The 72,089-nt window shown below is 28.5% G+C and overlaps 1 protein-coding gene, 1 long non-coding RNA gene and 9 pseudogenes across 3 annotated transcripts; 6 read left to right on the top strand and 5 right to left on the bottom strand.

The window, feature by feature from the left end:
• Nucleotides 1-6,357: 6,357 nt before the first annotated feature.
• Nucleotides 6,358-10,594, top strand: LOC130976818 (uncharacterized). 2 transcript variants are annotated; one of them, XR_009084775.1, is made up of 4 exons: nt 6,358-6,494; nt 6,846-9,245; nt 9,515-9,573; nt 10,412-10,594. It is a non-coding gene; the product is annotated as an uncharacterized LOC130976818 (long non-coding RNA). The 2 variants fall into 2 exon arrangements; XR_009084774.1 differs by having other exon boundaries at nt 6,374-9,245.
• Nucleotides 10,595-12,225: 1,631 nt separating this feature from the next.
• Nucleotides 12,226-14,147, top strand: LOC130974457 (rust resistance kinase Lr10-like; annotated as a pseudogene).
• A 230-nt stretch (nt 14,148-14,377) lies between these two features.
• Nucleotides 14,378-15,532, bottom strand: LOC130974456 (rust resistance kinase Lr10-like; annotated as a pseudogene).
• A 1,479-nt stretch (nt 15,533-17,011) lies between these two features.
• On the top strand, nt 17,012-18,017 carry LOC130974455 (rust resistance kinase Lr10-like; annotated as a pseudogene).
• Nucleotides 18,018-18,213: 196 nt separating this feature from the next.
• On the bottom strand, nt 18,214-19,374 carry LOC130974454 (rust resistance kinase Lr10-like; annotated as a pseudogene).
• A 485-nt stretch (nt 19,375-19,859) lies between these two features.
• LOC130974453 (rust resistance kinase Lr10-like) lies at nt 19,860-21,721 on the top strand (annotated as a pseudogene).
• A 716-nt stretch (nt 21,722-22,437) lies between these two features.
• On the top strand, nt 22,438-23,701 carry LOC130974452 (rust resistance kinase Lr10-like; annotated as a pseudogene).
• Nucleotides 23,702-23,897: 196 nt separating this feature from the next.
• LOC130974451 (rust resistance kinase Lr10-like) lies at nt 23,898-25,058 on the bottom strand (annotated as a pseudogene).
• Nucleotides 25,059-25,542: 484 nt separating this feature from the next.
• LOC130974450 (rust resistance kinase Lr10-like) lies at nt 25,543-26,803 on the top strand (annotated as a pseudogene).
• A 196-nt stretch (nt 26,804-26,999) lies between these two features.
• On the bottom strand, nt 27,000-27,613 carry LOC130974449 (rust resistance kinase Lr10-like; annotated as a pseudogene).
• A 40,940-nt stretch (nt 27,614-68,553) lies between these two features.
• LOC130973313 (heavy metal-associated isoprenylated plant protein 33-like) lies at nt 68,554-71,127 on the bottom strand. The gene is made up of 3 exons (XM_057897785.1): nt 70,684-71,127; nt 70,528-70,603; nt 68,554-70,457 (listed from the first exon to the last, which is right to left on the bottom strand). Exons 1-3 carry the CDS (start codon nt 70,711-70,713, stop codon nt 68,971-68,973), a joined length of 1,593 nt encoding a protein of 530 aa, XP_057753768.1. The 5' UTR covers nt 70,714-71,127; the 3' UTR covers nt 68,554-68,970.
• Between the last annotated feature and the right edge of the window lie 962 nt (nt 71,128-72,089).

The following is a 72,089-nucleotide window of genomic DNA, read 5'->3' as shown; positions in this document are numbered from 1 at the left end:
GAAGTTCTTTTAATTTTGGGTCTCTTGTATAATAAAATGTTGTCATATTAATTTCAGAATTTAATTCAATATGCTATCTCTTAAATCGAATACAAATTTACAACAAATTAATCTTTAAGTTGTAGAATTAGAAGATACTGTAAAAAAAATACAATACATGTCTCAAATTGCACGAAAAGAGGTGATTTAATACATTGCTCATAAGAAAAAGCAGAATTAAATCTAATCATTACCAAAGAAATAAAGACACTGCAATGATTCATTGCTGATTTCATTTCATGTTCTGTGTAATAGCGGTGGCAAAATCCAATTCGACCTTGACAAAATTATATATAAATTAAATGGAAAAATAAAGAGGGAATATGCTCTCTTCTTGATTATTATAAGATCTAAATACACAATAATATAACTATAAAATAAAATAAAAAATAATTGAATAAATTCAAAAATATAAAAATAAAATTTAATTAAATCAAAAGAAATTAAAAAATAAAGTTAAGGAGTCTTAGTTCGAAGATGCAGAATACAAAACGAACAACAAATAAAGAGAATTCATATTATAGAGAGCAAAAAAAATAAAGTTTTTGGTATTTAAATTTAAATTATTGACTTATTTTTTAATTATTTTTTTATTATTATTTAATTATTTTTGAAATCATCATAACATTAGAGCATTTTAGGTGTGGAGTGGCCAGTGAAGGAGGGAGTGTTGGACATTGACGCAGTTCTCGATTTTTCCCTGCAATAGTTGTTTTCTCTTTTTGTTTTTGTTGGTAAACCAATAGTTTTTTTTTATTTATTTATTTTTACAATTGTTAACAATTTGAAATTAAGGCCCAAAACAACAAAAACATTATACACTTAATTATCTTTTCTTCAATCCTAATGATGATTATAAGTGTGATATGACACACTGTAAACCAAGTCATAAGTGGAACCCATTGTTGCAGAATTTGTTTTTCTCTAGTAAAATGCACTACACGTTATTATCATTATATTGCTACACGTATCATCTATATATGTAAAACGAATCTTGTTTGGATTTGATAATGCTATTTATTCTTTGTACTTGTTCGGTGTGTTAGCCTATTCAGCAAAACCGGGTGTGGCAGTAGAAAATTTGGATATGGTTAGATGCAAATATGGTTTATTTGTTACTTTATTTTACTGTTAAATATTTTATAACTAGCCATAAGTTTTAATGTTGTCTAATGTTATATTTTTTTTACAAGGAATTAAAAGGAAAAATGTAATTTTGTTAGTGGAATTTGTGCTTGTCTGTTTTGTCCTCAGGAAAACAAAGGAAGAGCAATGTGTTGTAATTAGTGGACAATAGAAAAGGCAATGGGCATAGTGTGGTGGGGTGGGCACTTTCATTTTGCACTTTGTTTGATTCATTCATTCTCCGTTTCAACCTCCACTAGTAGAAGTAGATAGTACTATTCTCTCTTATTACACCCGCTACTACTTTGTGTGTTTAGATTATAGTTTTTGTGAAATTAGAATTTGAATAAAAATAATTTTATAGAATTGATTTTGGATAGAAGTAAATTTGTGTCAATATGATTTATATTTGACAACTTTATATTAAAATTGATTTTAATAAAATAAATATTATTTGAATAATATTAGTATATTTTTAATATTCTTAGTATTTTTTTTAGTACGCAATAATTTATTATTATTATTATTATTATTATTATTTATGATTAATTTTTTTGTTTAATTTATTTTATCTAATGAAATAATAAATTATATTATAAAAAGATAATAATAAATATAATGTACAAAAATTACCATTATAAAAATATATAATGTCAAATAAAAAATTAATAAAAATATAAATAATAAATAATAAAAAAAAGCTTATATATAAAGATAAATAATAAGAATTTTATAAATAATATAATAATATGTATAAAAGATAAAGTTGATAAAAAAATAAATGTTAAATGTCAATGGCTAAAAGTCAGTTAATACAACATAAAATTAAAAGCTAGAAATTGTTACTTCTTGTAAACGTAGTTTTGTGATCAAAATTATTTCTGCGTATATAAAGAGAAAAAATTAGCCAAACCAAAAATTAAAACTTTTAAGAAGCTGAAACGTACTTTTCCTTTTCTAACATGGTTGCCAAATACACCCTATTTTTATCAGATCAATCCATTTTCACCTGCCCTAAAACTTGCTTCCAATTTCACAAAATAAAGTCTTTTGTCTATAGGGGGTAGGGCACTACACTACTACCTCCTTCAAGTACTATCAGACCAAATAAAAGGGATTAATGTCTCATACAAAATTAGAATCCCATTAACCTAACCTTATCATCACCGCTAGAATTTAATGTCCTTTGTTTCTGTAGCCAGAGTTTTCAAACTTGCATTCATTAAATTTCGGTTCACACTAGAATTAATAGCCGTAATTAAATTCACAAAATCCAAATTAAATTCACTATATTGCTACTGATATACAATAAGGGTTTACAGCAGCTATATTAATAATAATAATAATAATAATAACCTTGATATATTATTATGTTCCTATTGCTGTTGTGGTCATATTTGCAAACCAAAATTATTTTCATTTTATATGTATGTGCTTCAAAAACCTTACTGTATATATGTATACATATCTACATGGCTGTGCTAATAATTATTAAAGGCAACATGACAGGAACTTCTTCCAACCATCTCTTCCCTGCAAAGCGTTCAAACACACACCATTAATTATATGTATATCATGTTTAATTATTAAAGGGTCCTTAAAATATACATACATACCGAGTGTGAAGGTTTATTATTGGTTTTAGGAGTGGGCAATAATCTTTGCTTAGAGTTTTGATTCATTACCATCACCGCTTTATGATTTGCTTCACCAAGTCCTTCAAAAACTGCTGAGTTCAACTTAACACTCTTATCCCCTTAGGGCAATTATTACATTTATACTAAATGCTAATAATTCCTTGTAAATAAAGCCAACCCAAACACTTATTTTGGTTTGTAAATTGCATATTATGATATAAATAAATAAATATTATAATGATATTAAAGTTGTTGATAAAAATGGTAAAGAATGTAGGTTGTTAACAATGAAACAAGTAATAAAGGGCACAAAAGACATCTCCTACCTATGTATACTTAATAACTTTTTTTATTGTTTCCATTTAATAAAAACTTTCACATATCTCCACCGTATGAATAATTTACTAGTCTTTTAATATTTTTTTTTTCTTGATTATAACGCATGGTCTGGTCCAAAGTAACCATAAGGGAAATTAAATTATAAAGAGCAAATAACGTGCCGTGTTCATCAAAGGTTTAATAGAAGCTGAAAAGCGCATCCTATTTTTAAACACCAAAAGTGTAATTTTTGGTGCAGAAAAGTATAGCTTTTGAAAATAGGTAACGATCGAATAAGCATCTCCCACTAAAGCGTCTCCGTAATTCGAAAAACGTAGTCTTAGCCTAAGGCATAATTTTTTTTTTTTTTACTTTTGACTATACTTTTCAAGTGTTACCTGAATAGGTATTTTTTCGTAGATAATTTAAATTTGAACATCTCAATTAATTTTGATACTACATTTTCATTTTTTTTAGTTGTTTTGGGCTATGACTCTATTTTCTTAATTCATCTTATTAACATTATTTATTTGGATACCAAACATGAAGAACGATGATTTAATAAAAAAAATATTTGGATATCAAAAAGAAGGATTTGAATTTTCTAAAGTTTGAATTTTACTTTTAGAGAGTAAAGTATGATCTCTCATCATTGATTTCATAAGTGGAACCAATAATAAATATGAAAGAAAAACTATTCAATGATAGAAGATCACACTTTACTCTCTAAAGTGAAATTCAAATTTTAGAGAATCCAAATCCCAAAAAGAATAATTCCTGACCAAAAATTGAAAAGTCTACCACATATATTGCGTATTTCATGTATTCCCCCTTTGAATGGCCTACAAATTAAAATATTCACACCCTGAACCTGCTGCTTGGTATTCTGATCAGGTGTACCATCGCATGCCAATTTCTTCTCATCCAGGCCTTGACAACAACCCAAACGATAAGACGGTTTCAAACAGTCTGATTTGGCGAGGCGTGTGCATTCACCAAAAGAGAATCTAATCTCTCAGCCCTGTCCGCCACAACCGGTAGAAAAAGAATATCACTTTATTGTCATATAATATCATTATATCTTTTTAAATTTATTATACTGTTTATAATCATTGAATTTTGTAATTTTTATTCATGTATAATTTTCAACTAACTAATATTTAATAAATATTATTAAAGGAGTTATTTGAAAAAGTTAAGTACTTTTATTTTCATGAAAAAAATTAATTAAAACTGACCACAAATTCTCTTTAATTGACGGATTCTATCCTAACAAATTTTAGACACGAGTGACTATGATTTAAACAAACAAAGTAAATAAATTATAATATATAATCTTTAATGTATAAGAGCATACCACGAAAGAATAATTATGATAATAATATATAAAAAATATTTGAAAAACAATTAAAAAATAAGTTAAAATGATTTAAGATTATATTATTTTATATTTTTTAATTATTATTATTTATTTTATTTTTTATTTTTTATTTTTTAATTAACACTAGACTAATTGAATAATATTAAATATAAAATCATAAATAATATATGTATAAAATTATAGATATTAATTTAAATAAGATAATTTTATATTATTATTTTTCTAAAATCACTGATAATATATTAAATTGCAGTATTAATTTAATAGCAGATCAAGTACTTCTAATCTGCTGCGTATAAAAATCTTTATTCAAAAACCTTTTATATATTACTATGATGTTTTTTGCATCTGCATGTTATAGAATATTCAATTGATGAGAGGATAATAATTAAAATGATGAGACATTTTAATTGATTAATTAAAGTACTTAACATAATATTTTGATGCAAGGAGTTACCAAACGAATGTGTGGTTAATAGCGATCACCGGCACAAATTAATATTTTATTTACGTCTTTTGTTGGGAAGAAAAATCTCTACGACTCTAGTCGACTTCCACTAGCTAGTTCCAAAAATGGAAAAGCCAATCCCATAATAATAAAAAGATGCCGCCACCAAATGAAGAAAGACAAGACCCACCATATACCTTCGAAAGTAAAGGACATTTATTTGAATAGGAAAGGAAAGGTTCAAATATCTAAAGAAATTGTTTGCGAGCTCCATTTGGGTAATTATCCTTTATTTGTTAAAAATAAAAAAATGTGATGACTCACTCAGTTTAGTCAAATTTAACTAAAGTTCAACATAAAATTATGCCAATGCATTAATTAGAAGATAGAGAATAATTATGACGGAGACTAGGGCCATTCATCAGGTCTTTATTAATTGGGTACCACTACACGACACCTACTCCTCCAAATCAAATACTATAAATTATATTAGAAAAAGAAAAATGAATCGAAATGAGTAGCTATGATGTTCAGCCTTATAATGTAGTAAACTGTGATGCATTTATTCCAGCTAAACATACACTTGGATTTTTATTTTATATTTTTTTTGTCTTTAGATTTAAAATGTTGGACAACAAGCTAAGCAAGACTTGTTCATTAATTCTTCTTGCTTGATCTTGCTGACACCATCACATGTGATAAACAAATTCACAATTTTGCAAGATTTTTTCTTATGTATAAATGCTTACTGCAATTATTATTATTAAAATTTGATTACCAGAGTTTGATCCATTTGCGAATCATGTCACGTAGCGTGTTCAAACTTCAAAGGTTTAACAAGTGATTCATCCATCATATTCATATTAACTTGTGAAGGTAAATGCAAAAGAAAGCCCAATAAGCAAAGCTGACCTAAAAATGGGGTATGGGCCATCTTATTATCTCCATCGTCGCTATCTGCAGGCTGTTCCCACTAATACATGTCTTCTAAATTTTTAAAAATATTAGTATTGTTATTATCATTATTATTTTCTCTTTGAACGATCCATGTTATAATTTATCCCTTAGCTTTCCTTTTCCTTTTTCCAGCACTTACCTATGACACACATAACAGAACCCAAAGCTAATCCTCTGTTTTCTCAATTTCTTCTGTTGGTTACTTATTTTTATTTACAATTGTTAACAATTTAAAATCAAGGCCCAAGACAACAAAAACATTATACACTTAATTATCTTTTCTTCAATCCTAATAATGATTATAAGTGGGGCCCATTGTTACATAATTTGTTTCCCTCTAGTAAAATGCACTACACGTTCCTATCATTATATTGCTACACTGCTACGCGTATCGTCTATATATGTGGAGGCCGCATTAAAAAGCTATCATCTTCTTCTGTAGCTCTCTATAGCTATTGGAAACCTCCACTGGGGAGGCGGCGGAGGGTGGTGGAAACCGGTGGCCCCGGCAAGAAAGATAAGGTCGGATATGGATTCTGTGTTTTCGAGATTCAAGTCTCAAGGGTCCACTCTGGGAAGAAGTTTCAAGGTATAAACTATACACCGTACCTTCTTCATCATTGATTCATTAACATCTATCCATGCTTCTTTTCTTTTCCTCTCTTTCTTCTTACATATATTTCAAAATCAGTTAATTAAGTGATCAAGTTATATATCAAGTCCTTTTAGGATAAGAATAATTGAATCATTACATATTATTCTGTGTCAGTGTTACTAACACTCTGCGGAATTTGTCTTCTTTTCTTTCTCGGAATTCGTCCTTTCCAATATGAATATATCGTCATCATCAGTTTGTTTCTTTATTTTATTCTCCATTTCTTTTCTTTCTAATTTCGTACACGGTCTATACTTTACGTGAATATTTTTGTTGGACTTACAGCCTTACACCATTTCTCATCAAAACAATAATGTAAGTTTTGTTGTTTCCCCACCTACATTCTATTATATATTTTTTCTGCGCCATTTTACTATATTATTGTTTCCACTGTTGATTCCTTGTTCTGACTCCTTTTCCTGCCTGCTAATAGGTGCCATTGAAATATGAACTGTATGCAGTTGTTGTGCATATTGGGTTTTCATCTACTTCAGGACATTACTTTTCCTTTGTTCGCTTAAGTACAGGGGAGAATTCACCATTTTTGGGGCGTAAATCATCTTTTTCGAATATTTTACACTTTATTTTTGATTTTTTTTTATTATGTTTCTGGTAGATATTTGTTAGTATTTTTTACTATTGCACATTTACTTTAGTATATATATATATATTGCATTTATATTTTTGCATGGTATATATTTTATAGATAGAAGCTGTGATTGGATAATGTGAATAGCATAGTGTCTAGTTCAATTTTGTCCTAATTTTTCATATTGGTTTTTGGATATTGCAAATTTGGAATAGAACTAGAAAATTTTTTGATGAAATTGCATCCATCACAACATACATACATATAGGAAATAATTTTGGTGAAAAACAACAAAAATTTTCAAGAATTTTATTTTTAGGGCGTTCTATTGAATTGATTTGGAAAATCTTTTTTAAACTTGCTTGACTGAATTTTTGTGGAATATAGCAGAGAGATAGAACAAACAACCTTGTGAGTTGTTGAGCCATATTGTGTGGTTACACATTTAAATCACTATTTTGTTCTTGTGTGCTATGCTCCTTCTATGATTGTAATCTTAGATTTGCTTGATTCTTATTTCTGATGTTTGATGTTTTGAATGCATTTAGCATGATTGAGGCCATTTTTGAATTAAAGCTTACTTACCTATATGGCCATACCCGTATATCTACCTTTGTGAGCCAATATTGAGCTTTTTAATCCCCTTTTGTTCTAATTATTACCACATCACCAACTTTAAGCAAAAAACCAAGAACTACCTTGAATTGTATCTTTGATTAGTTTAGGTTGAGGTGTGTGTCATTTAAGTGTGGGAGAAATTTTGGGAAGCATTGGTAGAGAAAAATTTTATTTTGGATATTCATTGAAAATTTTAAAAAATGGGTGCACATTCATGTATCAGTTTACTTTAACCATATGTATTTGTTATAGGAAAAGAAAAAAAATAAAAAAGAAAAAAATGAAATGAAAAAAATAATATGGGACAAAAATTATCCCAAAAAAAAAGAAAAAAATGAAAACAAAAAATGCATATGTGGATTTGGATGAAAAAGATATATGAATGTGTATAAAAAGAGAAGAATGGAAAGTTAGGTTGCATTTTAGTGATTAGGTTGATATAGGTTGGGTGAGATACTTGAGCCAATCAAAGATTCAATCTATTAGCCCACTTAACCATATTAATTCTACCTTCACCTTAACCCCATTACAACCCTAATAAGTCCTCATGATACTTGTATTCATGCATCATATATTTGTTGATTGTTAGATGAAAAGCAAATCCTTGAAAGCATGATTAGAGGAGACTTGAGTTATTAAACCCTAAACATTGAGCGTTGAGAGTGTATACACACCTGGTAAGGGTTCGATCACTCAATTCTATGTTTCCACACCTCTTATCATGTATTCTTGCAAGTTGCTTCATTTTGATGAGTTGAATCAATTCTTTAGATTTTGATTGCATTGAATTATTTCTTTGCTTCTAGCCCTATATCTCCATATACTTGCTTGGAATTTGGTTGTTTGTTTTCACCAAAACAATAAGAAATCATAGTATAGATAGATATAGATAGTATTTAGTATACTTGCATGCATATAGATAGTTGCATTCAATAAGTTGTTACCCTTTGATCATTCTCTTTGTTTGTGTTTAGCATGAGAACATTGCTATTATTTAAGTGTGGAGGAATTGATGAATCCATAGTTGATGATAATTTTTTGCTTAAATTGAACGGATTTCATCATATAAACTCATGCTTAATCACCAAAATAGCATACTTTTGTGATTTCTCTCTAATTTGGACTTAAATGTAAAAGTATGCATTTTTATGCTTAAATTGATCATTTTAATTTCACTTTTGTTCCATTCGATGCCGTGATATGTTATGTGAGTGATTTCAAGTCTTAGAGACATGAATAGTTTAGTAGAAGTGAAAAAAAACATACAAAATGAAAGATTTCATAAAAAAAAATAAAAAAAAAAGCACTCAATCAAGTGTAAGTATGCACAACTCCGATCCCTTTCCTCGTAATAGGTGCCATTGGAATATGAACTATATGCAGTTGTTGTGCATATTGGGTTTTCGTCTACTTCAGGACATTACTTTTCCTTTGTTCGCTCTGCACCAGATACATGGCATAAGTTGGATGATTCAAAGGTAGCAGCATCTCAAGAACTTATTCCCTCTAGATGAACCTTTGTATATTATTGATTATCAGCAAATACCTTGATTTTACTTTGCTTACTATAGTTTCTAAACTCTTTGTCTCATTAGTCATTCTATAAGTTAATATCAACTTATCAAGTGTGTTTGTGTTTTGAGGCTATAATTTGTGCTTGGTTTTTACACACTTTTTTTTTCAGTTGATTTATATGGGCTAATTTATTGGACTATAATTATATTTTCTTTTTTTTTTTTAATCTCAGGTTGATGATACTGCTCAACTTTTAGCAATTATTGTTTTACACATTGCTAAGAATATTGGGTATGTATTCCTGCATCTTTTAAATTTTAACTATATTAAACTATTATTGTTAAATAATAATTTGGGACAATTTTTTCCACGAATGAAGAGATAACAAAGTTTTATTTGGATGATGTTGCAAGTGTTCCAATGAAATGTTCAAGATCTTATAATGATACATCTTGATACTTGATTTTGTAATAATTTAAATCTATTTAATTTAAGATATTTGTTTTTTAACATTATATATTAATTTGATATTTTTATTACTAAGGATATTACTTATATAAATGTAGATAATTTTTTTTTATTTTACATGATATAATTTTCTGCTCGACAACATCTTTATTATGACATTTTATTTTATTTCTTTAAATCTATCTTTCATAATTAGCCACGATTTTTAATGTGGTAATTTAAGCTAGCTATGAAAAAATGGAATAAAATAATTTGGGTTAGCCGCGAAAATAGCATAGTTAAATAATCCACCAACATTAGTCATGAAAAAAATGTGACAAAAAAATTTGGTCTACTAATATTAGCTAGAAAAAAGTGTGGTAAAATTATACAAAATAGATTACATTATTTTTTTTAGCCACGGGTTGAAGCGTGGGCAATGATGTGAAAGCTGTGGTTATTTACATGTTTTTACGGTTTATAAAAGTGTGGCTAACAGATAAAAAATCGTAGCTAAATAAAAATATATCACCCTTATTAGCTATAGATATCAATTCGTTTTTAATGTGTCATTGTTACAATTTTTCTTGACTCTAGTCACCATTTTTTTCGTGGCTAAAGCCCGTATTTCTGATTATTAACCCGTGTTTCTGATTATTAATAATTTTTTTTTCTATTGTAGGAATTCAAAAATTCTTTCAGAGGTTCACTGAAGGAACACAGAAATTATTATATTTGTTCTCATTTATGTGGAATTTAAATGCTATTAGATTTGGTATAGAAAGTAAATTTTTAAAGAGAAATGTCTGCATTAATACTTAACCTTATGTTTTGTATATAAAAATGGATTATATTTTCTGTACAATTTTTAAAAGTTATAAATATTTTTAGAAGTATCTAAAGAAATAATTTTTAAATTAATTTATATTTATATCTATTAAAATTATTTTAAATTTTAAAAACAATTTTATTAGATATAATTATTATAATTTGTCTTTATTAAAAATATTTTATTTTAATTTAATAATTTACTTAATATAGTTTTTCATAAAAAAAATTATTTCCAAAAATCATTTTTAATAAATTACTTAAAAAAATCTTTATAAAATCGGATCTGAATAATGTTATATTACTTAAGTTAGATATAAGACTAATATTAGAATTATTTTTAAACAGCAAGACTTAACGTTTAAATTGTGATCGCAAATTTTTTATCTTTTTGTACGAGAGAATGTGTGATTGTGTTCATTGTATCCTGTTTTAATAATTTGTTTTTTTATGATAATTTAAATAATTAATATCAGTTGTTTATTTATACAATTGTTCTAACCTGCGATAAATGTGAATGAAGTAATATCTAATTAAAAAGCTAAAATTAATTGTAAATAATGTAATCATAATAAAATACATAGACAAAAATATTTTAGAACTTTGATTATTAATTTGATTTTTTTTCTTTTTCTTCAGAATATGTGTTTTTTTTAGGAAAAGTATTGGGTACTGAGAGTTAATCTGCTAACTTTTGACAATTTAAAATTAATAATTTTTTGAGTAAAAGTATATTTTTTGTCTCTAAAATTTGACAAAAATTTTTAAAATATTCCTAAATTTTATTTTGTTTTAATTTTATCCCAAAAATTTTTGATTTGCATCAAATATACCTTGACGGCTAAATTTTCAAAAAATTTAAGACTAATCTAACAATAATGCATGAAAATTATCCTTGATTTGCTTGTGTTGAGGGTTGTTCTTATGAAATTGTTGTTGAATTGGTCTTAAATTTTTTGAAAGATTAGCCGTTAGGGGGTATATTTGATGCAAATCGAAAATTTTTGGGACAAAATTGAAACAAAATAAAACTTATAGGTATTTTTGAAACTTTTATCAAATTTTAAGGACAAAAAATATACTTTATCCTTAAAAATTTTAAATTATTTTAATAAATTTGAATTTAAGAAAAAGACATTAATGAGAAATTTGAATAATAAGAATTGTGTTGAGTAACTGCCCATTCCTTTTCCTCCTAGACCTATGATCGCAACCCACACCTCTTTAGGTGCTGCGGTCATTCTGGTACTTGCGCCGTTGCGGTATCACCAAAACACCTCTATTAGCAGACACATCCAATACAAAAAAGACACCTCCATAACCACAAAAAGACACAGACGCATCTAAAAAAATGCCTCCAAAAAAGACACGGTCGTCAGAAGACACAAGAATAGAGGGAGAAGAACCTGTACGACGCGTCTTGGAGGGGATGCTGGTTGCGGCTGTGCCAGCGAGTTGGTGCGTGGCGCAGCGACGGACCACTTGGGATGGTTCGCGGGGTGGGTAACGTTGTCTTCAACGAAGAGGAGATACGGCCGATAGCTTCGTTGTCTTTCTTGCATGGTCACTCAGGTTGTCTTCGCCAGCGTCTTGTAGCGGATCGATGCTCGGGTCGAGGCTGCCGGTGTAGTTGTGCGAAGGTTGACGGCGCGGGGACTCTCTTTGGTAATGGTTCTGGTTGTCATCTCTGACGTCTTGTCGCGAGGGGATGCTCATCGGCACCGGTAGGGGGCGGAACCACAGCTATCTAGAATTTGTGGGCACTGTGAGTGAGATGGGAAAGGAGAGGGAGAGGGGGATGCGGCGCAGTTGCTTAGGTTAGGATTAAGTTGGGATGATTTTTTTTTATGTTAGTGGGTTTTGGGCCCAATCCAATAAGAGTTGGCAGAAGTTGGCAGATTCTATGTTGGTTACCTAGCGGGATTATTCCTTTTATTAGTGGAGGTGAGATGTTGAATCTTGTATCTGTTGTTTCATCAGTAATTAGTGACGATAAATATTGTTAATCTACCTGTTCAGGATTGCACAATGTAAGATCAATTTTCCAGAACTTCTTTGGCTACTCGTTGATGATGGCTGAAAAGACTACGGTAAATGCAGTCGGACTCTGGATTTTGATAGGACAACAATCTTTGTTGTTCTTATCACTCGTCAATGGCGAAGAAGACACATGTCATCATATAAAAATATCGAGATATTCTTACTAGATAATAATAATCTGGTGCCAAAAAAATATTCGTATAGAGAAATAAAAATGAAGACAAAAACTTTTAAAGAAAAATTAGGTAAAGGTGGTTTTGGTTCTGTATACAAAGGGAAGTTACGTAGTGAATCTTTTGTAGCAATAAAGATGTTAGATACATCTAAATCAGATTGACAAGATTTCATTAGTGAAATAACAACCATCGAAAGAATTTACCATATAAATATGGTGAGACTGGTTGGATTTTGTGTCGAAGGATCAAAGCGTGCTCTAGGGTGTAATTTTATGCCTAATGGTTCCTTGATAAATATATTCTCTATAAAGAAGAAAACATTTTCTTAAGTTATGAGAAAATATACGAGATATCATTGGGAATTGCTAGAGATATTTGTTACCTTCATGAAGGGCGTGACAAGAAAATTTTGCACTTCGACATTAAACCACATAATATTCCTCAAGATGAAAATTTTATCCGAAAAATTTCTAATTTTGGATTAGCAAAATTATATCCTAGAGATAATAGCATAGTCACTTTGACAGATAGAAGAGGGACAATTGGATATACTGCACCCGAATTGTCTTACAAAAATATCGGAGGAGTCTCATACAAGGCTGATATATATAGTTTTGGAATGTTGTTGATGGAAATGGCAAACAGAAGGAAGAATTTGAATCTGCACGCAGAGAATTCAAGCAGCACATTCTTTCCTACCTAGATTTATAATCAATTCAGCAACAACGGAGATATAGAATTGGACAATATCACAGAGAATGAGAAGAACATATATAAGAAGATGATAATTGTTACACTATGGTGTATCCAGCTAAAACCCCACGTATACAATGCAAACGATTAAGCTACCAACACTGACTTGTGAAGAGATTGAAGCTCACAGTAGATCTTTTATCTGGGGGTCTACGAATGAGAAGAAGAAGCCCCATCTTGTTAAGTGGGAGCGGGTTTGCCAACCAAAGTTTAATGGGGGTTTAGGCATACGGAGGATGAGTAAGAATAATGAAGCTTTTCTAATGAATCTCGGGTGGGGAATATTGACTCTTCCTAATGCGCTATGGGTTAAAGTGTTACGTAGTAAATACATGAGAGAGGAGGTTGGTGTTCCTCAACCCGTGGCCAAAAGTGGTAATTCGCCTCTTTGGAAAGGAATTTGCAAGGTGTTGGATTCTTAAAGAAAGGAAACGTCCTTCAATGAAACAAGTTGTGGAGATGCTTGAACGAGAAGCTGAAGACCTAACAATGCCTCCAAAGCCTTCCTTGTATCCAGGTGGCGAAGAAGAACTTGATTTAAAGCTAGACCAAACATCAACATCACATTATGACTCAGAATGTGCCAACAGTAATATATCAAAGATTGAGAAAAGCTTTTAGTATTCTAGTTGTAAAAGCTTTTAGTTTATAGTAACCTGCTTCAATTGTTTATTAATTTATTACTCATCATTTTCCTTCTTCATTAAGTATTTGCACTTAGTGAAGTTTAAAATTATTTTAAACTTAATAAACAAGTGCAAATACTTAGTGAAGAAAGAGAATGATGAGTAATAAATTAATAAACAATTGAAGTAGGTTACTATAAACTAAAAGCTTTCACAACTAGAATACTAAAAGCTTTTCTCAATCTTTGATATATTACTGTTGGCACATTCTGAGTCATAATGTGATGTTGATGTTTGGTTTAGCTTTAAATCAAGTTCTTCGCCACCTGGATACAAGGAAGGCTTTGGAGGCATTGTTAGGTCTTCAGCTTCTTGTTCAAGCATCTCTACAACTTGTTTCATTGAAGGACGTTCACAGGGTTTTAGCTGGATACACCATAGTGCAACAATTATCATCTTCTTATATATGTTCTTCTCATTCTCTGTGATATTGTCCAATTCTATATCTCCACTGTTGCTGAATTGATTATAAATCTAGGTAGGAAAGAATGTGCTGCTTGAATTCTCTGCGTGCAGATTCAAATTCTTCCTTCTGTTTGCCATTTCCATCAACAACATTCCAAAACTATATATATCAACCTTGTACGAGACTCCTCTGATATTTTTGTAAGGCAATTCGGGTGAAGTGTATCCAATTGTCCCTCTTCTATCTGTAAACTGACAATGCTATTATCTCTAGGATATAATTTTGCTAATCCAAAATCAGAAATTTTTGGGATAAAATTTTCATCTTGAAGAATATTATGTGGTTTAATGTCGAAGTGCAAAATTTGCATGTCACACCCTTCATGAAGGTAATAAATACCTCTAGCAATTGCCAATGATATCTCATATATTTTCTCATAACTTCAAAAAATATTTTCTTCTTTAGTGAGAATATATTTATCAAGGGAACTATTAGGCCTGAAATCACACACTAGAGCACGTTATGATCTTTCGACACAATTCAACCAATCTCACCACATTTATATGGTGAATTCTTCCAATGGTCATTATTTCACAAAAGAAATCTTGTTCACTAGATTTAGATGTATCTAATATCTTTACTCCTACAAAAGGTCCACTGCGTAGCTTTGCTTTGTATACAGAACCAAAACCACCTTTACCTAATTTTTCTTTAAAATTTTTTGTCATCATTTTTATTTCTCTATACGAATATTTTATTGGCACCAGATTATTATTATTTTGTAAGAATATCTTGATATTCTCATATGATGATATGTGTCTTCTTCGCCATTAACAAATGATAAAAACAACAAAGATTATTGTTCCTATCAAAACCCTGAGTTCGAATGCATTTACTGTGGTCTTTCCAGCCATCATCAATGAGTAGGCAAAGGAGCTTCGGGGAATTGATCTAAAATTGTGTATTTCTGAACAGGTAGATTAACAGTCATTATCGTCACTAATACTAATGAAAATGAAAAAAAATAGTTGAAACAATAAATAAAGGGAAATTCTACTCAATCTTCCCTAAAATAATATGTAATTTACTCTTTATGATGTGATAATATTTTAAGCTAATAACTAACTATATTTATAACTTGAGTTACTTTAATTTAATTAGGGTTAATATTTTAACTATAATAAGACTATTTTATAATTATTTTAATAAATTTGAGTTTCAAAAAATAACATTAATGAAAAATTTGAATAATAAGGATTGTGTTGAGTGACACAAGGTCACTGTGATCAGCATCCTCTTCCTCCTAGACCCATGATCACAACCCACCCCTCATTAGGTGTTGTGGCCATTATGGTACTTGCGCCGTCGCCGTATCACCGAAGACACCTCCATTAGCACACATCCAATACAAAAAAAAAAACACCTCCATAACCACAAAATGACATAGTTGCATCCAAAAAAACACCTCCAAAAAAGATACCTCCAAAAAAGACACAGTCGTGAGAAGACACGACAACAGAGGGGGAAGAACCTGCACGACGCGTCTTGGAGGCGGTGCTGGTTTCGGCTGTGCTGGCGTGTTGGTGCGCAGCGCAGCGACGGACCAATTGAGATGGTTCGCGGGATGGGTAACGTTGTCTTCAACGGAGAGGAGTCACGGCCGAGGGCTTCGTCGTCTTCCTTGCACGGTGACTCGGGTTGTCGTCGCTTGCGTCTTATAGCGGATCGATGCTCAAGTCGAGGCTACCGGTGTGGTTGTGCGAAGGTTGATGGTGCACAAAGTTCTCTTCGTTAATGAGTCTGGTTGTCGTCTCCGACGTCTTGTCATGAAGGGATGCTCGTCCTCACCGGTAGGGGGCGGTGGCGCAGCTGTTTAGAATTTGTGGACACTATGTGTAAGATGGGAGAGGAGAGGGAGAGGGGTTGCGGCGCAGCTGCATAGGTTAGGATTAAGTTGGGATGATATTTTTTATGTTAGTGAATTTTGGGGCCAATCCAATAAGAGTTGGAAGATTCTATGTTGGTTACCTAGCGGAATTGTTCCTTTTATTAGTGGAGGTGAGATGTTGAATCTTGTATCTGTTGTTTCAGCTATTTTCTTTTCTTCACTTTCATCAGTAATTAGTGACGATAACTGTTGTTAACCTACCTATTCAGGATTGCACAATTTAAGATCAATTTTTCGGAGCTCCTTTGGCTACTCGTTGATGATGGCTGGAAAGACCACGGTAAATGCAGTTGGACTCAGGATTATGATAGGATAACAGTCTTTGTTGTTCTTATCGCTCATTAACGGCGAAGAAGACACATATTATCAAATAAAAAATATCGAGATATTCTTACTAGATAATAATAACCTGGTGCCAAAAAAATATTCGTATAGAGAAATAAAAATGATGACAAAAATTTTTAAAGAAAAATTAGGTAAAGGTGGTTTTGGTTTTGTATACAAAGGAAAGTTACGCAGTGAATCTTTTGTAGCAATAAAAATGTTAGATACATCTAAATCTGATGGACAAGATTTCATTAGGGAAATAACAACCATTAAAAGAATTTACCATATAAATGTGGTGAGACTGGTTGGATTTTGTGTTGAAAGATCAAAGCGTGCTCTAGGGTGTGATTTCATGCCTAATGGTTTCCTTGATAAATATATTTTCTCTAAAGAAGACATTTTTTTTAAGTTATGAGAAAATATATGAGATATCATTGGAAATTGCTAGAGGTATTTCTTACCTTCATGAAGGGTGTGACATGCAAATTTTGCACTTCGACATTAAACCACATAATATTCTTCTAGATGAAAATTTTAACCCAAAAATTTCTGATTTTGGATTAGTAAAATTATATTCTAGAGATAATAGCATTGTTAGTTTGACCGATAGAAGAGGGACAATTGGATACACTGCACCCGAATTATTTTACAACAATATCGGGGGAGTCTCGTACAAGGCTGATGTATATAGTTTTGGAATGTTGTTAATGAAAATGGCAAATAGAAGGAAGAATTTGAATCTGCATGCAGAAAATTCAAGCAGCGCATTCTTTCCTATATGTATTTATAATCAATTCGGGAACAGCGAAGATATAGAATTGGACAATATCACAGAGAATGAGAAGAACATATATAAGAAGATGATAATTGTTGTACTATGGTGTATCCATCTATAACTCTGTGATCGTCCTTCAATGAAACAAGTTGTGGAGATGTTTGAAGGAAAAGCAGAAGACCTAACAATGCCTCCAAAGCCTTCCTTGTATCTAGCCGACGAAGAAGAACTTGATTTAAAGCTAGAACAAACATCAACATCACATTATGACTCAGAATGTGCCAACAGTAATATATTAGAGATTGAGAAAATTAGTGTTCTAATTGTAAAAGCTTTTAGTATACAGTAACTTACTTCAATTGTTTATTAAGTTATTACTCATCATTCTCCATCTTTACTAAGTATTTCCACTTAGTGAAGTTTAAAATTATTTTAAACTTAATAAACAAGTGCAAATACTTAGTGAAGAAGGACAATAATGAGTAATAAATTGATAAACAACTGAAGTAGGTTACTGTATACTAAAAGCTTTTACAACTAGAATACTAAAAGCTTTTTCCAATCTTTGATATATTACTTTTGGCACATTCTGAGTCATAATGTGATGTTGATGTTTGGTCTAGCTTTAAATCAAGTTCTTCTTCGCCACCTGGATACAAGGAAGGCTTTGGAGGCATTGTTAGGTCTTCAGCTTCTCGTTCAAGCATCTCCACAACTTGTTTCATTGAAGGACGATCACAGGGTTTTAGCTGGATACACCATAGTGCAACAATTATCATCTTTTTATATATGTTCTTTTCATTCTCTGTGATATTGTCCAATACTATATCTCCACTATTGCTGAATTGATTATAAATCTAGGTAGAAAAGAATGTGCTGCTTGAGTTCTCTGCGTGCAGATTCAAATTCTTCCTTCGGTTTGCCATTTCCATCAACAACATTCCAAAATTATATATATTAGCCTTGTACGAGACTCCTCCGATATTGTTGTAAAACAATTCGGGTGCAGTGTATCCAATTGTCCCTCTTCTATCCATCAAAATAACAATGCTATTATCTCTAGGATATAATTTTGCTAATCCAAAATCAGAAACTTTTTGGATAACATTTTCATCTAGAAGAATATTATGTGGTTTAATGTCCAAGTGCAAAATTTGCATGTCACACCCTTCATGAAGGTAAGAAATACCTCTTGCAATTCCCAATGACATCTCATATATTTTCTCATAACTTAAAAAAATATTTTCTTCTTTAGAGAGAATATATTTATCAAGGGAACCATTAGGCTTGAAATCACACACTAGAGCACGTTTTGATCCTTCGACACAAAATGCAACCAATCTAACCACATTTATATGGTGAATTCTTCCGATGGTCATTATTTCACTAAAGAAATCCTGTTCTTTAGATTTAGATGTATCTAATATCTTTACTGCTACAAAAGATCCATTGTGTAGCTTTCATTTGTATACAGAACCAAAACCACCTTTACCTAATTTTTCTTTAAAATCTTTTGTCATCATTTTTATTTCTCTATACGAATATTTTATTGGCTCCAGATTATTATTATTTTGTACGAATATCTCGATATTCTCATATGATGACATGTGTCTTCTTCGCCATTGACAAATGATAGGAACAACAAAGATAATTGTTCCTATGAAAACCCTGAGTCTGAATGCATTTACTGTGGTCTTTCCAGCCATCATCAATGAGTAGTCAAAGGAGCTTCGGGGAATTGATCTGAATTTGTCGTCGCTAGCATCTTGTAGCGGACCGATGCTCAAGTCGAGGCTGCAGGTGTGGTTGTACGAAGGTTGACGGCGCGTAGAGCTCTCTTCGGAAATGAGTCTGGTTGTCGTCTCCGACGTCTTGTCACCGGCGGACGCTCGTCCACACTGTTAGGCGGTGGCGCAGTTGTTTAGGATTTGCAGGCACTATGTGTAAGATGGGAGAGGAGAGGGAGAGGGGGGTGTGGCACAGCTACTTAGGTTACGATTAAGTTGGGATGATATTTTTTATGTTAGTGGATTTTGGGCCCAGTCCAATAAGAGTTGGCAGGAGTTGGCAGATTCTATGTTGGTTACCTAGCGAAATTGTTCCTTTTGTTAGTGGAGGTGAGATGTTGAATCTTGTATCTGGTTTCAGCTATTTTCTTTTCTTCAATTTTATCAGTAATTAGTGACGATAAATGTTGTTAACCTACCTGTTCAGGATTGCACAATTTAAGATCAATTTTCCGGAGCTTCTTTGGCTACTCGTTGATGACGGCTGGAAAGACCCCGGTAAACGCAATCAGACTCAAGATTTTGATAGGACAACAATCTTTGTTGTTCTTATCACTCATTAATGGGGAAGAAGACACATATCAGCATATTAAAATATCGAGATATTCTTACTAGGTAATAATAATCTGGTGCCAAAAAAATATTCGTATAGAGAAAAAAAATGATGACAAAAAATTTAAAAAAAATTAGGTAAAGGTGGTTTTGGTTTTGTACACAAAGGGAAGTTACGCAGTGAATCTTTTGTAGCAATAAAGATGTTAGATACATCTAAATCTGATGGGCAAGATTTCATTAGTGAAATAACAACCATTGAAAGAATTTACTATATAAATATGGTGAGACTGGTTGGATTTTGTGTCGAAGGATCAAAGCGTGCTCTAGGGTGTGATTTCATGCTTAATGGTTTCCTTGAAAAATATATTTTCTCTAAAGAAGAAAACATTTTTTTAAGTTATAAGAAAATATATGAGATATCATTGGGAATTGCTAGAGGTATTTCTTACCTTCATGAATGGTGTGATATGCAAATTTTGCACTTCGACATTAAACCACATAATATTCTTCTAGATGAAATTTTTTTCCCAAAAATTTCTGATTTTAGATTAGCAAAATTATATCCTAGAGATAATAGCATCGAATTATTTTTCAACAATATCGGAAGAATCTCGTACAAGGCTGATGTATATAGTTTTGGAATGTTGTTAATGAAAATGGCAAATAGAAGGAAGAATTTGAATCTGCATGCAGAAAATTCAAGCAGCGCATTCTTTCCTACATGTATTTATAATCAATTCGGCAACAGCGAAGATATAGAATTGGACAATATCACAGAGAATGAGAAGAACATATATAAGAAGATGATAATTGTTGTACTATGGTGTATCCAGCTATAACTCTGTGATCGTCCTTCAATGAAACAAGTTGTGGAGATGTTTGAAGGAAAAGCAGAAGACCTAACAATGCCTCCAAAGCCTTCCTTGTATCTAGGCGACGAAGAAGAACTTGATTTAAAGCTAGAACAAACATCAACATCACATTATGACTCAGAATGTGCCAACAGTAATATATTAGAGATTGAGAAAATTAGTGTTCTAATTGTAAAAGCTTTTAGTATACAGTAACTTACTTCAATTGTTTATTAAGTTATTACTCATCATTCTCCATCTTTACTAAGTATTTCCACTTAGTGAAGTTTAAAATTATTTTAAACTTAATAAACAAGTGCAAATACTTAGTGAAGAAGGACAATAATGAGTAATAAATTAATAAACAACTGAAGTAGGTTACTGTATACTAAAAGCTTTTACAACTAGAATACTAAAAGCTTTTTCCAATCTTTGATATATTACTTTTGGCACATTCTGAGTCATAATGTGATGTTGATGTTTGGTCTAGCTTTAAATCAAGTTCTTCTTCGCCACCTGGATACAAGGAAGGCTTTGGAGGCATTGTTAGGTCTTCAGCTTCTCGTTCAAGCATCTCCACAACTTGTTTCATTGAAGGACGATCACAGGGTTTTAGCTGGATACACCATAGTGCAACAATTATCATCTTTTTATATATGTTCTTTTCATTCTCTGTGATATTGTCTAATTCTATATCTCTGCTATTGCTGAATTGATTATAAATCTAGGTAGAAAAGAATGTGCTGCTTGAGTTCTCTGCGTGCAGATTCAAATTCTTCCTTCAGTTTGCCATTTCCATCAACAACATTCCAAAACTATATATATCAGCCTTGTACGAGACTCCTCCGATATTGTTGTAAAACAATTCGGGTGCAGTGTATCCAATTGTCCCTCTTCTATCCGTCAAAATAACAATGCTATTATCTCTAGGATATAATTTTGCTAATCCCTCCAGATTATTATTATTTTGTACGAATATCTCGATATTCTCATATGATGACATGTGTCTTCTTCGCCATTGACAAATGATAGGAACAACAAAGATAATTGTTCCTATGAAAACCCTGAGTCTGAATGCATTTACTGGGTCTTTCCAGCCATCATCAATGTGTAGTCAAAGGAGCTTCGGGGAATTGATCTGAATTTGTCGTCGTTAGCGTCTTGTAGCGGTCTGATGCTCAAGTCGAGGCTGCAGGTGTGGTTGTACGAAGGTTGCCGGCGTGCAGAGCTCTCTTCGGAATTGAGTCTGGTTGTCGTCTCCGACGTCTTGTAACCGGGGGATGCTCGTCCGCACTGTTAGGCGGTGGCGCAGTTGTTTAGGATTTGCGGGCACTATGTGTAAGATGGGAGAGGAGAGGGAGAGGGGGGTGCGGCACAGCTACTTAGGTTAGGATTAAGTTTGGATGATATTTTTTATGTTATTGGATTTTGGGCCCAGTCCAATAAGAGTTGGCAGATTCTATGTTGGTTACCTAGCAAAATTGTTCCTTTTGTTAGTGGAGGTGAGATGTTGAATCTTGTATCTGGTTTCAGCTATTTTCTTTTCTTCAATTTCATCAGTAATTAGTGACGATAAATGTTGTTAACCTACCTGTTCAGGATTGCACAATTTAAGACCAATTTTCCGGAGCTTCTTTGGCTACTCGTTGATGACGGCTGGAAAGACCCCGGTAAACGCAGTCAGACTCAAGATTTTGATAGGACAATAATCTTTGTTGTTCTTATCACTCATTAATGGCGAAGAAGACACATATCATCATATTAAAATATCGAGATATTCTTACTAGGTAATAATAATCTGGTGCCAAAAAAATATTCGTATAGAGAAAAAAAATGATGACAAAAAATTAAAAAAAAAATTAGGTAAAGGTGGTTTTGGTTTTGTACACAAAGGGAAGTTATGTAGTGAATCTTTTGTAGCAATAAAGATGTTAGATACATCTAAATCTGATGGACAAGATTTCATTAGTGAAATAACAACCATTGAAAGAATTTACCATATAAATGTGGTGAGACTGGTTGGATTTTGTGTTGAAGGATCAAAGCGTGCTCTAGGGTGTGATTTCATGCTTAATGGTTTCCTTGAAAAATATATTTTCTCTAAAGAAGAAAACATTTTTTTAAGTTATGAGAAAATATATGAGATATCATTGGGAATTGCTAGAGGTATTTCTTACCTTCATGAATGTTGTGATATGCAAATTTTGCACTTCGACATTAAACCACATAATATTCTTCTAGATGAAATTTTTTTCCCAAAAATTTCTGATTTTGGATTAGCAAAATTATATCCTAGAGATAATAGCATTGTCAGTTTGACTGATAGAAGAGGGACAATTGGATACACTGCACCCGAATTATTTTACAACAATATCGGCGGAGTCTCGTACAAGGATGATGTATATAGTTTTGGAATGTTGTTAATGAAAATGGCAAATAGAAGGAAGAATTTGAATCTGCATGCAGAAAATTCAAGCAACGAATTCTTTCCTACATGGATTTATAATCAATTCGGCAACAGCGAAGATATAGAATTGGACAATATCACAGAGAATGAGAAGAACATATATAAGAAGATGATAATTGTTGTACTATGGTGTATCCAGCTATAACTCTGTGATCGCCCTTCAATGAAACAAGTTGTGGAGATGTTTGAAGGAAAAGCAGAAGACCTAACAATGCCTCCAAAGCCTTCCTTGTATCTAGGCGACGAAGAAGAACTTGATTTAAAGCTAGAACAAACATCAACATCACATTATGACTCAGAATGTGCCAACAGTAATATATTAGAGATTGAGGAAATTAGTGTTCTAATTGTAAAAGCTTTTAGTATACAGTAACTTACTTCAATTGTTTATTAAGTTATTACTCATCATTCTCCTTCTTTACTAAGTATTTGCACTTAGTGAAGTTTAAAATTATTTTAAACTTAATAAACAAGTGCAAATACTTAGTGAAGAAGGACAATAATGAGTAATAAATTAATAAACAACTGAAGTAGGTTACTGTATACTAAAAGCTTTTACAACTAGAGTACTAAAAGTTTTTCCCAATCTTTGATATATTACTTTTGGCACATTCTGAGACATAATGTGATGTTGATGTTTGGTCTAGCTTTAAATCAAGTTCTTCTTCGCCACCTGGATACAAGGATGGCTTTGGAGGCATTGTTAGGTCTTCAGCTTCTCGTTCAAGCATCTCCACAACTTGTTTCATTGAAGGACGATCACAGGGTTTTAGCTGGATACACCATAGTGCAACAATTATCATCTTTTTATATATGTTCTTCTCATTCTTTGTGATATTGTCCAATTCTATATCTCCGCTATTGCTGAATTGATTATAAATCTAGGTAGAAATGAATGCGCTGCTTGAGTTCTCTGCGTGCAGATTCAAATTTTTCCTTCTGTTTGCCATTTTCATTAACAACATTCCAAAACTATATATATCAGCCTTGTACGAGACTCCTCCGATATTGTTGTAAAACAATTCGGGTGCAGTGTATCCAATTGTCCCTCTTCTATCCGTCAAAATAACAATGCTATTATCTCTATGATATAATTTTGCTAATCCAAAATCAAAAACTTTTTGGATAAAATTTTCATCCAGAAGAATATTATGTGGTTTAATGTCGAACTGCAAAATTTGTATGTCACACCCTTCGTGAAGGTAAGAAATACCTCTAGCAATTCCCAATGATATCTACTATATTTTCTCATAACTTAAAAAAATATTTTCTTGTTTAGAGAGAATATATTTATCAAGGGAACCATTAGGCTTGAAATCACACACTAGAGCACGTTTTGATCCTTCGACACAAAATGCAACCAATCTCACCACATTTATATGGTGAATTCTTCCGATGGTCATTATTTCACTAAAGAAATCCTGTTCTTTAGATTTAGATGTATCTAATATCTTTACTGCTACAAAAGATCCATTGTGTAACTTTCATTTGTATACAGGACCAAAACCACCTTTACCTAATTTTTCTTTAAAATTTTTTGTCATCATTTTTATTTCTCTAAACGAATATTTTATTGGCTCCAGATTATTATTATTTTGTACGAATATCTCGATATTCTCATATGATGACATGTGTCTTCTTCGCCATTGACAAATGATAGGAACAACAAAGATAATTGTTCCTATGAAAACCCTAAGTCTGAATGCATTTACTGTGGTCTTTCCAGCCATCATCAATGAGTAGTCAAAGGAGCTTCGGGGAATTGATCTGAATTTGTCGTCGCTAGCGTCTTGTAGCGGACCGATGCTCAAGTCGAGGCTGCCGGTGTGGTTGTACGAAGGTTGACGGCGCGCAGAGCTCTCTTTGGTAATGAGTCTGGTTGTCGTCTCCGACGTCTTGTCACCGGGGGACACTCATCCGCACTGTTAGGCGGTGGCGCAATTGTTTAGGATTTGCAGGCACTATGTGTAAGATGGGAGAGGAGAGGGAGAGGGGGTGCGGCACAGCTACTTAGGTTATGATTAAGTTGGGATGATATTTTTTATGTTAGTGGATTTTGGGCCCAGTCCAATAAGAGTTGGCAGGAGTTGGCAGATTCTATGTTGGTTACCTAGCGGAATTGTTCCTTTTGTTAGTGGAGGTGAGATGTTGAATCTTGTATCTGGTTTCAGCTATTTTCTTTTCTTCAATTTCATCAGTAATTAGTGACGATAAATGTTGTTAACCTACCTGTTTAGGATTGCACAATTTAAGATCAGTTTTCCAGAGCTTCTTTGGCTACTCGTTGATGACGGCTGGAAAGACCCCGGTAAACGCAGTCAGACTCAAGATTTTGATAGGACAACAATCTTTGTTGTTCTTATCACTCATTAATGGCGAAGAAGACACATATCATCATATTAAAATATCGAGATATTCTTACTAGGTAATAATAATCTGGTACCAAAAAAATATTCGTATAGAAAAAAAAATGATGACAAAAATTTTTTAAAAAATTAGGTAAAGGTGGTTTTGGTTTTGTACACAAAGGGAAGTTATGCAGTGAATCTTTTGTAGCAATAAAGATGTTAGATACATCTAAATCTGATGGACAAGATTTCATTAGTGAAATAACAACCATTGAAAGAATTTACTATATAAATGTGGTGAGACTGGTTGGATTTTGTGTCGAAGAATCAAAGCGTGCTCATGGGTGTGATTTCATGCTTAATGGTTTCCTTGAAAAATATATTTTCTCTAAAGAAGAAAACATTTTTTTAAGTTATGAGAAAATATATGAGATATCATTGGGAATCGCTAGAGGTATTTCTTACCTTCATGAAGGGTGTGATATGCAAATTTTGCACTTCGACATTAAACCACATAATATTCTTCTAGATGAAAATTTTTTCCCAAAAATTTCTGATTTTGGATTAGCAAAATTATATCCTAGAGATAATAGCATTGTCAGTTTGACCGATAGAAGAGGGACAATTGGATACACTACACCCGAATTATTTTACAACAATATCGGGGGAGTCTCGTACAAGGCTGATGTATATAGTTTTGAATGTTGTTAATGAAAATGGCAAACAGAAGGAAGAACTTGAATCCGCATGCAGAGAATTCAAGCAGCGCATTTTTTCCTACATGGATTTATAATCAATTCAGCAACAGCGAAGATATAGAATTGGACAATATAACAGAGAATGAGAAGAACATATATAAGAAGATGATAATTGTTGTACTATGGTGTATCCAGCTAAAACTCTGTGATCGTCCTTCAATAAAACAAGTTGTGGAGATGCTTGAAGGAAAAGCAGAAGACCTAACAATGCCTCCAAAGCCTTCCTTGTATCCAGGCGACGAAGAAGAACTTGATTTAAAGCTAGAACAAACATCAACATCACATTATGACTTAGAATGTGCCAATAGTAATATATCAGAGATTGAGAAAATTAGTATTCTAATTGTAAAAGCTTTTGGTATACAGTAACTTACTTCAATTGTTTATTAAGTTATTACTTATCATTCTCCTTCTTTACTAAGTATTTGCACTTAGTGAAGTTTAAAATTATTTTAAACTTAATAAACAAATGCAAATACTTAGTGAAGAAGGAGTACGATGAGTAATAAATTAATAAACAATTGAAGTAGGTTACTGTATACTAAAATCTTTTACAACTAGAATACTAAAAGCTTTTTTCAATCTTTGATATATTACTGTTGGCACATTCTGAGTCATAATGTGATGTTGATGTTTGGTCTAGTTTTATATCAAATTCTTCTTTGCCATCTGGATACAAGGAAGGCTTTGGAGGCATTGTTAGGTCTTCAGATTCTCCTTCAAGCATCTCCACAACTTGTTTCATTGAAGGACGATTACAGGGTTTTAGCTGGATACACCATAGTGCAACAATTATCATCTTCTTATATATAACGTCTCATTCTCTGTGATATTGTCCAATTCTATATCTCTATTGTTGCTGAATTGATTATAAATCTAGGTAGGAAAGAATGTGCTGCTTGAATTCTCTGCATGTAGATTCAAATTCTTCCTTCTGTTTGCCATTTCCATCAACAACATTCCAAAACTATATATATCATCCTTGTACGAGACTCCTCCGATATTGTTGTAAAATAACTTAGGTGCAGTGTATCCAATTGTCCCTCTTCTATCCATCAAACTGACAATGCTATTATCTCTAGGATATAATTTTGATAATCCAAAGTCAGAAATTTTTGGGATAAAATTTTCATCTAAAAGAATGTTATGTAGTTTAATGTCGAAGTGCAAAATTTGCATGTCACACCATTCATGAAGGTAAGAAATACCTCTAGCGATTTCCAATGATATCTCATATATTTTCTCATAACTTAAAAAATATTTTCTTCTTCAAAGAGAATATATTTATCAAGGGAACTATTAGGCATGAAATCACACACTAGAGCACATTTTGATCCTTCGACACAAAATTTAATCAATCTCACCACATTTATATGGTGAATTCTTTCGATGGCCATTATTTCACTAAAGAAATCTTGTTCACTAGATTTAGATGTATCTAATATCTTTACTACTACAAAAAGTCCACTGCGTAACTTTCCTTTGTATACAGAACCAAAACCACCTTTACCTAATTTTTCTTTAAAAAATTTTTTCATCATTTTTATTTCTCTATACAAATATTTTATTGGCACCAAATTATTATTATTTTGTAAGAATATCTCGATATTCTCATATGATGACATGTGTCTTCTTCTCCATTGACAAATGATAAGAACAACAAAGATTATTGTTCCTATCAAAACCCTAAGTCCGAATGCATTTACTCTGGTCTTTCCAGCCATCATCAATGAGTAGTCAAAGGAGCTTCGGGGAATTGATATGAAATTGTGCATTCCTGAAGTAGATTAACAATCATTATCGTCACTAATTACTGATGAAAATGAAAAAAAAATAGTTGAAACAATAAATAAAAGTAAATTCTACCAAATCTTCTCTAAAATAATATATAATTTACTCTTTATGATGTGATAATATTTTAATATAATAACTAACTATATTTATAACTTGAGTCACTTTAATTTAATTAGGGTTAATATTTTAACTATAATAAAACTATTTATAATCTACTTAATATATTAAAATTGAGTTTTTTCCCAACTAATGAAAGTGATGTGTCAATTCCTTATCAACCTATTTTTCCTCCAAAATGAATGCATTTAATGAATAATGTATAATTCTACTAATTTAAAAAAATATCTTTATTATAATTATATAAAATCAATATTTAATGCATTATTAAACTACTTATCAATTATCAATCAAAAATATTTTTAATCATTTTAATAAATAATACATAATTATACTAATTTAGAAAAATATCTTTATTATAATTATATAAAATTAATATTTAATGCATTATTAAACTAATTATCAATCAAAAATATTTTTAATCATTTTAATTATATTGATACCATTCTAATTCTTATTCATTATCCAATAATTTTATTAATGGCAAGTTGTTACCTTAATGATAACCCATTTATAATAATAATAATAATAATAATAATAATAATAATAATAATAATAATAATAATTTTATTAGGATAAATATCAAATTCTATTCCCTAATATAAAGATAAAAAATTTTATTCCTTCTATTTTTATTTTACCACTATAAAAGACCATATATGCTAGAAGAAAATATCATTTGTTTACCAATTACTCTTTCATTGGATAGCTTTTACATTTGTTTACCAATTACTCTTTCATTGGATAGCTTTTACAACAATTTTTTTTTTCGGCCTAAGAGGCGTCGTTGCAAGAATGCAACTATCGTGGACACAAACCACCACACTCTCCAACTCCAGTGTTCATCATTCAGAGCTATATATGATATGTTATCCATGAAACATTTATAGACCTTGGTGTTATCATGTATGTATAAATAAAAAAAGTTTTGTATTTAAATTTAAGTCATTTACCTGTTTGTGGTATATTGTAGTGTGAAATTATTTTTAATTTGTATTGTGTAATGATATTATGGTCTAATTTAAGTTTTTACTTTAGAACTGTATTATGATTTTATCTCATCATTTTTTCTTAGATATCAAGTTGACGTATTTTCATTTATTATTATTATTGAAATGGATGTGATATGAAATTTACAAAAAAAAAACTCTCACACTCAATTTATTTTATTGTAGTTTTCTTTCTGTTCTATTTCTTTTTATTTTCTTCTTATTCATTTTATTGTCTTTTTAAATGTTATATAATTTATTATTTATACCAATTAATTCATTATAATTAATTATATCAGTTAGTTTAATTCATTAATTTATAATATGCATAATAAAATAAACCATTTATTACTTATTATAATGTTAATTCTTTTAAAATCGAAATCTGAATAATTATATTTTTACCTTTTGTTATGAATAAAATATTATTAATAATAAATAATAATTAACTACTCATACTTTAAATCAAAGTGTTTGGATGATTTTTATACTTATTAATATTAATTGTTAATTATTTTTTCGTAAATAAATTGTATTATAATTCTATGTTAGTTCATAATTAATTAACGATTAATGTTCATGAAGCTATGTTATTCTAAATTTTATATTTTACAAATATTTTATTTAAATATAATTTTTGAAACATAAAAATGTATTATTTTTAATAATACCATACTTTTACTTTTTTTTATTCTAAATGAATATTTTATCGAATAATAATTAAAGTCATCATTCTATTTACTTTTACTAATCTATTATCTAACTATTATATAGAATTAAAATCGTATTAATGAATTTAATATTAAAGTTAATTTGGCTTTTTATTTAGAGTATTTTTTATTTTTTTTAGTCTAATCAACCAAAACTATTCAATTATGAATAGTCACTTCTATCTTATTTTATATTATTAACTAATTAAAATTACTAAAATTTAATAATATAATTCTATTTTATATTTTTATATTTAGTCCAATCCATCCAAGCTATATAATAATCACTTCAATTTTTATATTTTATAATGTAATACTACATACATTAATAGTAGATAGTTAGTGCACACATTATATATTAATTGATATAGTTCCAATTCTCATTCATGTGCAATAATTTTATTAGTAGATAGTTAGTACACATGTTAATGGTGACCCATTTAATTTGATATAATAATAATAATAATAATAATAATAATAATAATAATAGAAAAGGTCTAAACGGTAGATACATTATATTTTAAAAAAGTAAAACATATTTTAAAAAGGATTAGGATATCAATAATAAATTGTGATAGATTATCAATATTAATAATTACTTCTTATAAATATTTTTGTACTACTAAAGATTACATATAGTGTTTCTTTTGTGGAATAAAAAAGTTGTGATTCATAATATTACCATAAAATTATATTGTATGGACACAAGATTAATTAGTTAATAAATTGAATATTAATGTAGATGTTTTATTTTTTACATACTCATATTTTTATTCATTAGTTGTTGTATTTTTTATATTTTAGTTAATATTGAATATAAAAAAATAAAAAATAATATTGATGGTTATCTATTTTATTTATTTAGAGTCATAATTAAATTTGATATAGTTATAGTAAGTATCTAAAATTAATAGTAACATAATATTATAATTTTAAGTTGTATAACATAATAAAAAAGAACGTACCAATTTATATCTACTTCCTGCATAACAATAATATTATATATATTTATGTTTCTCCTCTTTTAACTCTTTCTTAAAAATATTGGATATAATTAATGTAGATAAAATATATACTGAGCAAGTATCTCTATTAAATTAATCATAAAGTTAATAAAATATAATAATATAATTTTCACTTAATTGTAGTATCTGTATTAAAAATATTCACTAATTATTACCGTGTACAATTAGTGTGTATATATATATAATGAGTAATAGTGAATTTTTATAACTATTTATCATTTAGAAATTCCTACTTCACACGTAGTTTTTTTTATAAACTGTTTTAAAATTACGTTAATCATATAATTTTGTATACTAACATTGATATAATATTGTTTCAGGTATATATTTTGCAGGCATCAAAGGAGAGTGTTGAGTTATTTTTTAATAGATTTAAATTATTTATTGTTTATTGGAGAACTTTGTGCATTAAAATTCTCTAATAATTTATTGTTCATTTTGAGTTGATTTTGATATGTTCTTACTTTACAGTAAAAAAATATATAAAAATTTGTTAGTGGGTTTAAATATTATCAGGTTATTTATAGTTACATCGAGTATATACGTGTGATTTATTGAATAAAATAGTTTACTAAAATAGATCTATTTAATATATTAAAACTGGGTTTTCTCCTCTAAAATTGAGTTTTTTTTTTCCTAAAACTGGATTTTTTCCTACTAATGAAAGTAAGGTGTCAACTTCTCATAAATTTATTTCTCTCCAAATTAAAATGAAACTACTATTCTCTTTTTTAATGTCTGCCTAACCCATTATCAAGAGTAGTTGTATTTATTAGTACAATAATACTTTCACAAACTGCTTTAATTTTGAGATGATTATCATTTATAAATTACTTTTGAACATCAAATAAATTATTCAAACACACACTAACTTTAAATTTAATTTTAGGATTTAGTTAACGCAAAATAAAGAAACATATTTCACATCAACAAATTCTAAGTTTAAGAATAATTAAAGTCGCATTCTTACTATTAAACAATATATATTTACATAAATATATATTAACTAATTTAGTAGCTAATTTTTAAGTATACATTTAACCATTTTAATATTTTCAATATATATTTATATGTGATCTCATCAGATTCATAACGCAAGTCTCTTATTCTATTTTTCAATTTGCTTACTTCATTTTATTTCGTGAGTTATTCTTATTTCGTTAAATTTAATTAGATCTTGTTACTTCACACTCGCAATAAAGTGATATTTGTAAATTATATTCATTTGTACCATTTTTTTTACATCTCTTTTTTTATTGAAGATGGGTGGTGACTAGTACCCGAGGAAAAAAAATTGTGAAATGTGGATTTTTTGGTTTCTTTCAATCATGATTATCAAACTCTATTATCAAACTCTATTATATTAAATTGAGTTTGGATTTGGATTTACTTAATGGCTTTTAAAAGGAAAAAATGTTATTTGTACAATAAAATTCAGCCTTTAGTCAATTTTTAATATTATTTAATTATTTTTTTAATTAAAATACATTTCTATTTTTAGATATACATTTATAATTAAGATTAATTTAAATTTTAAAAATTAAAATTTTTTTCACTTCCTACCCATTTCATAGTTAGTTATTGTTTTCTTCTTTTACGTTTTTTCTCTCTCTGTAACACGATTTTCTTCTTTTTTCTATTCTTCTATCTCGTTCTCTGCTTCTTTCTTATAGTGGCCGTAATTTATTTTTCAATTGTAACACATTTAAAATTATCAACTTATATAAAAAATATTTTTGAAACACATCCAAAATCATAAATTTAAAATTTAAATTTAAAAATTAAAAAATAATTGTAACACATCTAAAATTATGAAATGATACACAAAATATTTCTAAAATATATTTAAAATCATTAAAAAAAAATTTAACCCTTGCAGTGGTCAGAGATAGATCTAGAAATTTAGTAGAGGAGGAGCCGAAAATTAAAGTATTATATAATTAAATATAATATTATATATTTATTAATATATATAATCATAATTAATATTTTTTTATTAAAAAATACTAATAAGTGCTTGTTAAATAAAAAAAAATTATCTTAGTTCTTATAATTTTTTTCCATTTTGGATTTGATAAAATTTAAAAATTATTTATGTTTTATTAGTATATTTTGTTGAGTATTATCGTGACAGTCAGTTATATTTTTATGCTTTATATCATAAAAAAATATACTATAAAATAATATATATAAATTATTCTAATAACTTTATTATATGCATGAATGAATAAAATATATAAAATATAATTATTTTAATAAATTTACGTAATATGTATGTTATTAATATAATATCATGAGAAAATAAATAAATTTTAAAATATTTTACTTTTATTATGTATTAAAATATATAAAGATTTTTTTAGTTATTATAAATATTAAAGTAATTTTATATAATAATAGGTAAAAAATTAAGAGAAAAAATATTTAAAAAAATTAAAAATTTAAATATTTAAAAATTTATTTAATTGAAAAGTGATTGACTCAATAATATTTTTCTCAATTTAAAGATTGTTACTTATTTTAAATTTTAATAATTTAATTATTTATCTAAGATAATTACTTATTCTATTTTTTAAATAAAATAATATAATATATAATAACTTTATATCCTTATAATTATTAACTTTGTTCAAAAAAGTTGCGGGGCAAAGCCTATAATCCCCCTTAGATCCGTCTCTGGCAGTGGCCGTAATTGTAGATATAACAGTGTTGACAATTTGAGGATCGTGATTCTTTAAGTTATTCTTCTACCTAAACAATTCTCCAATACAAATCAGGATGTTATACATGGCATGCAAAATCAATGTGATTGAATAACTAAATAGATACATACGGTTAACTATGAATCGTTTTCTCTTAAAAACATCCAACCACTTCCGACGCAAAAGGATTAGCAACGCTGATGAGGACTAACGCGACGAAGAGTAGGACGAAGCGAGGTTGTGGACTGAACGGCGAGGAGGAAGGCGATGCCAAGTACGAGCGAGGCGGACGACGGGATTGCAGAGGAATGGCAAAGCGGATGAATGGCGCTGGGGATGACGCGGCGGCGCCGAGGAGGACGGCGGCGCGGACGAATAATCACACGGACGAATTAAAATCTTCAATTTTAATAAATTCATATTTTTAGAAGTGTATTTAAATGATAATCTGTTAATAATTAAAAATAATAAAACTGAAACAGAAATTTTAAATTTTATTTATTTTGTATTTTAGATGTGTATTTAATTTTAAAAAGACACTAAACCTATTTAAACTTTTTTGTTTTACTTTTTTTTTAAATTATTGTGATAAAAAACTGAATATTGTACGATTTTTAAAAGATACCTAATTGAATTGTTTAAAAGGTAATTTTAAGGTGTTTGAATTAGTTTTTATAAAAAAAATATTTTAACTTTAAAAATAATTTTTTTTGGTCAATCATGATGAAGTAAAAACATACAAAAAAATGAAATTTTTATATAATTAAAAATACATTTAGGCAGTTATATAAATCAGGTCTTCGCTTGAATTGTGATTTCTCTTGTCACTTTTTTTTGGTCAGGCTCTTGTCTTTATTCTTTACTAGACCAAGGTTTTGAGTTGGACCTCCAAACATAGTAGTTAGTATTCTCATGGGCTTGTAATTGTAATGTCTTTGAATTTGTATTTCGGCCCAACCATATTCAGTACAACAAAAACAAAAAAGAGAGAAATAGAGAATATTTTCTTGTGGAAAGTGGAAACACCCTCATTAATGAAATTTTTGGGAGATATTATTAAGTTGCCCCTTGATATATTCGAAAATTTATATATAATCTTTCATCGTTTAGGGGAAAAAATGGATATTTAGTATATATTGATAAGATTGGTAAAGCTTTTAAATTTTATATACAAAAGCTTTGACGTATCTTTCCTAAAAGTAACGTTTTACGTACAACACAACTTCAATAAAGTAAAACAAATTAGTTTAAAATTAAATTGTAGCTAAAATATTTAAAATATTAATTATCATATAATATCGTCAATTATATAGAATAATTATACAAATAAAAAATTTTGACAATGAATTTTAAAATTTTCTCAAAAATACAATAAATATTTATAAAACAACGTTATGCTATTTATGATAACTAATGCTATATGAATAACATTTTTCTGTACAACTAAGGGTTAAAAGTTTTTATATTTGCATTGGCTAATGACTCAAGAATATATTTCAAAATTGTAAATATAAAATTTTTTTAATCCCTATTACACTTAACTTTGAGACTCATTAAGATATTTGTTGACTATTTTGGCTTATAAGTTATACTTATAATTAAGGGTGTGCATAGGTCGGGTGAAACCGGGTTTGATGTGACCTAGACCTGGTCCGAAATATATACTGAGTCTATTTATTCGATCCGAATACGACCCTAGACTCGATGAAACCTATACACTTTCGGGCCACGATTATACCGGGTAAAAACCAGGCCGTTAACACTACATTACCTTGACACCTTCTTATAAGCTAGCATGTGAAAATATCCAAATTTCCAAAACTTCAACCATTATTTGACATGGTAAAATTCACTTAGAAAAATATAACAAGAACCAACTCTTCTTTAAAATTAAAGCATAATCATAATCAATACTAATATTGTCTAATAACACTAAATATTTAAATCAATATAAATAACACAATATTATACATTAATCTATAATCTTATGCATTTTAAACATAAAACATTAACTTATAGTCTTATAATAACTAATAACACAAAATATTAAGGTTTACAATACTTAAATTCTACATAAGAATAGCCATCATCCATCACTAATAACACAAAATATTAATTGTATATGATGATCGGGCCACCGAACCGACTTCGGGCGACCCGAGCCATGACCTGGACCCGACCCGAAATAATGACCGAATTCATTTTTGAGACCCTTACCCGACGCAAGACCCGATAAAATCATACCAAAATAGCTCCTAAAATATTCGAAACTGGACTGGATCTTCGGACCGTACTACGCACACCCCTACTCATAACTAATGTTTAAGTGATAGCACGATTTGAAATTTTGAATATATAAATACGATGCTCTTTTCCAATAATTTGTTTCAGAGTTCAATGCATACTGTTTGTTCCGTTGAACTTACTCAAACTCTAATTGATTCATGTGATCCCAACATTATTTTAAGTACAAATCATAAGTCAGGCTATTATTTTTGGAATTTTGGGTCAGTGGCCATGCTATATAGAAACAGACAAAGGGTTCATTACTTCATTTCGTTTGCACCACATACTGTTCTTTCAAAAGAATATATTGGAGGTCAAAAACTCAAAATTTTAGGATATGTTCAGTTCTTTTTACATAATTTATAAAATATTATTTTTATGTATATATAAAAGAAAAATAAATGCTTTGATGAGTCAGCTGTGCTATTGTTAATTTCTAACATGCAATGATTATTAGCAATAGAAGAATTAAGTAGTTCATTTTGTCAACGATAAACGTCATTGTCATAGCTATAATTTTAGGATTAGGACCATTGTATTAGATCAAAATTGTTAGTTCGTTATTGATTACTTTAAATCTTATCAAGGAATTATATATATAGTCTAATAGTCTATTATCACTAATTTAAGCAGTCTACATTTATAGTAGATAATGCAAATGTACATTTACATAACCATAATATTAAGATGACAAAAACAATCGTTATTTAATTTTTATTAATTATTATAAAATTAAATAAGATAAATTATAATTTTTTTTAATTAATTTCTTTTAATTATTAAATTTTTTTCGTTTACAGAATTTTACTTTGTGAATCATTCTCTTCTCTCTCTCTTTTTTCTTTTATATTTACATTTTGTATGTTAGGTTCACTTTGTATGCGAGTGTGCACCAATAATGTAACCAATGATGAATTACTGAATTAACCTTCTTGAATCCAATAATTTTTTGGTTATCCAGAATATTTTTTAATATGATAAGTCAAAAACTAATCAATTATAGATTTAAATTCTATTTAATAGTTTAATGTTGGTTACATAAAATAAGATTTAAGTCTCCGATACTTATTTAAGTAGACAAGTGAATTAATTACTCGAATTTTTTTTACCCTATAATAAGCTTGAACCTTAACAATTTCTTATCAGGACATTAACTGAAGTCGGTGGTATAATTATTATCATGCAAAACACGTACTATATATTTAATGTTTTTAGGAATTTTTACTTTATATATGCAAAACAAGGTAACTAATTTAATATTATAATCCATCAGAAAACTATAATAGTTTAGCAAAAGGGCAAAAAAAGAAAAGCAAAGTAATAAATAAATCCATTACTTTAATAAATAAAGAAAGAAATGGAGAAGAAAGAAAGAAAAGGTGAAAGATAAGGCTTGCTCAAAGAGTAGTAGTTAATTATTAATTTCCGGATTCCACAAAGAAGGCCTAGCTGTAATTTTTTATGAGCAAACAGCAGGCCATACGAAGTGCATTTTAAAAAAGAGAAAAAAAAAAAACCGTCATACGATTTAGTACAAATTAAAACTGCACGGAAATTCTGGCTTGATAAGTTGGCCAAATAATAGAACTGTATTATATATACTCTCTGTTCCAAACTTTGATAAATTAATGTTTCTGAATTAAATCCAAAATGACAAAAAAAAAAAAAAAGAAAAGAGAAAAGAATGATGCGGCTGCAAGAAAACGACGATGTAGATAATGTGTGTGGGGCTTCCCGTAGAGAAATCAAACTTGCACGTGGGATCCACATGCGCCTTTCCTTCTCACGGCAACAAAGCACCCCAGTGGCCCAGTTCCCATACGGACACTGCTCATTATTACAAGCTCAACAAATGAAAAAAAAAATTAATTTCTAATTTTTTAGTGTGTAGATATTTAAATTTTTTAGAATTTAAAAATATATTTAAATTTTTTATTTTTTTAAATCTGAATATATTGATCTCTAAATCTAATTTATTCAATTTTAAAAAATTTTTTATGTGTGCATCTATATTTACAACGGGAGTTACATTTGATTTTTCATTGAATTTGACAGATTTAAGTAAATATGAGAGATCGGTGTGTCTAAATTTTAAAAAGATTAAGGACTTATATGTATCTTTAAATTTTTAAAGATTTAAATGTCTATGAATCAAAAAATCAAAAACCTTTTTATTCTTTTCTCAAAAAAAATTGTTTATTTGCAGTATTGATTTTTATAGGTTTATTAAATTTATAATTAAGTTTTTATATTTTTTATTTAATTAAATTTTTATATTATTTTTAATTTTATAATTAAATTATTTTTAATATAAAATAGTTAAATTAATTTATTATTTTTTTATAAATTAAAAATATTTATAATTAAATTTTTTACCACATATTTTTTGAAAAAAATATTTGATTAATTTTAATATTTTTTACTTGAAAATAATTTAATTATAAAATTAAAATCAATTTAAAAAGTCAATTAAAAAAATATATAAAAATATAATTAAAAATTTAATAAAATTATAAAAACTAACAAAATAATTAAATAAAAAAATTTAAACTCAAAATGATATATATCCTTTTTATCAGCGGTGCATCTCACACACTTTTTTAATTTAATATCATTATTTTAACCTATCATGCCGTATAATTTTAAGTATATTTTAAAAAGAGATCATTAAATAAAAGAGTTAGTGAATCTCACAAAATTAAATATTAAGAGTCAAAAAAGGTATTTTTTATTTGAATTAAGTATTAAATTGGTCTCTTACATTTAGATGTAATCATATTTTGGTCCTTAAAATTTAAAATGTCCTATTTGAATAAAAAAAATCATTTAACTTTAATATAGTTCCACCATAAGGTTAAAGTTAAATAATTAATGGAATATCCTACATGACAGCATTACAAGAACAAGGTTGATAATTTGGAAACAAAATCAATCATAGATGCATCAATACATTTATTTATCATTCTTCTTAGTTTTGTAGAAAATATTTCATTTAAATTTGTAAGAAAAATGATAAATAAATGTATTGATACGTCCACGGTTGATTTTGTGCATTTAGAGCTTGTACTTATTCTCCAGATTATCGACTTTGTTCTTGTACTGCTGTCATGTAAGACATTTCGTTAATTATTTAACTTTGACCTCATAGTAAAACTATATTAAAGTTAAATAAAACTTTTTGGATTCAAATAAAATACTTTAATATTTAAAAGTATAAACTAAAGTATATGGTTGGATTATTAAACTAAATAAATTAGATTAATAACTAAAAATAATTATTAAAAATAATAAAATCTAATAACTCTCTCACATTTTTCATCTAATTCGATATATCAAGAATTAATTTATTGTAGATCTAAATTTTATATTTAAAAATTTAATTTATCTCTAGCTAATATATTGCGTACATAAAGTAATATTTAATATTTCGATATTTATCATCTAAATAAATTACAATAATTAATTATTTAACGAATTCAAGTTGGTTTGAAAAATTACATTTCTAGTAACACCAAAAAATTTATCATATTTCAAGTTAAGTTGTGAAGACCATTGTCTGGTATGTATTTACGGGAAAAAGGTCCATTGCAGTTCGATTAATTTCAATAAGAATAATAATTAATAACATAAAATATATGTTCATACTTATGCTTCTGATAATTTTTAAATTGTCTAAAGTTAGGGTGTTATTATTAGTCAATAATATTTAAAAATATAAATTAAAATTATTAGTCCAATTATTTATAATTTTTTTAAGAAAAAATAAGTGTGTGATCTCTTTCATTTTTAAAATAATTGTTTTTCAACTTTGAGTTGGTGGTGTCAAAAAATGGCAATTGTCAACCTTTGGAACTTAGAACGAAGTCATTAGTCATCAAGTAGACCTGATGAATTATTTTCTATATATATAATAACACAAAAGTATTTAAAAATATAAAATTATTTTATATAAGCTAAATATGTTTATGATAATTTTTTTAAAATTATATTTTAAACATAAACAAATAACATAAATATTTTGTGTGCATCGTACGAATATATACACTAATTTAATTAATATAACTATTATTTTTATTTTGTTGATGATTGATATATTTGAATATTGATTTATTATATATTATTAATTATTTAATCATGTATGTTGAGTTTAATAAATAAATAATAAAAATGATAATGACAAACATGTTAAATTTAAGTTAATAATTCAAGTGAATTTGATGATGTTGTTTAAATGTGTATGTCTAAATTATTTTTGTTGCCGTCCAAATTAATGAAACCAAATGCTCTTAAGACTGATGACTGAAATTGATTCTCACCCAGCTCAATGTTATTAAAAAAAAAAAAAGGAAAGTAACGTTAAGCTAAACTTCTGTTAGTGTTCATTTTGGGTGATGGTTAGACAAGAGAAAAGAGTTCATTTTTTATCCAAACACCAAAGAAAGAGAAAGAGAAAACTAATATCAAATAAAGTTAAGCAAAAGTAAGCTAAGCAAAATTTAGAGGTTAAATGTAATTTATTTTTTTTTAACATATAAGTCAATTGTTTCTATTTTTTCTATTCTCTACACCACTATTTTTTTAAAAAAAAGTAGCTAAATTTTTTTATTGTGAATCAATGATTGTAAATATTTTTTAGAGTCAAAACACAAATCTAAGGATTTAGATTTGGAAACCTTACTGAGCAAGTAAGTTTTTGCTACACTCACTTCCTCGGTTAAGACTAAAAATTAAATTTTAAATTTCTAATTTTATAGTCTAAAGGAAGAAAGGGTAAAAAGGCTTACAACTAGTTCAAGGACCAAGGTGTTAACTTTGGAAAGAAAACCCTAGCCATGACTCAAGAAAGATACAAAAAGGGAATTAATCTTCATTTGAAGACAAGAAGAGAGAATCAGAATTTGAGTTTCATTGAGAGCTTTCCTGTAAGAGTTCAACGTTTTGGACAGTGTTTTTACATTTAATAAATATTCCGCCAAGATGGAGAGCTTCACTAGAGAGAGCTAAATCTAGTTCAACTTATAGCATAAAGGCTGTGAATCATCATCTCATTCATGGTTTACTGTTTATATTTCTGTTTCAATGTTGTATCTTTCTTTGTATTCATTCAATGGTAAAAGTCAAGAAAGAGAGATATTGAGAAAAAGTCATTGAGAAAAAAGGCTGAAAAAAATACTTGAAGAGAAAAGTCAAAAGTGATTTCAGACTTTTTTTTTGTTGTATTTCTGTTTTGTGTCATGTACCTGAGAAATATTTTTTGCTAAGTTGGATAAGCACTTAATGTGTTAAGTTTAGGTAGTTACATAGCCAAATAAAATTTGTATTGAAGCTTGATGTGTCTCTAATAGGATTATGTTGAGTCCTTGGGATTGGTGTATGTAATACTTGGAAAGATAGTAAAAATTTTACCAACGTTTGAAGACTGAATGTAGGCTGCATTGCACTAGGCAACTAAACCAGGATATATAGCTATGTCATTTTTTTCTTCCCAGTTCTCACTCTGTTTTTCACGATTCATGAGACAAAACAAAATTGTCTCCTGCATAATCCAATACGCAGACCAAACAGAAGCTAAGTTATAAGTTCTAGTTTGAGACTTTGTTAATCAAGTTAGAGAAGACTATAGATTCAACCCTCTTCTTTAGACCATCAAGAACCTTCAAATCAAAATGTACTACATGACACTCTTTTTTGTAATAGAATTGAAATCTTTTTTCTAAAATCAAGGAGGTTTTACCTTTTTCATTCTCCTTTTTCTGTGTCTATTCTTCAATTCTTTTTCTATCCATCCTATCTCTTTTATATATTATTACTAATTATTAATTTAATAATCAAAATATATTATATGACATTTTTTATTGTAATTGAAATTAAAATTTATTATATATTATTAATTTGATATGCAAAAGGTGTCATATCACATTCTATCTCATTATAATTAAAATAAAATATTTTCTTTAAAATTAAAGATTTTTCTCTTCTTTCTACCGTCATTTTATCTCTTTTGATTTTTTAATCAATATGCCACAATTTCTAAAATTTATTACCAAATACGTTATATCACACTCTCTCATTATAATTAAAATATTTTTTTTTCTAAAATTAAGAAAGCCTCTCTTTCTCCTTTCTTTATCTTTTTTTCTCATTTAAACTATTATGTATATAAAGTATATAAAAACTATTAAAATTTATTTAGTACTTACTTCAATGAAAATGTTAAAAATAATTTTCACGAAAATATTTATTTAGATATACTTTAAAAACGTGATTTATAAAAAAAAATTATTTTAAGAAATAACAATGCTAATGCTTTTATAACATGTCAAAGGGAGACAAAGGGAGACGTGATCATGGGAGAGGATCCAGAACTAAATCTCGTTCTACTCAGTCTAGAAGGAGGAGGATACCGCAAAGAAGTCCAAATCCTAAAAAGCATAGGAGCATACGAGATCATGTTATCACAGAGCAGACACCGTTCACTTCACACATTTTACAAGTGAAGTTTCCAAAAAACTTCGATAAACTGACTGATTTAAAGTACAACGGAAATAAAGTCGGATCCTCAGAAGCAGGTAGATGCTTTTGAGGCAATGATGAATTTGCATTGGAAGATGTTGGAGATGCAGTCCGCTCCAAGACGTTTCTGGTAACGCTATCGGAACCAGCCATGGCATGGTTTAACACCCTTCCTTTCAGGTGGGTTTATTTTCTCATTTGTTGATATCAGGACAAAATGTCTTGCATACTTCAAAACTAGAAGGACTCAAGCCAAGCATCATATTTTTTTGCTTGGTGTAGAACAAACAGTGAAAGAAAGCATTCGATACTACTTGGATCTTGGATCGCTTTAACAAGGCATTACTAGAAGTGAACACACGAACTCCCAAAAGCGCGTGCTTATATCTCATTGCTAGTTTACTAGAAGGGAATTTTAGTAGGGGCCTAACTTTTAAGGATGTAAAGTCGATGAAAGAAATTCATCAAATTACTTTTGAATATATGCGAGATGAAAACGTCTTCAAGGTGGTGTGTACCAAGCCCAAGACCCCAGCTCTCTCACCTAATAAAATCGAGAACTCAAGACAAACGTCTACTCCAAAGGTGAAAACTCCATAGAAATCTTCATCAAGCTCTTGCTCATGAACTTGGAAAATTATTTGAGCTAAGACCTGATTGATTAAGTTAGGTCGGCAACTAATCTGGCCAAACATGCGTTAAAGCTGAAAGTGACAAAGAGTTATAATACCAAAGACCCAAAAACTTTCAACTAGAAAATTTAGTATTGAGACATACTGACATCAGTTCCTGAGAACTTTAGAAAAGTTGGCCCCCAATTGGAAAGGACTCTTTAGGGTGTAAAAGAACTTCAAGAATGTAGCATACAAGTTAAAGAATCTTGACAATATCAAAGTTTCAAGAATATGAAACGCTGTTCATCTCAAAATGTACTACTTTTAAGAAGTATCAATGAAAGAATAAGAGATACTCTTTTTTTATTAGCTCAGATTTTTAACGAGGCCCCACTATATTTTCAATTATAATTCTCATTATCTTTTATTTGAATTTGGCATTTGATTTCACAACAATTTCATAATGTCAATTTATTTAAATGCTTTAATATCATTATTTTGAACGTTACTACACGATTTAAAACGCACTGGTATAAGAAAAATAGTACAATAAATTAAAGCACAATTATAATGAAGGCAATACAGTCTATTAAACTTAATGTAAATAAAAAAGCAATCAAAGGGAATTAAGTTTATCAAATAAACTTGTCTAGAAACGTAAAAGTTCAAAATATTAAACATGAAAAGTGTTAAATACAAAATACAAAAACGAAAAATGTTTTAATCACAAAGCACTAAGTTCAAAATACAAAAAATAAAAATAACTGAGTTCAATAAACTTAGTAAATTTTTACAAAAAATAAATTAAATCGTTTAAATAATTTTTTCATTGATGACCTTCTTGAAAGCAACAATCCTTGAAAGGTGATGTTCTCTTCTTGTAAGGATGCGAGAAAAGTATTGATTCTCTTAATCTAAGTTGTAAAACTCTTAAGCTCCTTCTCCCTGTTCACATACTGAGATAGGAGATTCAAGATCTCATTCTCGGTATCTCTAACATAAGTTGCTAAGCGAATAAGCATCTTTTAAACTCAAGGTAGGGTGTCTTGGAGAGGCAACTGAGCCAAGCTTGATTTCGCCTCCTCAGTTATTAGATATTTATCGACAAACTCGAAAGACTAGAATTCCCTCAAAAGGATGCAGCCAAATGAGGTCGTGACCTTCTGATATATCCACCTCGACCTCGGGAGCTAGCTACAAGCTTGGGAGATTTCAGTATCTTAAACGAGGTCTAATAGTAAAGACTCACCATCCCTACCTAATGAAGTTGGGACAATGGAAGACGAAACTAATCTCCTCCTCAGCAAGGATTGATTGGAGAATAAGCTCGATTTGCTCAACAAACTCGGCTACTTTTGATTAAGTCAAAAAGTTAAAAGACTCGAATTGGGACATTATTCTAGATAAGAATAAAACTCATTAAATGCTCACCAAGCGGCATCATTATGTCATGATCTCGTTAAATCAGAAAATGATCAAAATGACATAAATGACAATAAATTCATAACGTAGCCAAATCATGACATTAAATGCTAATAAATGCTTTGATTACAGCATTAAAGGCAATTAAATGTCAAAACCAAGATCTCAGAAGAGGAAAACAAAAGGGAAAAAAATTAGCAGGTCACCAACCCAACCTAATTTTAACATCACTCGCTTAGGATCTCCGGATCTATCTACTTCGTGACATCAGCACTTGGATGAACATTTATTGAGATGGTTCGTGAATGTAACCAAAGAAAAAAATTATTTGAGTGTAGTCTATTAAACTCGAGTATTCTTGACAAAATCGTTAAGTCAACAAATTCAAGTTGGGATAGTGTTCTGGACAAGAATGGCGTAACGATAATACGAATAAATGACAAAAAAGACATTACTAGCTAACGACAAAGTTATTAAAACTAATAAAGTCATTAACTTACAAAACTGTCAAATCATGACATCAAAGATAGTAAATACCTAATAACAGTTATAACAGAGAGATGTAATAAAAGGAAAAAAAAAATTAACAGATAATGAACTGTTCACTCTATCACCTAAAACACCACTAATTTAAGTATTAGAGTATTTTATAGATTATTGTTCTAACTTAGTTCTAACGTTGTCAGATTATGATTTTTAAATCTTTTTAGCTTGTAACCTCATTAAATGATATGAACAATAAGTACTCTTAACAATACAATTGTCTTTAAATAAAATATTTTAAAATGAATTTGCATATGCTCTTTTATTAAATCTTTTTTATTCAAAGTTGTGGTATATACAACTGTGGATTTATTATTATAATAAAGAAAAAATTTTAAATATTTTTAAAAGACTGATGTTCTAATAATTTTAATAGTTAATTTTAATTCTAAAATATATAATAATTGAAATCAACTCTTAAAATTACTGAAATATTGATATTTCACAAATATTTAAAAATTTTTCTATATATATATATATATATATATATATATATATATATATATATATATAAAGGGCCGCAAAAGGCAGCTAATAATGTAGCAAATAAAATCAAATGATCTTTGGCATATGGCAATGCATGTTGAAGCTGTAGTAAACACAATTGCAGATTTTGCTACCCAGGCAATAGCCTTTTGCAAGCTGCAAGATACTTGAAAACTGCTTATCACACAACGAATGACAACTCGCCTGAGTGCATGGATCAAGGCGTTCTTTCACTTCACATCGCTTTATTAGCTGTGCTTCTACCAATAATCCACCATCTGCAACAATAAAACAATATTATTTATTATTAATTAATTATTTTTAGAACACATAACAAAAGATGAATCATGAATAGATGATAAACAATGTTACTTAGTAATACATACCAGAAACAAAGAAAAAAACAACAAATAAAATAATAAAAGAAGCGGACATAATTTGATTTTTCATTGTTTTCTGTATAACGAGAATTATTTGTATAGAATAATTATTAGGTGTGTCTGAGAATGAGAATAAGATTAACTAATCGCTATTGGTTGATATTGTAAAGATAGAATTATCAAGGCACCTACTGATTTAATTTATAGAGGAGGCTGACCATAGAAATAGTTTTAATTGATATTAATTATTAGTTAATTTAAATTTATGATGTCATTTACTCGAAATACATTTAATCAAATCATTAGTTATATTTAATTTTAGATAGTGAGATAAAATTTAAAATATTTTTTATTTTTTTACTAAAATTTGAATTTAAATTTGAATTTAAAATTAATTAACAATTTATCACATTTTTTTATTAGAATTATTTTTTATTTTATAAACTTTGTAGTATCTAAAAACAGTAATTTTTTTATTATTATTTAATAAACTATCTATAATTTTTATTATGTAATTAACTTAATTAATAATTTTAATTATTGTTTTTCTATAAAAAAAATTATACTACTTATATATTTTTTCAATACTAATAAACAAATAGGTACTTACACTATTATATTTATTATCCTAAATAATGGTTTAAATTGTTTATTTTATATGTTAAATAATATAAATAATACCTTGTATCTTAAATTTATTAATCATTATATTATTCTACAACAAATATTATTCTGGCGTCAAAAAAACTGATGTAGTGTATTTTGGTGTTAGTATACATATTCTTCTTTTATTAACTTATTTTAAAAACGTATCTTTTTTATACTATATATGAAAGCATTTAATGCATAATTAAATTAATTATCAACTATTAATATTTTCAATCATTTTAATAATTATATTAATTATCAGTTATTCTAATTATCAATCATTATAATATATTTTTTAATCAAACATAATTGATGACAAATTGATATTGATATTAATAATAAAGAACTAAATATAAATTTATGTTTCTAATTGTCATAAATATGATATTAACGTAAATAATTTTGTTAAAAAATTTTATAATACATGTGTGTATTAATTAGTGACAAACTAATTGATATCAATAATAAATTTCTATAGTTAATTTCGTACTGCTAAAGATTTTATCGTTCATGAATCTAAGTTTGAGAGTCAAAGTATTTTGTTTATTTTTATTTTTTATTTTTTTTTGACAATTTCGTAGAATAAGAATGTATTATTCATTTTTCTTATCTCCTTTTAAGGTACAAACTATAATTTTTTATGATATTTTTATGTAGTCATTCTATTATTATTCTTTTGATAATTTGATAATTGTTCTTAGTCATAGTTTATTCTTTTCGTCTAAAATTACAGCGTGATTGTCTTTTATCACAATCGTTTACAATACACCACATTCATCAAATATCATTTCGAGTTATATTGACTGATCCGAGTTCTAACTACATGGATGTAAGAGTTTAATGGAGGGACCTAATAGAAAGTGTGTAAAGTTAGTTTTCTTAGAAAAAACTTATTTTTGATTGAGCAATTGTTTCGAAGGATCATTATAGGCTGAGTTCAAAATTCATCTCCCCCATACTTTCTACGTTTATCCGAAAATTTTCAAAGAGAAGCATGTAATGAGATTGAATTTTCTTAATTTAGGTTTAGTTTTGTTAAAATTGTGTCAAGCTTCGAGATGTAATTTCAAAATTTGGTACTTTATTTAAAATTTTTTCTTTAAGTTTTTCGTAATAAAAATAATTTTATAACATATTGTGAATTTTTTCAGAAATTACTAACCTTCGGTTCATCAATGCAATGTCATTGATGAAAATAAAAGTTAATTTAGTTTTTCGATGTGGCTATTCTATATCTTACTACATTATATAGATAGCGATGATGATAAAACTTATTTAACAAGAGGATGATATGCATTTGTATGGATTCTAAATGTTCAAATTGATGATATTATTTTAGTCGGTTGTCGTTACGAGAATAACTCTAATCTCTATGTATCTAAGAACTAGAATAACTTAAATATTATTTAAATAATTTAGTTCTAATATTAGTATTTAATTAAATTAGTTTTAAAAAAATTTAAATTATTACTTTAATTTATATATTACGACTATTATTTTTGAATATGTTATTTTTTATTTTTTAATAAGAAATTCTTTTTGTTTTTAAATTTATTTTTATTTTTATTTTCTCTCAGTATAACTAAAAAAATAAAATAGTTACGTTAAAAAATTGTTAATAATTAATAATATTTTTGACATGATAATTATTTTAATTAATTATGTGAGATTATTGTAAGTAAATAATAAAATAATTAATATTTGAGTTATACTTTGATTAACAATAATATTTATTAAAAATTTAGATGTTCAATAATATATTTAATTAGATTAAAATTTTATTAACATATATATTAACTTATAGTTAACTACACGTATAATCTTATGATGATGATAACTTATAATTAATAGTATATTGGGGTAAAATTTAGCTTTTCAATAATATATATATTTATAAAGAAAATAACTATGGGTATAAAAAAATATTAATAGCTGAAATTTAAGACTATAATTAATATATATTAAATTAATTTAGTATTAATGAAAATTTTATTTTTTATCTTAAAGTAGATTAATTCTGTCATTATTATTATTAAATGAATGTACAATTATAATTAATATTATTTTTCGTAATTATAGTACTATTTATAATTTAATTATTTTTATTATATCACTATTTTCATACAAATTTATGTCTATATGATTTTATAAAGATTAGCATAATATGATAATATTACGCGTACATTAATATTAACAATAAAAAATAATTTTTTTTTTGAATGATTGTGTAGGCTCAAAAATATTTTTTATATATAAAGAATTAATCGTAATAAAAAAATAAATATTTCCTGAGAATAAAAAAATTATTAATTATAAAAAAATAATTTATGTATGTAATTTAAATATATTAGTTACCTACAGTTAATATGATATGTATATATAAATAATAAAATATTTAAAATTATTTAAATAAAATAAATATATTCTAAAAAACAAAAAAATAATTAATTACACCAATTAATATATATATATATATATATATATATATATATATATATATATATATAAAGAAATTATCATGATTTATGAAGATTATTACATGTACAATAATTTAATAGAATAAAAGATTCATTGAATAATTATAGGATCAAAAGAAAATAATCATAACCATATATAAAAAATATTTAGAATTATTTAAACAAAATAAGTATATCCTGACAACAACAAAAATATTAATTAAATAATTAATATATACGTATATATAAATAAGAAAACTATTAATTAAAAAGATATCGTATAATTTTAGTTTTAGTAATCAAATTCACATAATTATAATGATTTGTTCTAAATTAAAGTAGGTAATCAAATTAATTTAGAATTAATTGAATATTTTTATTTTTAATTTAGAATAGATTAATTTTACACTATATATATCTCCTTAATATATTATGTGATTGTAAATTTTTATATCTCACATTTATATTTTTTTATAATTGTCATTACTACTAAGTTATATTCTAACTTTGAATTTAAAATAATGTTTAATATAATTTTTTAATTAGCTTTTTATTTACATTATTTTGTCCTTGTATTTTATCTTAATTTTTTTTAGGTTTGATTTTATTAAGAATTTTAAGGGAAGGACAATTTATATAAATAAAATAAATGGGAGAAAGTGTTACGTAAATACAACATTCTGAAAAATTAGATACAAATGCAACAAACCTAATTATATGTAATCCGTGACCCCTTAACGCGGTTTCTGATTACACGTAATTCGCTAGACCCTGTCGCGGATTACGTTCAAAAGCTGCAAACACATAAACCGCTACACCCTGTATCGGATTATGAAGATAAAGAAACTTTGGAACAAATTCATGAATACCAGTATAATAGTAACAACCCATGATGCAAAATGTACGAACTCATACAAATATACTCGTTATAAGTAATAAGTCGTACAAATATATGAAGCCATAGAAAATATAATAGCCACCAGTTATTAACACTAACATAAAATAAATTACTACATAAATCCTACAAATATAATAGTCACAAGTCATCAACACTAACAAGAAATAAACAAGTCATAATTCATACAAATATAACGGTCGGAACTAACACAAGGGGCGCTAATGCTGGTCACCATCATCATCATGGTCGTCCCCAAATAGACCAAGTAGGTGCGAGCCTGTGCCACATCGAGTCGGACGCCTAACTCTGGTCGCTCGCTGATCTTCGGGTGGAGCATCCTATAGACCCACTCCAAATGCAGATGGCGGCATCTCCCCCATGCCAAACCAAGTGTCGTATGGGCTGCCTGCGGGATCATTAAGGTCGACCGACAGCTAGGAGTCAGGAACCTGGGATAGCACATCTGCTGGCTGTGGCCTGTACTCCAGAGGCTCGGAAGGACCCCCTAAGATCGGACTCTGGTACTGTTGAACGTCGTCACCCTGTATGATCTCAGCGAAGCCCACATAGAACTGTGGCCTAGCCAACTAATCGTCAAAATCCATGGTCAAAGTAGTGCTAGCAAGATCAGCAAACATCTGCGTGCTCTCGTCATGCAATACCTGAGAGATAGATACATGAGTAAAAGGTGTACCACCTATACTAGCCTCCGCAGTGCCACCAGCCTGAGTGCCACGAGCAGCCCGTCGTCTAGCACTAGATCGACACAGGCAATGATCTGCCTGGCCTCCGTCATCACCACCACCAAGCTGCTCCTCCTTCATCATGCCGTCGAGCTAGCGCCACTCCCGATCAGTGGCACGTGTACCAATGCGTCGTCTCCACTCTACTTGTCTGCTATCGGGCATATCCGACGCTAGAACTCTAACGGGTGCCTGCAACAACCCTCTGAGTACAGCATCCTCCGGAACCTTAATTGGCCTAGGATCTGCGAATGCGATCCCAGTGACAGAATCCTATGTGCAATACAATACCACCATCCAGGAACTCAGCGGATGGACCAGGATCAGCCACTCTCTGGATACTCAACATAGAGAGAACCCACTCGTCCCAATGCTCATGTCATGTCCTATAGTAAGAGGGGAACCATCTATCTCCACCCCTACCGTCCTTACTATGAAGATACTCTATGTTCAGGGCTGGTTCAGGCAAATGTTGTACGCCCCCTAACTCTGGGAAGACCCTATCTATCTGATGCTACTCAATCACTATAAAATATATCAGACTAGTGACTGCCTGCCTTTCATCTTCTATGGTTCTGCTTAATGAAACTGCTCCAAGAAACTCACCATAAATCCACCATTTTTTCTCTGCCTTCTCTCAATTTTCTCTCTCTAAGTCCCCATCAAAACTCATGAAATGAAATCCGCTACAAGGTCTCGCAGAATACACTTTGGGCCCATCTATTCATAAACCGCTACAAGGTGTAGTGGTTTATGTGTTTGCAGCTTCTGAACGTAATCCACGACAGAGTCTAGTGGATTACGTGTAATTAGAAACCGCATTAGGGCGTCGCGGATTACATATAATTAGGTTTGTTGTATTTGTGTCTGATTTTTCAGAATGTTATATTTGCGTAACACTTTTTCCCATTTATTTTATTTATGTAAATTGCCCTTAAGGCAATACCTAGACATAAAGTTTAGAAACTTAATTAAGGTTAGAATAATTCAATTTTAGAGTGTCAAACAATTTGAAATAACACAAAAAATTTCAATAGAAATGGTTCTACTTGATGAAAAGGTGATTTAAAATTATATATTATTTTTAAATCAATTAGTTACTTTTTTATTATTTTTAATTTTTTTATTGTAAAATTATTTTACAAGGTTCTCATATACAATGCATAATAAAAAGTTTGAAAGCATCCCTATTTAGAAAAATGATATCGGAAGAAAGTATTTATATTATGACCAACCTTGGCGTAAGTTAAAATAATATTAGGTTTAAGCTAACCACGTATGAATATAAAATTTACTTCAGAAAGAGTATTATTTTGTATTCAGTTGAAGACTTCTCAATCTCGATAAATTTGTTTTGTTTTGAACCGTACCATACAAAAAAAATACTTTAAAAAAAAAAGAAAAGATTCATACTTGATAAGTAAAAATTATATAATTCATATTAAAATTATTGGAATCAATTTATTTTGATAATTTTTTAAGGTAATAGCACTTTGTATTTTTAAAATTTAAGATGTAACAAGTCTTTTAACCGGAAAAGAAAATCTAATGGTCTCTAATAAATTTGGAAGGCTTGTTTCTTTTATTGTGCTAGAACTTGATGAGATGCAGTAAGTTAAAAAAAAATTATGATAGTTTTATTAATTTTGTTTTCTAATTTTCTATAAATTATTATGTTTCTAACTATTTTGTCTTCATATGGTATAGAGATGGACCTAAATTGAGATAGATATTGAGAGAAAAGTTTACAAAATACTTTTATTGAGTATACGTAAAATCACCTAAATGGACAGTATATTATTATATTACAATTTAAAAAATTTAAAAATTTTGACCATAAATACCTTTTTTTTATAATATTTTTAACCATACATACATAACTATAAATTTTAAGTAATATATTATTTTTTAGTTTTTATTGGTGTTCTGATGATGCTACTTAAAAACATAGACAAAACAAATGACATATGTAATAATAGAGGACTACAAGTTAAAAAACTTTAAAATTACTTCGTTGAATAATGTAAAATACTAACAGGGACAAAAATAAAAGAAATTGCATTAATCCCAATAATGAAAATAATGAGTGCACTTTAATCAAATTTTAAAGAAGACAATTTTTATTGATAGTATCTTTGGTATGAAAATCAACGAGGTTTAAAGATAGACGTTGAAGATTGGGGTCTGTATTTACCGAGACTAATTTTCACGCACAGATAATTATATGTGGCACTTTCAAGAATTAAGAGCAAGTAAGGAATAAAAATTTTAATTTACAATCATAAAGGAGTATTTGAGAATTGCACAATTAGTGTGATGTATAAAGAAATATTTAATAAATTGAGATGACTAAATACTATTTAATCAATTAGTATTTCTTTGTTGTTAATTATATTTTTTCATATTTTTTATAATTGAATAGAAATTTTTATATAAATAATATTTAAATTTTATTTGATATAACAACAGATATACGACCTATGAATATACAACGATTAATGTTGGAAATAAAAAATAATGTGTACGTGCAAAATTAAAACAATAATTTATTATATATTATATATTTTTTAATTAATCTAATTATTTTGTGAACTTTTTTATTATGTATTATTGTTTAGTATTTACATGAATAAAAAAAATTGAACTTAATTTAAAATTAAATATGTTAAATTTTTTTTAAAAGAATATATCAAATATAAATAAAATATTAAATAAATTTTTTTAACTCGTATAGATACATATACTAGTTTATTCATAGTAAAAAGAAAAAAATTATACAATAAATCATATGTTACCAATATTAATTGATTTACATATAAATTAATTATATTTACGAATTTGTTAGTCATCAAGGAGACTAGACCTGATGAATTATTTGATTATGAAACACAAAAGCATTTAAAAATATTTTTTTTTTCTTTAAAAGAATAAAAAAAAGGCAAGTATGGACCTTTTACTGCGTTTTATTTCTGATGCTAACATTTTTTGAACTCCAAACAACAAAAAATAACATGTTACTTTACATTCATCTGAAATAATATACAAGTTAGTTGGTCAAACTTTACTTTCACATGAGATCCTTTCAAAATTTTGCCAAAATTAAAGTAAAATTACTTGTCTTATTCAATTTTATTATCGAGCTAATTAAACACAATAATAATCGTCATTTGGTTTCATGTTGTCTTTCGGATTCTGCTAAAAAAAGTCAAATGAAATTATTATTAATTATATATCCGCTTTTCTTTTCAGATTACTTCTTTTAATTACTTAGCTTGGAACTTAATTAACGTTGCAGGCAACTCAAAAGCAATGATTCACGTGTCAAGTCCAATCTGTTTTACTTTTAATTTAAGAATAATCACTGGCTTAATAGTATATATCTATATTATATATTTATACTATATACAATACATGACTGATGTCTAATTTAATTTTTTTTCAAAAATACCTCCCGTAATATATAATTTACAAAAAATATCATTTCCAATATTTGAACCCAAAAGTTTTGTTAAAATATAAATCATTTATCATCTTAACTAATTCAATCTTTATTATTTTTATATTATATCTATTTATTAGTAAATAAAAGAGAATCAATTGGTACGTTAGTAATTAAAAATCACATTGGCTTATCAATATTTGTTTGTCATGTCAGTTAATTATCTGTTATGTGTCCAGCATAGTAATGATGGTGTCACATTATCATTCTAATTGATGATTCAATGTCGAAAAAAGATATAAAGATTATATTAAGGTGTGCAGAGCTCAATCTCAGATATTTTAATAATGCAATTAAAATTTTAAGAATTATTTTAGTATATGTCAAGTCCAATCTCAAAAATTATTTTAAAATTTTAATCTAATAAAGTCCCTTAAACTAGAAGTTGTAAGTAAATTCATTATAAATGTATTAAAAACTTTAACACATTATTTGGATATATGATATATAGAAAATAAGAGGAAATAAAATTAAAAAAAGAAAAATAAATTTATATGTGTATTGTTTTGATAAAGAAAAAATTAATAAAAAATAGAAAAAAAATTTGTTTCAATGAAAGAAAAAATAAAAAATATAATAAAATAAAATAATATTAATATTTTTATCTATATTATATATAAATTATAATTTATTAATATATTTAAGTTATTTTTTTCAAAAGAAAATAATCATTCAATTAATTTTCAAAATTTTAATATATTATCTTTATTAATAAAAAAATTTGTTTTAAAACTAAAGAACAAGAGAGATGTGTTTAGAGCTTTTAAAGAAAATAAATTTAAAAATTTTACTATTTCTATTAAATAAAAAGTAAAGCCGTAATTTTAGTATAGTTGGTATGTAAACATTTTTCATCCATTTTTATCTCATATGTGAAGAGAAAACATTTAGATGGCCCCACATCACTTTTTTTTTTCCTTTTCGTTTTTTCTCCTAAATCAAACAACAAAAATTTAATCTTCTATTATTTTCTTTTCCTATATTTTCTTTCTATTCATATTCTTTTTAATTATATCAAACATCTTAACAAATATACTATAAGCAAAGCAAAACATTTTAAAAATATTTATCATTTCTCTTAGAGGAGGAATCATATAAAAATCAGATCACCGATTAAGCTAACAAATAAACATAATTTTCAAGCTAATAAATTCGAGTCCAATTACTTTAATCCAAACACAATCTAAAAATTGATCGCCCTTCAAGAAAGAGAAAATTCATATTTACTAGATGGACCAGGCTTGAGAATATTGTGTATCAGAGTTCACCTAGCTTAGGTGAATCAAAACGGTATTATGATCCCTTGGGACAGGTGTGACACTGTAACTAACAATGCAAGAAAACATTGGCAGTAGAAAAGATGTTTAAGAAAGATGTTTGGTATGTTCAATTGTGTGTATATATATGCATGAACAACACTGTCAGCTATGTCCGCGGCACTATATATATAATATAAGAAGTACTAAATAAGCATTTAACCCTAAAAATGCTTCAAATTAAACATAGATGATGGTGACAGCACCAATGAGGCACTATCTATTAATAATATGTATGCTGCCGCTTTCAATTATCATACCCAACACATACATACAAGAGAATAAGACATCCACTAAATTCTCAATCTTCAGAAAAACCCGTGTTTTTATTTGTCAAAATCTATTAATTCTTCAATTCCTTATCCTTTAAAAAAAAGAAAGAAAATAATAAATTCCTCTGCTTTTAAGAACAACTAGTTGGCGTCCAAAAGTGATAATCATTACATGGTGTTTTTTTTATTTAGGTTATAAAATAATAAATATTTTTTTATTTAATTTAATATTTATAAATTTATAATTATAAAATTTATTGTATTTAATGTTATTTAATTAATCTTGCAGTAAGTAAAGAATACAAAATAAAATAATAAATAATAATTAATAAATAAACTAAGATAATTTTGGAATGCTATGAATTAATTTTATCTCTTAAAGTATTTTTTTTATACCTCTTATATTTTTTATGGTATAAAAGAATATTTTAAAAATTTTTTCACTTCCTATTTATTACTTTTAGTACTAAAAATGAAATATATAAAAAGAATTGTACATAAACCGATAAAAGTAGCGTAAAAAAATTTTTTATTAATACATGTACTAACGTTTAGGGGTGTCAAAAATCTCCAACAGGAACGGGATCCCCGCCCCATCCCCGATAATTCTCCGAATTGTTAAACTTATTTAAATACTCTTACTTTATTTCCAACATAGGGGATATTTTAGTAATTTCACCCATTAAAAAACCTTAACCCTATATTCCCTTCTCACCTTTGTTGTTGCGCCCTCTCTAACTCTCTATTCCCATCCAAACCCCAACTCTCCAGATTCCAGTCACTCACTCACTCTCCACTTTGTTCAAACTTCAAAACCCTCACAGCTAGCCACCGGCCACTCTTGCGCCGTCACCCTAACAGTTTCACCGCGTCGTTCTCTCTCCTCAGGCATGGCTTCCTTCTCCTCTCCATTTCTGCGTGTTTGCTTCCATTCTCGTCACTGTATGTTAACATATTTTTCTCTATTGTTTTAACAGAGAACATGGAGATGTTTGTTGGAAGTTTTATGCCGACAATGAAAGAATATTTGATGTTAAAGACTTTGTTTTATTGCTTTCTTTATAATGGAAGTTGCATTTTAAGATTTTATTTTATGGACTATGATTTGCTATGTTATATTTTTAGACTTATAATCTTAGATAAGATATGTTTGTGTGTTTGTAATAATATTTTTTAGTTTGTTTTTTTGTTTTTTTGATATTTTTTACTATAATTTTCATATGAATGTTAAACATAGGGAGATGGAGAATGGGACATCGCGGAAAACGCGAGGAATGCGGAGAACGGGGATGGGGACAATTACCCCATGACGAGGAATGGGGCGGGGACGGGGATTAATTCTGGGGGCGGGGACAGGGAGTAGGAAAGCATCCTCCGCCCCCCGTCCCGCCCCATCGACATCCCTACTAACGTCTAACGTACAATTTAAGTTATTAAAATGCTTTAGAAATTAATCTCAAATGCAAAATACGCACATCATTATAAAATGCTAGAGCCTATTTGATAAGATAGTTTTTAAAATGTACTAAATGCTAATAGAGAGTAAATTATTGTTTCTAATCCTAAAAATTTAGATATTAATAATTTTAACTATAAAATATGTAAATTAATTTGATATTTATAAAAAATTAAGTTAATTTAATAGTTTTGTCAAATTAATCTATTGTTTATAGACATCGAATTAATTTAAAATTAGAATACCAGTGTCTAAATTTTCTATCATAAAAAACAATAATTTAGGGAGAATGAAATGTTATGCAAAGGTTAATTACAAACCCCAAGCCAAAAGGGAGCTACCTTTTGCTGTTTAATAACTTTTTGTGGACTAATTTTTTATATCATTGGACTAAAGCTAATAATATAAGAAGTGGCAGTATATATTGTCTGGTTAATATCCCAGTTCATCCCGTGAAATCATGAATGCAACATCACTTAATTATTGGACTTTTAACATACAGTACGGTTAATTTCTATTTATACTCTGAATCAATAATTTAGTCAAAGTCTAAAATAAATAAGGTTCAATTAATAGATATTATCATTAAATAGATTTAATTTTATTTATCTAAATAAGTAACATCATTTTTATTATTTCTTTTATTTATCTAAAAATAAGATTTTAATAATTTTTCTAACAAAAAAATAATAAAATCTATTATTAAATGTGAGATTACTTAAAAAGTGATATTGACTTTATATTTACATTTATAAATATTCTGAGATTTTTAAATTTAAATTCCAATCTACTAAAAATTTACTTAATTCTTGTTAATTTAAACATTAAAGATTATATAAATATCATTCTCATCTTCTCACGAAAAATGGTTCATCATTCCTGTCGAAAGAGAGGTCAAATCTTTCATAAAACAATGTCCTCACATCCAAACCTAAATGATCCTGATTCTACGTCTTGAAACAGCTTGCATTGCATGAATCCATTAAAGAACCTACTAGCTAGCCTTTGTTCATTAATGTGTTGTCGGCAAAGTCTGTTTTACTACTATTTATGAGAAGATAAGTTAACCTTTAGTTTTGAGGCGAGGCCTCTTGGAAGAAGACAAGAAGTGGTGGATTCCCTACTAATCTATTACGGAATACATGGTTGATTTTTAAATTGAGTAACTATTTGTGGGTAACTTTAATTTTTTGAAACTAAACTATTTTATTTTTGATTATATTATGTGTATACTAAAATCAGTATAAATATAAAATATATAGTAAAATATAAATATACAATTAATTTTAATGTACAAATAATATTTTATATTATCTATAAATACCAATAGTAAAAAAGTTGCAACCTTAGCACACTCTTTTTGTATTTAGCTTAAAAAAGTTTGTAGAAAAAAAAAATGAAAGAAAAGTAACGAAATAATTAATACTCTCATCCAGCTTTAATTTTATCTCACGTTCTTAACAGGACAGTAGTATATATATAAAACTAGTGTATAGAAAGTTAGTTTTAATAATAGGATCATTATTGCACGTGTATATAAGCTTTTTCACTGGTACGTAATTGATCTACGATTCTAACACTCTTCTTAAGTTGTACTCAATACTCGACAAATTCAGTAAAAATGGGTATTTACGGCTTTAAAACTATATATAATATAGATTTTAACTCTCACATGTTATCAATAAAATATATTATTTGTTCACTCTGTTGTTAATGAAAACTAAAAAATTATCCCGTATCAATTTGTAAAGTAAAAATCACCTATTCAAATTAAATATATCAAATTGTAAATTAGTTATTGTTTAGATTATAATCTGATTCTTTTAGTCATAAACTAATCCAAAGTGAATTAAAGAAACTTTCTAAATTCATGAGAAATTGTACAATGACATAATTATTATAAATTCAACATCTATCAATGAAAATATCTTTATGATATTTGTAAATATCAGACATCATTTTGTTTTAAGATAATTTTTAAAATTGAAAACAAACTTATTTAATTTAATATATTATTAAAATTAATATTATTAGATAACTGTGGAAGTATTCATATTTATAATCATTTATGTTTCAATTATTTTTTGATTGAATTAGTCGCTTAATTTTAATTCTAATAACAAGAACAGAAAGGATCCACGTGAAAGTATAGAAAGGTGTGAATGGAGAGTGGTCATAAGTCAAAACAAAGGGCCCAAGTAGAAAGGCAATAAAAAAGTGCTACAGAAGTAAGAACCACACTAGAAATGATTAAACTGCTTTGTCTCTTGCCTATATAGACAACCACCTAATTTCCTTTTACCCTTTTCCTCATTTCTCTGCCTAATTTTGGCTTCTATGCACCATACAAACCACTTTCAATTTCTCAAAGTTAATAAGAGTTAATAATATCAATAATTTACTTAAGTAGAACAAGGTTTTCTTGTGTCAGTGGCACAATGTTTGTTTGCCAGAGTGAAAAAGAGTAATAAAACCAACACAAAACGACACGGACACGCAATTTGTTGTTAGGTTATCGTGTAACTGTGTTTCCAAACACACCGTCCATGTGAACCCGTTAATTCCACGCTCTTGTACCACGTGTCCCAGTGCATGCTCGACGTATTTCAATACCAAAATGCAACACGAGAATAAGAATGATACGGAAATAGCGTTATTGTTAGAACCAAATAAGGGTTTGCCAATTTTAAGATCCCAAAACGGAAACTCCTCCCACATTAAATGCGCATTCAAGTACCTGCACTCGTGGGAAGCGTAGGTGTACCGCAGCTTGCGTAAGCACGCACACACCGGCGCATAACCCACGTCCAGATTCTCTCAAATCTAATGGTACTCTTCCAAGATTGGGTGAATCCTCTTCACACCTCCATTAATAATCCCTTATGGAGATATGGTGTTACCAGCTTAATTTTTAATTTGTGTTCAAAAGTGAGAGGGATTTTTTTATTAAGTAATATTAGAAAATGAATAAAATTTATTGTTTTAAATTATTATTTTTAATTATTAATTTAATTTTTTAATTTAATAATTTAATAATATATTTTTGTATTTATATTTTTAAATATTAATAATTAATTATAGACTAAAAACAATAAATTTTATAAATTTTACGCACTTAAATATCAGAAGACAGAAATTAATTAAGGAAACAAAATTTGTATGATTTTTAATGATTACATCAATAAAAATATGGTGTATTTTTTATAATTAAATAAATTTTTTTTACCTTTTTTTTAAGTCAAGAGAGTAAAACTCGAATTTGCGTTTAAGTAAATATAAAAAAATTATGTCATTTAAATTATAACTTATTGGTAATAAATTTTTGTTAATTAAATACACAAATTAATAATTTTTGTATCTTAATTTAGTTATGTAAATAATAAATTTTTTATTTAAATAAAAAAAGGCCAAGAGTGGGATCATATTTTAATTGGCAAAAACTTTGATAAATGTTGTTCTATAATACAAAGGAGTACAATGCAAGTCACAAAAAAAGAGTACAATGCTCTTCTGGATTTATAGCATTGATAATATCTAAAAAGGTTGATAGGATCAGGATGAACATTATTGTAGCATGCATGGTAGAGGATGCAATTATTTTAAAGTTAGTTACGATAAAGATGCAGCTATTTTTTTTTTAATTTATTTTTTTGGTGACTAAGTGTTTGATATTTTATTTTTTGGAATTGAAATGTTTAGTTAATATTTTATACTATACTCCACCTGTATTGACATACCAAAAAAAAATAGATGAACCAGGTTCAATTTAATTATTGATCTTATTATACTAAAGTTCGATTTTGATAATTTTTTCTAGATGTATTTGTATTTATAAAAAGTATAAATATTTTATTTTATAAAATAAAATATTATTCTAGTTTTTAATATTTGAGTGGAATCTTAATTTTATCTATAGCATTTTAAACTTCTTATTTTGTTTTCAAAAAATTTCAAAATGAATTTAATATTATCCTAGTCGTTAAATTTAATTTAAATCATTAATTAAAAAGTTTTATATTAGTCATTATTGATAGATCGATTTTATTTATGTACCGAAATCAAATTTTATATTGGTTTTTTTTAATTAGGAGTGAAATTCAAATTCGCAATCTCTAAGTAAATGCGAAAAGATTATATCATTTGATCTATAGATATACTAATTGTTCATATTAAATCTAACAGTAGAGTAATATTAAATTTATTTAAAAAAATTTAAATTAAAATAAAATATTTAAAATATTAAGAATCAAATTAAAATTTGAATCAAACATCGGAGACTTTCATATTATATTTGGTAACTAAAAACATATGTGGCTGTACTTGTGATTTAAAGTTATGAAAACTTTAAAAAGTATTTAAAGAGATATTTTTAAAATTAATTTATATTTATTAAAATAAAAAAATTTACTGTAAGTATATAACCTCATGTATTAATATTTATATTTATATTTTTTTTATTATATTTATGTTTATTAAAAATATTTTAAATTTTAAAAATAATTTTATCAAATATAATTTTCTTAAATTGTATTTACTAAAAATCATTGTTATTTTATTTTATTAAATATAGCTATTATAATTTTTGAAAAATTACCCTTCAAAAGACTAGTTTTAATAAACTATTTTGAAAGTAAAATTTACCAAATCAGACTAATATTGTAAGTCATGAAACACATCCATCTTAGTAATTTCCCAGTTTAGTAACATTTAAAAAAACGTGGTTAAATATATTTTAGAATTATAATATTAATTAAAATGTTGGGTACTAAGCAGATATAATATAACTATTAAATTATAAAAAAAATTGTCATCACATATAAAATTTATTTTACTAATTATAAGTAATAAAATTTTATGTGTGATTTTATAAATAAATACTCTTATTATTTTTATAAAAAAATTGAAAAAAATTATTCATATTATAGTCCAAAATAATTAAATTTATAATCTAAAATAGACTCACCTCTTTAATAGCCTAAATAGACAAATTTAAAATAAAGGAGATCAGTCTATTAGACGCGAATTAATCTATTTGATCTACTGGAGACATAAGTACTGTAATCTTTGTTTGGTAAATAATAATTTGTAACCCTACTATTTATTATTCATAAATAAATAACCATTCCAACATATAGGATAACTTCCAATGTAACAAGAAAAAAAAAAAAACGACCCACTCACATTTAGTTGTGATCTCTAAAAATAGTAATTAAGTGATTTTTTTAAATAAATTCTCATCAAATTTAGGTATTAAAAATACGTCAATTTTTATAATTGAAAAATCCTACTTAAATTCTGTTGATTTAGCTATTAAAATTCTTTTATAGATATTTTTAACTGTTGTTTTAGAATTGACAACATACTTAAAACATTTTTACTACCTTCTTCAACCTCTCTTACAAAGTCTAACTACTTAGCATTTGTTCTAGTTTTAGATATGCTTCGAAAAATACAAATTTAGTTTGGTTGCTTCTAAAATATATTTGTCCATGTTTTTTTTTAATTTGGTTAAACCGAAAATTGCAATGCATTTCTTAAACATGAAAAACTAGAATTTTAAATTAATTAACCGTCTCATTTACATAATTTAGTGAGTAGTAACCATACTAAAATTAATTTCTTAACCAACCTGGTTCGAATTATATAGTAATGTGCTTTAGCTCATTCGTGAAGCAATTTTCAGTTCGACGAATTTGCGTAATTTTTCAGCTTCTTTGGCTTATTTATGTTTTTTACCCTAATACTAATTATAAACTGAAAATGTTAATAAAAATAGGTTTTTTACCACAAGGACGAAGGTGGAACCCGCATGAATCAGATCAGACAAGGGGTGGTGTATGATTAGATTTATATGGATGAATGGAAATGGATGATGATGATGAACATGTGACATATGTATGATGATCGCGAATGGGGAAGGGGTTGGGCCCACAAGGGGTTTCTTTAATTCTTATTTCTTGAGGGTAGTGGCAGTGAGTGATGCCCTTTGTCCTTGTGAGGGAGGGATAGTCAGATAGATAGGACTAGACGCTTACAAATACAGAGAAAGAAATTTTGGTGTCAAAAAGTGTCAACGCCGTTAGATTTTTTGGAAATGTAAAGTAGTTAGCTTGTCTCTGTCCATAAAAATACCCTGAAAAAAATCACTTATTTTTCATCAAAAATATATTTTCTTTCCATAAATAATAAATAAAATATAGTTTAGAAAAATTGATAATATATATAGGGTGAAATTTAGATGCAGTCAATTTCACGTAAAATTAATAGTCGAGAGTCGTTAGATAATTTGACTGATTTGACTAAATTTTCATCCAACAACTCTCAACTATCAACTTTATGTAAAGTCGGCTGCACTTGAATTTTCACCTATAAAAAATGCAAAGTGTGTCACTCACTCCCAAAGTGCCTGTGAAAAGTTGTTTTTTTTTTTTTTTTATATTGTCAATCTTTACCTACGTCCTTAGCAAATTTTTTCATCTTTAATAATATATTATACAATATAAATTAATTATGTACATATTAAAAATTAACTACCATATAAATAAATCATTATATTTATAATTTAATTTTTAATACGTACATAATATTTTTTTTACAATATAATGCAGACTTTATTATATTTACAAGTTTCTATTACCAAAATCATATTCAACCATGTATAATTACAAAACATATCTGTAAATTAGTAGCTCTACATTCATTCTTTACTTTTCTTGGTATGATGTAAATAATTTACACGTGTTCTGTTTGTAATTTGTTATTATTAATAGTGTAATTTATTTTTAAAAATGATCATTTAAAATATTATCGAACACTAATAAATAATCTAACACATTGATTTTGTTATTTGAATGAGTAACTCCAAAAAAATGTCATATTCAAAAATCAGATAATATCATAATAATTACTTGTGTATATACCTTTTTACATTTTTAGAGATTTTTTTTTGGTTAATGCATACAATTGATGCTGCTATCATGTAGAAAGGCCACAAGCCACAAATAAGTATTTAAAAAGTTCTTTGGTAAATTAGTTATAGGTTTCAACAAAAATTAGTATTAAGTAAGTTGTTGAGAAAATATAATCTTGTAACGACCTATAGATTTTTTTGAGTAAAAAAATACCAAATAAGTACATGAAGAATTTCAATATGAACGTATATGTTAAAAGCATTATTACAACATGCTAAACACCTTTGATCCTTCTATCACTTTTTTATCTCATAACATATAAATTCACCTATAGTTATTCATGAATTTATATATTACTTTTTTTTTCTTAAAGACCTATAAATCTCAGAAAAAAGATTTTAAAAATTATTTATTTCATTACTCTTTAATTTAATATCTAACAATATTTAAGAAGAGAAATGATTTAGAATTTTGAAGTGGAGACTACAACAATCTTTGAAAACAATAAAATTGACATTGATACAAATTATAAAGATTTGGATGTTAAGAAAATTTTCCAGCTCTCATATTTCATCGTTATTACACATGCGGTGCTCGCGCGCATACACACACATATATATATATATAGTTTGTAACAACTAATTGCAAAATCTTAAAAGAGTTATAATTACAAAAAAAAGTATAGATAAACAATGAAAATACTAAACAATTTGAATAATAAATATATTAGATGTTCATTTCACTAAATGTGCAGATGGTTATTTTAATATTAAAATTTAGGTGAATAATTTAAAAATACAGTGTATTTTGATTTAATTGGTAGTTGTTCATATTATTCAAAAAAATTATTAGTTATTTAACATAACTAAGTACAAAAACTCCTTATTAGTTATTATGGTGTAATGAATTTCATAAGATTCTTTTGCATAGATCCTTATTAGTATTTTTTAGATATTGATCCTTTGTAACACATAATAGTCTCTCAACTACTCTCCCTAAACACCATTATAAGGAAAATTTTCGTCCTTATTCCTTTTTTTTAGGTGTATGACCCGCTCGTGGAGTTGGCAGATAGGTTTTGTCTGTCTAAAGTAATCGAATTTGTTAAAAAAAAAAAGTAATCGAATTTAAAGTTACAACTCCCTTGTCTTGTCTCACAATAACAGAGGATCCGGGGATTAATGAATGAGGGGTCAAAGCTCAAAATTATTACTTATTGGAGAGTAGATGTGCAGTCAAGTTGTTGTTTTTTTTTTAATTATTATTATAAGATAAAAATTTAAGTGAAATTATCAGTAAAAAATCGTTAAATAATAATTTATTTAAATTTGTAAAATTATTTAAAAATTTTCAACTAATAATTGCAAGTGAGTATTCGCTTTATTATAAACAAACAGATCAAAATAAAAGGTCCAAAGAGATAACACTACAAAGAAAACAAACCAAGAAGCAGCTACAATAGGTTAATTTTTTTGTATATTGAAAAAATTTGGGTGTAATACTCAATTATTGGATTTTATGGTGTTTTTCGAAATTATGGGAACAATACAATACGCCTCCTTGTATTGACAATACGCCCCATTGTATTGGATATTTTAAAATATCCGATACAAGGGGGCGTATTGTCAATACAAGGGAGCGTATTGTACTGTTCCCACAATTTCAAAAAACACCATAAAATCCAATGATTGAGTATTATACCAAGATTATACCAATATGTAAGAAAAAAAATCGCTACAATACCTCTTCTATTCGCATAAAAAAAAATCAACTCTGAATCCAAATCAGCTAATCGCTGAATCATAAACACTAGGAGGAAAAAAGCTATCAGGTGAAAAAGATTCTATGATCACTGGTCTGAACCCCAACTTGCAAGCCACACAAAGACCCGAATCAACTTTTTAAAAAAATATTTGAACTTCTCTTTTTATTAGAGTGATAATAAGTAGAGTAGAATAAGATTTAAGTTTTAATATAGTTTTATCGGTAAATTTAAATTCTTCAATTGGAACGTTCTCCACTTTAAATTTCTCAATCCAATTTCACTTGCAAAAAATAATTTCACTTAAATATAATATTTAATTCTTTTATATTTTATAATAGATATTATTATGTAGTATTAACAAATTAAATTATTAATTTAGTGGACTAAGTATTTGTGGCAAAGAGAATAACTGTAATTTAAGTCTCTACTCAATTTATATATATTATTAAGAATATAAGTTTGTCGAATAGGATTAGTTCAACACCTAAATCTCACTCTATCCATACTTTTATACATTTTTAAGCAATTTCTTTTAAGATATAAAAGATAAAATTTATTATCTCTTTTCAATTTTTATCATTTATTTTAATACTAAAGACAGAAAATATGTGAAATAATATACAAATAAGTGATGCATATAAGCTACAACATTACTAAATCAACTTGGACATGTGTTTTATTATTCTTCGATAAAAGTATGTTTTTATCCCCGGCGTTTGTGATAAGTCTTAAAGTTGTTCCTAATATTTCAATCGTCCTATTTAAGTTCCTAACGTTTTAAAATTGACTCAATGTTGTCCTGTTGTTAGGGATCCGTTAACAGAATTCACGACGGGACAAAATTGAGACAATTTTAAAACATTAAGGACTTGAATAAGGCAAAAACGTTAGGGACAAAAACAATACATAAAAATAAATTTTAATTTAATTTTATCTTTTAATAATATTAATCTTTTACTATACAATTACATAGTATTCAATTATTTTTTAATTACATCTAAATAAATTACACTTAATCACATTACTTTCATTTTAAATAATTTTTTTTTATAATTTTAAAGAATTATAATTCATTAGAGACAAAAGGTATAATTTATATTTTATTGTATATATATTATTTTTTCTTTTCTGCAAGTTTATATACTAGTCATTTTACAAACATTTCGTGTTAACTAAAAATCTTTAAGAGTAAAATTATAAAAAAATTAATTTATTTAAAATAAAAGTAATATGATTAAGTATAATTTACTTAGATGTGATTAAAAAATAATTGAAAAAATTAATATTATTGAAGGATAAAATTAAAATTTATTTCTATGTATCATTTTTGTCCCTAACGCTTTCGTCCTATTTAAATCCCTAACGTTTCAAAATCGTCTCAATTTTGTCTCGCCGTCAATTCTGTTAATAGATTCCTAATGGCAAGATAACATTGAGTCAGTTTTAAAACGTTATGGACTTAAATAGGACGATTAAAACGTTAGGAACAACTTTAAGACTTATCCCAAACATTAAAGACAAAAAAATACTTTATTCTTATTTTTTTATTATTATTCTAAAAAAATAGCAATTTTTTTATATTGAAACGGAATTTAGAGTCAAGATATTAGTCCCATCGAGTAGAGAAACCTCTCTACAATCATCATACAATATTTGGCTAAAAAAATTTGGAGGAATATCAATAAAATGGTACCATGCACTCTTCTTAATCCCCTCTCTAACAAGGCAACAGCAAGATTATATTTAAAAATATGGATCAATAATATTTATAAATATATTAAATTATTAAATTAAAAAAATAAAATTAATAATTAAAAATAATAAATTTGAGTGTGAAATTATTTTGAAAAAGGTGGCAAAGTCTACACTCTCCTTTTGAGAAATGTTCCGGGGTATGTAACTCAGAAGAATGATTTGAGATCAAACAGTCAAAGGCCATGTGAATATCCTATCATCCCTATCTTCTGCACCTAGAATCCCACTTGCTCCAGTGTATGTGTGTGTTTACCATTACCAACAATGTCTCAATTAGCCTCCAAAATACTAGTGTAGCTGGAATAATTAAATCCCATTACAATCCTGACACAAGAATTTGGTGTTTATCACAATTCCGAGTGATAGTGATGATGATTGTGGTGGCCCACACTCACACACTAGCACTGTTTGGGGTCACTGGGGTCCATCCCCTCAAATGCACCCAACTTCAGTGTGCACCCCACCACACAAACATCCATGATTTCTTCACATTGGAACAAGGGACACACTCGTATAAATAAATTAAAATATATTATAAGATTCAAAAGCTAGCTGCTACTCACACCATTCTTTAATTCAATAAGATAGGACTATGCGTGACAGAACAAATCATAAACAATACTGCTAGCATAACTCATCATTATGATTCTTAATAATAGTAATAGTAATAATTTTGCTGCTTTGTCATGTTACAAATTCTGCACTATCAAAATTAACTCTTTGTACTAAAGTAGTCATCAGGACCAGCACAATTAATTTCTAATAAGATACTGCATAATTTAAATTTTAAACAGAGAGAGGGAGAGAGAGATGGGCAATTCTTTCTTTTTTTTTTCACCCTATTCTCTAATTTTGTTTTTGTTGTGAAAATTTTATTTCTGTTTTGCATCATATAAACACATATAGACAGGTCACATGGAGGAAGCCCACCATGACCACATTCCCCAGTTACATCTCATCTCATACTCCCAAGAAACATAAATATTATATAAGTACCCTATAAATTACTCCCCTATGGTAAAACTCAAACCTCTCTACGTTGTTTTTTTTTTTTAACATGGGATGAAAAAGAAGATAATAAAAAGTAAACTGAAAATGAAACTAAATTTAAAAGATGAAAAAAAGGAAAAGAAAAAAACTCATTTGTTTCCATTGTATAATATTGCATCATCTTCATGATCAGAGAGAATTGCAAAGCAACCACCACAACCAAACTATTTCATCATGATCCATATTTCACATAATGCTGCAGCTTGAGGTATTTTCATCACTGAAAAAATTGGAATATGTTGGTTCTGGAGGAGGAGGAGGGTAGCTGTAAGGGTTGTAAGGAGGAGGAGGGTACATGTAATTCACTGCCATTGGAGGCCTTGCATACATCATTGGTTGGAATCTATCATTCCCCATTGCTCTTTGTTGGTTCATCATTGCAGCCATGTATTGTTGTTGGTTGTAAGGGTTTCCGCCCATACCCTCCGGACCCCCGGAGCCGCCCTGTGGGAAGTACCCGGCTGGGCCGCCCCCGCCGCCGTTGACTGCTGCGGCGGGAAGGCCCTGAACAGCCGGGATGTTCCCCATTTGGTTCATTGGCATTGAGCCCATTGGGAGGCTGATTGGGCCCATATTGGGCCCACCCATGCTAGGATGATGACCACCAAGGTTTTGGAACCCATTGCTCATCATAGCTTGAGCACCACCACCACCACCACCATTACCACCTTCACCCATCATTGAATTACCCTTTTTGCCCCCATTGCCATTGTTTGGATTGCCGCCGCCGCCGCCGCCGCCGCCACCGTGGTGCCCATTGTTACCATTCTTGTTTCCTCCTCCATTGTTTCCATTTTGCATAGGACCTCCATTCTTGCCACCACTGTTTTTGTTACCACCTTGAATCTGGTTGTTACCACCGCCACCGCCGCCTCCTTTCTTTCCTCCTCCATTTCCATTTTTACCGTCGTTCCCACCACCCATCCCCTGCATCTGCACAGGCAAACCTCCACCACCGCCACCGCCACCACCGCCTTTCTTGCCGTTGCCTCCTCCATTTCCGCCGCCGCCGCCACCACCACCCTTCTGAGCATTCATGATGCCATTCAACATCATATTATGAGCAGCACCATTTCCCATAGGGAGCTTCATCTTGTTCAATGGATGGTGAGGATCATCCATCTCATCATCAAATTCGTCATCAAAGTCATCATCATCATCAAACTCATCCAACTCGTCATCAGACAAATCATCCTCCTCAGGAGGCAAACTGAACTTCACTTGCTTCATGTTGTTGTTGTTGTTGTTGTTGTTCTTGGGGTTCTGATTTGGGGCCATCATTTGCATGTCCTTGAATTGAGGAAGCTTCAGATCTTGAAACCCTTTCATCTGCTGAAGCTGCTGCAACTGCTGCTGCAGCTGTTGCTGTGGATTCTGTCCACCACCACCACCTTTGGGTTGGTTATTCCCAGCCTTCTGACCCTTGTTGTTACCACCGCCACCGCCGCCACCACCACCTTTGCCATTGTGCTCAATTTGCATGTTCTTCATCTGGTTAGCAAGGTGGTTCTGATTATTATGGTTGTTGTTGTTGTTGTTGTTGGGTTTAGGAGCACCCCAAAGCTCTGCATGTTTGCCTGATTTTGCAAGCTTCTTGATGAGAACGTTTGGATCCACGTTCCCTGAAACCGTGACCTTCCCTTGCTCTGAATCTATCTCAGTCGTAAACACCCCTGTCCAACAAAACATAAAATAAGACACCATGGATTCAAGATATAATTAAGAAGAAATGTGTGTGCTTACCATCAATCTTCTGGAGGATTTTCTTGACTTTTTGCTTGCACCCATCACAGTGTATGTTCACTTTAAGAACACATTTCTGCATGCACAAGCAATCCCAAAAACAGAATAAATAACATTAAGTAGAAGGAGATATATAGATGGAGTAAGTGTTGGTACCTGTATCTTCAAAATCTCTTCTTTACTCATATTCTGGAGAAAGAAGGTAGATCTGAGAGAGGGTTGGAAGCAAACACAGAAGCCAATGAATGAGAGGAAAAACAAAAGAAAAAGGTGGTCTGAGTGAAAACAGAGATAGCGAGTCCTGAACAACAAAGGCTCAGACTTGGAGAGAAAGAGAAAGAGAAAGAGAAAGAGAAAGAGAAAGTGCTTCCCTCAAACAAAAACACAGTCTTGTCATTAAAAGCTTTCAATCCTCTATTTCAGGGTGTAATAACAAACAAAGAGAGACAACCGTTTTTGTTTTTCTATTGCAACAAAAAAAGACTTGTGTTATTGTGTGTTGTAACTTGTAACTCGCTACACTTTTTTAACCGTCGCCATGTCTTCTCTTTTCCGGAATCGTAATTGGGAAGCTTCAATCACTCACCCAATGTGCCAAAGGCTTTGCCTCTCTTACGTAACATATTTTCATTTTATTCCTTCCCCAAACAAATCTAAACTAGATTCCACTTTTCCTTTTTTCTTAATTCTACTATTCATATTATTTAATGGGATCTCGCTAAGAAGAAAATGGATTATTTGTACAATGTGTACGAACTCCTGACTTTACAGATCTAGTACTCTAATACAATATCATGATATCACTTATCTCAAAAGCTTCAGCTGATGAAAAAAGTAACACTAATAATTATATCTCTAATACTCCATAAACTTCTATTGTATACATTGTACAAATATTCCAGTGACTCCTCATATTTTTTCTATTTCATGTGTTCATGTAAAGTTGATACTTAAAAGCCGTTAAATAATTTAATTGATTTGATTAAATTTTTATCTAACGGCTCTTATATATCAATTTCACGTGAAGTCGATTTCACCTGAATTTTCACATTATTATTATTATTATTAAATTATCTTCGTCTATGTTTCAACCACTTCAAAATGAGTTATAAATTATAATCTACATTTTTTGTTAGAATTCATATTTTCGTAAAGACAAAAAAAAGTATTAAGTAAGTCATTCAAAAAAGGAAAAGTATATGGAGCTAATGGTCTAAGTGTACAATGTGTACAATGGAAATTTAGGAAGTATTAGAGATATAACCATTAGTGTTACATTGTCCTGTCAGGTTACGCTTTTGGGATAAGTGGGTTTATGACATGGTATTAAAGTTCTAGATCCGAAAGGTCAAGGGTTTGATTTTTGGTGAACTCTAAAATTAACTTTTTTTTAGGATGAGATGTTTATTATCCCTGGTGTTCGGATGGTTATTCTGGATAGTATGGGTGATATTCATTTTATTCATGGACCAAAAGTTTAGCCCATTGTACACATTGTACATTTAGGCCATTGGCTCCCTAGCACTACCCAAAAAAAACTCTTCAAAAGATATCAATTCTTT

Source organism: Arachis stenosperma, chromosome 4, assembly GCF_014773155.1.
Source record: "Arachis stenosperma cultivar V10309 chromosome 4, arast.V10309.gnm1.PFL2, whole genome shotgun sequence".
Lineage (NCBI taxonomy): Eukaryota > Viridiplantae > Streptophyta > Magnoliopsida > Fabales > Fabaceae > Arachis > Arachis stenosperma.
This window is presented reverse-complemented; position numbering and strand designations above follow the sequence as displayed.

Bases quoted from the DNA above. Each gene is read 5' to 3' on its own strand.
- LOC130973313 (XM_057897785.1), bottom strand. From the start codon at position 70,713: ATGAGTAAAGAAGAGATTTTGAAGATACAG. The intron at 70,604-70,683 runs GTACCAACACTT...TTGTGCATGCAG, and splicing joins AAGAGATTTTGAAGATACAG to AAATGTGTTCTTAAAGTGAA. The intron at 70,458-70,527 runs GTAAGCACACAC...TTTGTTGGACAG, and splicing joins AATCCTCCAGAAGATTGATG to GGGTGTTTACGACTGAGATA.